General features: G+C 34.6%; 4 protein-coding genes across 5 annotated transcripts; 2 read left to right on the forward strand and 2 right to left on the reverse strand.

The window, feature by feature from the left end:
- The first annotated feature begins 1,746 nt into the window (after positions 1 to 1,746).
- Positions 1,747 to 9,228, forward strand: LOC126692773 (prolycopene isomerase, chloroplastic). The gene is made up of 13 exons (XM_050388536.1): positions 1,747 to 2,640; positions 4,340 to 4,546; positions 4,655 to 4,754; positions 5,481 to 5,563; positions 5,699 to 5,755; positions 5,829 to 5,981; positions 6,088 to 6,166; positions 6,288 to 6,436; positions 6,556 to 6,690; positions 6,850 to 6,963; positions 7,354 to 7,464; positions 7,557 to 7,665; positions 8,810 to 9,228. The coding sequence occupies exons 1-13, from the start codon at positions 1,912 to 1,914 to the stop codon at positions 8,881 to 8,883; spliced, it is 2,100 nt and encodes a 699-aa protein (XP_050244493.1). The 5' UTR covers positions 1,747 to 1,911; the 3' UTR covers positions 8,884 to 9,228.
- A 121-nt stretch (positions 9,229 to 9,349) lies between these two features.
- LOC126692772 (ABC transporter G family member 22) lies at positions 9,350 to 19,491 on the reverse strand. Of its 2 annotated transcripts, XM_050388534.1 has the most exons (11): positions 19,341 to 19,491; positions 18,179 to 18,565; positions 14,905 to 14,975; positions 14,059 to 14,294; positions 13,288 to 13,443; positions 12,940 to 13,123; positions 12,489 to 12,797; positions 11,571 to 11,858; positions 10,424 to 10,708; positions 10,233 to 10,340; positions 9,350 to 9,918 (listed from the first exon to the last, which is right to left on the reverse strand). In XM_050388534.1, exons 2-11 carry the CDS (start codon positions 18,552 to 18,554, stop codon positions 9,697 to 9,699), a joined length of 2,235 nt encoding a protein of 744 aa, XP_050244491.1. In that variant the 5' UTR covers positions 18,555 to 18,565; positions 19,341 to 19,491; the 3' UTR covers positions 9,350 to 9,696. The 2 variants fall into 2 exon arrangements, with proteins under 2 accessions (XP_050244491.1, XP_050244492.1); XM_050388535.1 differs by lacking the exons at positions 14,905 to 14,975; positions 18,179 to 18,565; positions 19,341 to 19,491 and adding an exon at positions 14,713 to 14,773.
- A 27,953-nt stretch (positions 19,492 to 47,444) lies between these two features.
- Positions 47,445 to 55,799, reverse strand: LOC126692775 (calcium-dependent protein kinase 20). Its single transcript, XM_050388537.1, has 7 exons — positions 54,410 to 55,799; positions 52,845 to 52,988; positions 52,586 to 52,738; positions 49,261 to 49,376; positions 48,713 to 48,880; positions 47,906 to 48,130; positions 47,445 to 47,794 (listed from the first exon to the last, which is right to left on the reverse strand). The coding sequence occupies exons 1-7, from the start codon at positions 55,416 to 55,418 to the stop codon at positions 47,681 to 47,683; spliced, it is 1,929 nt and encodes a 642-aa protein (XP_050244494.1). The 5' UTR covers positions 55,419 to 55,799; the 3' UTR covers positions 47,445 to 47,680.
- A 7,558-nt stretch (positions 55,800 to 63,357) lies between these two features.
- On the forward strand, positions 63,358 to 64,178 carry LOC126690869 (uncharacterized). The gene has a single exon (XM_050385987.1). It carries the CDS (start codon positions 63,449 to 63,451, stop codon positions 63,935 to 63,937), a length of 489 nt encoding a protein of 162 aa, XP_050241944.1. The 5' UTR covers positions 63,358 to 63,448; the 3' UTR covers positions 63,938 to 64,178.
- The last annotated feature ends 7,911 nt before the right edge of the window (positions 64,179 to 72,089 follow it).

The following is a 72,089-nucleotide window of genomic DNA, read 5'->3' on the forward strand; positions in this document are numbered from 1 at the left end:
TAATGATAGAGCAATGTCCACACCAGCTATTAAAATACTAAAATACATGTCAAAAAAACTAAAATGAAATTTTTTTCATCACAAAGAGTCAAGGACTTAGAATTTTTTTTTTTTTTTTTTTTTAAAATCATATCTAAAAAATGACCATACAAACAACCCATCTTCCACTCCATCACTCTCTTTGGTGATTTTCTAGATATGGAATGGTATGATGGTGTATTGGATCTTGGTTACTTTTGAATTTTCATTAAAAATGTCTTAAATTTTCATCTTAACCTTGCTTTTTTCCTCAACTAATCCCTTTTCACTCCCTCTTTCTCTCTTGCTATGTCTCTTCAATGTCCTAAGATTACCTTCAACAAAATTTTAAAAGAAGAGCTCATTAAGATCCAAGACATTAATTAGAAAAACACAAACACCTAAAAGATCAATGGATTCAATCCTAGAATTAATGGAGTTCCAGGAGAACATAATCCCAATGAACCTATGTGTCGGAAATGAGATGAAGTTAGCATGGATCTAGTTGGATATGTTGTAGAGAGAGAGATACCCAGTTTGTGAAGTGTGACTTTTCAGATTTGATTCCTTTTTTTTCCCTAAAGAGCTAAAATTTTCTTCTAATTGAAGAAATTCAAACTTGCTCCAACAGTGGTGAAGGTAAAGAGAATATGGAAGTTATAAAGTTGGTTTTTTTTCCTGAACTTGGGTGTTTTGCGATGTTTGATTTAGCCAAAACTCTATCTTCATCACCCAATTCTAAGAATCCATAGGCCCTACCTCAAGAATTTTTTTTTTTTTTTTTTTTTTTTCAATTTACATAACTCAAAACTCAAAAGATTGATTTAGAGTTATCAAAATTGAGAACAAGTTTCAGGAGTTTTCAAGTTATGAAAATTGAGATATTATGACGTTCTTGTAAATCTATGCAATTGTGTAGGACTTGCAATCATGACTTATCTCCATCAAGACAAACCACAACACACTCTCCCAACAGCTCTCACACCCTTTCTTCCTTCTTATTACTCTAAGTCTTTACTCTACATACCCAAACCACACCCACCAAATTACATTTCATTTCTTTTTCACCTTCCTCCTTTCTTCCTCTGCATCCTTTCAAGCCAAACCTTTGATTCTCTAAATATTTCTTCCTTTGCATCCGAAGAAGACCACTTGCCCATTCAAAGCTCTCTAGCCAAAACCCAGCAGCATCTAGTTGAAACCCAGCAGCCTCCATCTGAAACTCTCGATGTGTGGGTTCTTTCATCAAGAATGTTTTGAATGAGGACAATATGTGGGCTCCATCACTTTTTTTTCCGAAAATTTGAGTTTTAGAGGTGAGAACTACACTTGAGAACAAGAACCAAATACAAGTTTGTTGGAGTTAAGAGAAAAGTAGTGATAGAGAAATGATGGGTTAGATGTTTAAGTGATAAGAAATAAATTATGAAAATTGAGTTTTGAATTATGAGTTATTTTGAATTCAAACACAACAGTTTTTTTAAATTATAGTAATAGAGTTTTTCATAAGATTGGACATGTCAATCTAGTTTTTTAATAGCTGATGTGGACATTGTCACATTGTCAATTTATCAAAAATTTGTAACTCTAACATTACTAAAGTTTTCAAAAAAAAAAAAAACATTACTAAAAAAAAAAAATCTATTGTTGTGTCTCACAAACCCACCAAAAACCAACGGCCGCCTAAAATAAACCCAAAAAGAAACGTATCCACAATATTTGAATAACAATTTTTTTGCATTTTGACCAATGAAAGCCGCTTGTCTCATCTCGTTGAGGTATCATGGAGTGGAATCACCACCCACCCAGTCACTGCTCAATTCCTTTTACTAACCCAACTATAACCCCAAGGCCAAACCTCCACTTCTCTCATCCAAACTCACACTCACCAAAATGTTCGTCTCCCACACACTTTCCATGCCTTTATTTGGGCACAACTCCCAGTTTTTCATTCACCAAAATACCACACGATTGGGTACTATAAGACCCACTAATCAAAATCACAAATTTCAGTTTTTCTTTACTCAAAACTGCGTAGGTTTAAGCGGTCACAAGCTCTGTGACTTGAATTCTCAGTTTTTTGATGAGTGTCATGCTAAAAAGTCAAATAGAATCCGACCCAGAAGTCAAAAACACAAGCTTTTATCTCTTAGACATGCTAAAACCTTAGTTGTCAATGATTACCAGCCAAATAGCATGGAATTGTGTTTTCACAGTATCACACAGTTGGGCACTTCCAGACCCAGAAATTTAGAGAGCAAGTTTCTATCTGGTGGTCCTCTGAGAACTTCAAACTCCAAAATTTACAAGCTTGGTAGTAGAGAAATTGGGTTTTCAGAGGGGAATATGAGAAATGGGAAATTCATAGTGAGGTCAAAGTCAGTATTGAGTGTAGAAAAAGCGGTAGAGAGAGAAGGAATAGGTAGAGAGGCTTCTTATGATGCGATTGTTATTGGTTCTGGGATTGGAGGGTTGGTTGCGGCAACACAGTTGGCAGTGAAGGGAGCTAAGGTTTTGGTTTTGGAGAAGTATGTGATCCCTGGTGGGAGCTCTGGCTATTACGAGAGAGATGGCTATACTTTTGATGTTGGGTCTTCTGTAATGTTTGGTTTCAGTGACAAGGTCAGTGTTTTTTTTAGCTGGGATTCCTTGTTTTAGTATTTCCCACATTGCGCTTTTCTTGTTGGTTAATGGTAATCGAAGCTATATGAGTTTAGGATGGTTGAATTGAGTTTGGTTCATATCATAACTTGTGATTTGAAGAATTATATAATGTTTTAGACTACGAAGCAAGGAAACTTCATTTGAGATTCCGTACCGGTGTCGTATCCAGGTCCTACCAGTGTCATAACCTCCTTGTCATGTTAAATTTTTTTAGAAATTGCTCATATGGCTGTGTTGTAACCGTGCCCGTTTCCGTGATTCCTAGGTTGTAAAATTTAGAGTGATTTTTGGAAAAGTGGGAAAAACTAGTTTTATATTGGACAATGCCATTGTATTTTGATGGGAAAATAATCCATATGGGAAGATATGTATTATTTTTCTATTGAGGAAATTAGAAAGCATTACATAGAACAATCAAGAAGAACTCAGGCCGGAATACTTAACATTCAATAAGTCATACATGGTACCATTGAACTCAGTGTTTGGTCTTTGAAATGGCTTTTTCCTCAACTTTATGAAGAGTTGCTGTGGTTTTCTTGTTTAATAGTTCGAACTTCATCGAAGTTTAAAACTTTTCAAATCCATGAACAAGGTCTTGGGACTTCTTAGGACTAAGGCTTGGCTGTTGTTGTTGTTGTTGTTGTTATTTGAACAAATTTTCTGAAAGTGCCTAAACTGGAGTCAATTAATGGAGATTTAGTCAAATTTTTACAACCACGGAGTACAGATTATTGCTGCAGAAAGTTTTGTTCATGAGATTGTCACAGCTTGCAACTGTCAAGAGTTGTTCTATATTGCTCCATGCCCTATAGTTGGGCAAAATATAGCAAAAACTTATAAATGAATTAGAAATGGCATTAGCAGTTTAGTTTTTAATGACTTGTTAGTGATGGACCTCGTTTTCTCACGTGCTTCAGTATATGACTTTTTGCACCTAAACTGTTCCTATGTCTCTTATTATTTTCTTTCTTTCTTTTTTTTTTTTTTTTTTTGGGGGGGGGGGGGGGGGTGTGGGTTGGTGTGGTGAAGGCTCTAAAATTTTAGGAGTTCAAAACCCCACAGAATCCACAAGTAACAATAAACCTAAGCAAAGATTAAGTCTTTATAAATTTGAGTACACCTGATGGCCAATATTAATAAAAGCACTATTTTTGAGAGATCTTTTCTGTTACCGTCAACAAATCATGAATATTAAATGCTTTTATGAATAATATAACTTATGTATGATTTTTTCTCAAATGTGATTTAATAATAAAATTTCTTTTGGTTGGGATATTTTTATCGGCAAATTGGTTAATTGCATATTGTCAATATAATGAACAAAATTAAAAAATAAAATAAAATATCCAAGTCTTATGTATATTGCATAAACTGGTTTATTTTATGAATCCAATTTCCAAATGAATTTGAGCATCAAATTCTAATCCTCTTTATTGTGTACAGTGTTGCATGGTCATGTTGTTTATCAATTAATTTACATATTAAAATATTCTTGATCTTCTTAACTACAGAAATCATTGTTTGTCTTATACTTAAAGATGATGTTTTGCCTTTTTATTGTAATTTATTTATATTTTTGCTAATTATGATCTAACATTTTTGAGTTGGTGGTCTGTATAGCACCCTGAATCTTGATGTTTACCTCAAATCTGGGCAGGGGAATCTAAATTTGATAACCCAAGCATTGGCAGCAGTTGGATGTGAGATGGAGGTGATACCTGATCCAACTACTGTCCATTTCCATTTACCCAATAGCTTGTCTGTCCAGGTGCACAGAGAATATGGTGAATTTGTTGCAGAACTCACCAATAAGTTTCCCCATGAGAAGGAAGGGATCCTCAAGTTCTATGGTGAATGCTGGAAGGTCTGGTTTATTTATTTTTGGATGTGTGACTACAACTTCCTCCAGCTGTTTTTGCCTCTACTTACAATTTATTACTTACATTAAGGCACTTGTGCACATATTGGGTAGATTTTCAATGCCTTGAACTCATTGGAATTGAAGTCACTTGAGGAGCCAATCTACCTTTTTGGACAATTTTTTCAGAAGCCTCTCGAATGCTTGACACTTGGTAATAATGGTTTTGTGGATTTTATTATATAGCTTAGCTGTGAATTGTAAATTAGTGTCATAATTGTAGAAATAATTCTGGCTCTTGCTCATTTTACTAGCTCCAGTTGGGATATCTTTAGGGCAGTAGTTTTGATCAATTGCTAATTCATGTACTTTTGTATTAAGACTCCTGTGTGACTGTAGTGGGGAAGTAGTTGAAACAAGGAACAAATGTATCTCTAGACTACTTCATCCTTACACTTATCTGCTGGAATTTATTAATATGTGAAAGACTTTCTTAGTTCAATCTAAAAATAGTTTATCCCCACTACTTGGAGATGGGATGAGATCCAGAAATAAAGGTGATTGCTTTACTATCATCATGCAATTGATCTACTGTTAACTCCTTTGAAATGTCAAGATGCCAAATGCCAAATAGAGGACCTGTTAGCAAATGATCTTGTTGATTTTCTTGGTTGGTTCTGAACTTGAGAAATCTTGATGGTTTCATTGCTCTTTGGTCTCTACCATTTATGTATGATCCTTGCTTGTAACATCCTGTGGGCAGACCATCTTTGTGGTTGCCATATGCCCAATATTGGTTCAATTTTGAGTATTGACTGGTTTCCAAATAAAATACACTATTGACTAGGAATGCTATCTAAGTTTCTATATGCTGTTTAAGTGGACATTTAAAATTTTCCAATCTCTTGGTTATGGACTTAAATAATGTTGTCCTCTGCAGCCTATTATTTGCCTCAAAATGCCGGAGATATAGCTCGAAAATTCATTAAGGATCCCCAGTTATTGTCTTTCATAGATGCAGAGGTGAGTTGAAATTACTTGCATGATCCAATTAGAAGTTTCTTAAAAGGATTAATCAATTTATTAATGCAATAGACACATCACTCATCGCATTGGCCTTGTTAAACAAATTTTTTTTTACCTATTTTGTTTCTGCAGTGTTTCATAGTGAGCACAGTCAATGCTCTGCAGACACCAATGATCAATGCAAGCATGGTAAGCTGTCACTTAGCTTTCTGGCTCTTTTGTGTTCACTTTAACTTGTTTCCTCATATATTGTTTGTCCCAGGTTCTATGTGACAGACATTTTGGAGGGATTAACTACCCTGTTGGTGGTGTCGGTGGAATTTCAAAGTCCTTAGCAAAAGGCCTGGTTGATCAGGGCAGTGAAATACTTTACAAGGCAAATGTGACTAACATTATAATTGATCAGGACAAAGCTGTGAGTTTGACATTAGTCTCAAATGACGATGCCATAATATCCATATTTCATTCTATGTCACAGAAATGTTTTAGCTGCTTATGTTATTTTATTCTCCATTTTGTAGGTAGGAGTTAGGTTGTCAGATGGAAGGGAGTATTTTGCCAAAACCATAATATCAAATGCTACTAGATGGGATACTTTTGGTTAGTTGTGGCAAGGAATTTGAAAATTTTATTTGGATGATGGTCCTTTCTTGCTATCTTATGCACTAGTTTGTTTAGTTCTATTACTGATAATTTAATTAAATTAAATGTTGATTTTTAGGAAATCTCTTAAAAGGAGAACACCTTCCAAAAGAAGAAGAAAATTTTCAGAAAGTTTACGTTAAGGCACCATCTTTTCTTTCCATTCACATGGGGGTTAAAGCTGAAGTGCTGCCACCAGATACTGATTGCCACCATTTTGTTCTTGAGGTATTTGGGTTATTTCAGTTGCTTCATATTCTTGGCAATCTTGAGGGCCTATAAATGGGTATTATTAAATTAATATGCTTGCCTTATTGTCTTCCCCTTTTAAAAAAAAAAAAAAAAAGAATGATTGGACAAGGTTAGAAGAGCCATATGGAAGTATATTTTTGAGCATTCCAACTGTCCTTGATTCATCATTGGCTCCAGAAGGACGTCATATTCTTCACATCTTTACCACTTCTTCCATAGAGGACTGGGAGGTAAGAATAGTACTGTCAAAATTACATTGAAAGGTTACATGTTAGGTGGATCTTTGATTCCCATCCCCATGCTCTTTCCTCAGCCCCTCCCACAATTTAGTTGGGGTAGAAAAATATGTATGATGTTTCAAATAACAGAAGAACTGGTCTACTTTTTAGGGTCTTCCTCCAAAAGACTATGAGGCAAAGAAGGTGCTTTTTGCAGATGAAATCATTAGAAGATTGGAGAAAAAACTATTTCCGGGGCTGAGATCATCAATTGTTTTTATGGAGGTATAGGCCTAACTGTTGTACTACTGAAAAATATTGTAAAAATTATTTTGACAACGTGCAATATTATTCTTTGCACAATGCTATACGTACATAAACGTAAACATCAAACTTTAGTTGCAAGCACATCTATTACATCACAAATGTTGTCTACATCACAGAGAGAGAGAGAGAGAGAGAGTGAGAGAAGCATATATAAGGTTATTTATTTCCTTCCACCCTTCCTCCTCACATCAGCTTTTGGTCAGGCTACATACTCTCTGCTGTAATGGGAACAAATTGAAACTGATCCCTTCCTATCTCCTACCCACTAATTTAATGCATTTTTGGTTACCTAGGATTTCTGCAACTCAACTCTTCATAAAAAGATGTAAATTTCTCTGATGATGGCAGGTGGGAACACCAAAGACACACAGACGATTCCTGGCTCGTGATAAGGGTACCTATGGACCAATGCCACGCGGAACTCCTAAGGGATTACTAGGAATGCCATTCAATACAACTGTAAGTTTAACTATAAGCTATGGTGGGTCAATCAGTAGCTAGTTTTATAAGCATACTGAATTCACTTGGTCATGCAATAATCGAAACTACAGGCTATAGATGGTCTTTACTGTGTTGGCGATAGCTGCTTTCCAGGACAAGGTGTTATAGCTGTGGCCTTTTCAGGAGTAATGTGTGCCCACCGAGTAGCTGCTGATATTGGTAATCTTTAGACCTCATTCAATGCATATCGGTTGTTGTTGGCTGAAAATTATTTGGTTGATCCTCTTTCACAGCTTAGCTACTTATACTTAAGCTTATAATTTTGACCTAATAAAAGCTCACCATAACAACAACAAAACATTATTCCCAAAACTATCGGGTTGGCTATGGGTCATCAGCAGACTAATTGGGGTCGTTCACATGTATTATTTTCCGCCACTCTATCCTATCCAAAATCATACTCTTTTTCAATTCCTTATCATGTTCTTTTTTAGTATTTCTACTTGTGTTATTTTAGATCTTCCTCTACCTTTTCTTTGTTCCCTCAATTCAAATTGAATCGCTTTTCTGCATTGGGGCATTAATCTTTCTCCTTGCACATGATCAAACCATCTCATGTGCTTCTCTGTCGTCTTTTCGCTAATGGGCACCCCTATCTTTAATTGAATTTTTTCATTTCGTATCCAATTTTTTGTTGTTTTTTCACTTATCTATCTTATCATTCTTTTTTTAACTATGCTCATTTTATGAACACATTTCTTAATAGCCCACCATTGAGTACCATATAGCATGGATGGTCTTATTGCAGTTCTTTAGAAATTTCTCTTTAACTTAATAGGTACTCTAAAATCACACAATAGTTTTGATGTGCTTCTCCACTTTAGCTATCATACTCTTATCTTATGATTCACATCCTCTTCGATCTCACCATCCTTGTGAATTATTGATCCAAGATATTAAAAGCGCTCACCCTTTGGTATCTTGACCATCAAGTTTTACAACTCCTTCATTTTTATTTCTTCTATTACGAAACTTACACTAAATGTTATCATGTACTCTATTTGAGACTCTAAACCCATTGCCTTTAGATTCTAAAGAATCCCTCCAGATTTTCAACTTAACCAAATATGAGCTCCCATTATTATATTATAAAAAATAATAAAAAAATAAAAATAAAAGCTTCAATAAAGATTGGTAACGTGTTGAAAATTTGTCCAATTCATTTATTTAAAAAGTAAATAAATAAAATAAAATCTTATTTAAGAAGTATATCTTCTCATTTGCGTAGATTTTTTTTTTTTTTTTAATAAATATTTTTTACTATTTATTATTATTATTATTATCTAATTCTGTTATTTGACAGGGCTTGAGAAGAAGTCCCCAGTATTAGATGCTGCCCTCCTTCGACTTCTTGGTTGGTTAAGGACATTGGCATGATATACATCTGAAAAAATTTAAGATTCAGCACAATCATTTTGGCTAAAATGGCATAGCCAGCTTGCTTAGTGTCGAAGATCTCCAGTAGGTTGACTCAAACATAATTGCTATCCCTTTTTCTTTTTTTTCCTTTTTTTTCTTTTTTTTTTCTTCCTTTGGAGGTGTCACTAATCACCAAAGCCAATTGAGGTATTTTGTGCGATGGGTATTTAATCAATGGGATTTCCCCAGTAATTCTCATTTGCTAAGCTGAAAATATGCAAACAAAAATTGTAGAGTTGTATGTGGTTCTTGATGTATTGTCTTCCGCTGATTAATTTGCAGTTGATTGCTGGTTCTTCTTCATCTTTTTTTTTTTTTTTTTTTTTTTTTTGGGTTATAGGTGTAAATAATTACTCTAGTAATCTACTGATGCATTTTGTCCCTTGTGTAATCTAGTGGGTTGTAAAATCATTCCTAAATCCAGTAGATAAATATTAGTTGTGTTCAATTGCAATTGACAAAAATCTACTGTTACATAATAGTTGTAATCAATTATGATAACAGAATTCCACTGCTTTTTAGTACTAGAACCACCTGTTACTTGAGTTTGATATTTTCTGGAAACATCTCTGAGGATTCTCCATACAGTAAAATTAACTTATATGCCTATGAAAACATGTAGCACTCTCTTTGATGCTATCACCAGGTAATGAGATGACTGCGCATCCAAAAACCATGCAAGCATTTCTTTTAACCTCAACACTCAGGTCTTTACAAGATTGCTCTTGGAGCAGCTGGCCAGATCTAACCTCCTTTGCAAATTGCAACTTATTAAGCTCCAGATTGGGGCTTCATCCTCCGCAAAGAGAGATATGCCAAAAGACGGTAACCAAAAACCATAGCTACCAAGGCACTGACTTCTGTTAAGCCATTGTCTATTCTCATCCCATTTATGGTGGGTGTGATGTCTTCATACTGCACCTTGAGAAGAAGCTTGTATGTGTGGTAGTTGAAAGACATATAGCGAATCCAAGAGATGAATATTGGAACTCGCTGCGAAATTTTGGGCAATGTATTATTATATCAGCTTAGATTTATATAGTAGCTCTTGAAAGTAAATATTTGTTAAGTATCTTGAACTGTAATTTTTATGGTGAGAGTTCTTCCTTTTGTTCAGATACAACACTATACTTCAAATTATTGTCTTCATAAACTTCAATTGTAGGATAATATAGTTGTTCTAGCTTATGACCCTATGAAGCAGTTTCTTTATTTGACCATTGGAATTGAATGCATATTTGGCTTCCATGTTTGCATGTTTACCTTCATACCACTTGAAAAAAGGGGGAAAAAGTTTGCATGCTTACCTGCACAAAGAACCCACCAGCCAGCATGAAGGTCATCACAGTTACTGAAGCCAGAGTGGTTGCCCTCTTTAAGTCCATTAATGTAGCCCCAATAGCTAGTCCAAGTCCCTGTTTTGCAGCTAGTTATATTTGGCTATATGTGGTATTTTTTATTATGGTGTTATCTTAATCAGTAGCTGTAGGAGACATACCTGAGCCGCCACAATGCAGAGGAAGACAGTAAGCATGGTTAGGAAGAAGGGACCAGCACTTAGTCTCAATCCCGCCATGAAATAGACAACAAGAAGGAACAGTACTGGTAGTATAAGGTCAAGTGGAAGGTCACTTGTAGTCCTAGCCACAAAATATGCACTTAGTCTGTACATGTCGGCTGCTCGTTCTTTACTTAGCATGGCTCTTTCTTGAGGGAATGTGAAGATTGATGTGAAGACAGGAAAGAATCCCCAGAAGACTGCAATGAAGAAAAGCAGTCCTGCCTGCAATGAAAGGTAGGTTAAGTTCTTTGTTTGATTCTATATTCAATTCTATATTTCCATATAAGCACAAGAATAGACTATGAAGTTAATGCTTGTGTGACGATAGGCATACTGCAAAACTATGAAAGTTAATGTGATTACTTTAGAACCTCATTGTTCCCATGAAATGACATTTATGAATTGTGCTGGACTTCAGCTTGCACAATAGTTTCTTTAGAAAAATTTAGAAATAGAAAGCAATGTTATTTTACATTCCTTCCTTCGCCCTTGCTATTATCCTCTGATATGTTTAACTGCCATCTTTTTCACCATTCTTAATGGGACAATATATGGTTACATAATTAGATAAAGACAGTCAGAAATCAAGAAATCTTTAAAAACAAAGGAAAACAGCTTAGTTAACCAATGGTCTATGATGGAGTGCCAGAACAATGCCTGATGTGATAGTGCAAGGCAAAATGGTTGTTCATTGACTTGATGAGAACAAGTGTTGAACATTGACTGATATCTTAACAGAATCTATGAAGTAATTCTTTTTATTAGTAAGTTATATACGCAACCTATGGTTTTGATATGATGATCTCACCCTCACCCACACTATTTGAGAGGAGGAAGTGCCATTTGAGTCATAGGTCTTGGCAAAGCTATGGATAATAACATGAAATGTAGGGTGGGATTAGAGTAATAAAATCGAATTGGCCAATTTTTTGTGATGATGTATATGTCTGGACAATGTAATTATTGTATTCTATCTGTTTGTTGTAGTGACTCTCTAGTAGGTGGTCTTTTTTATAGCAAGTAATGATTTTTGAGTACTATACAGGTCACTCAACAAATATGCTTTGACAAGATAATGGCTTACCTGATCTTGCAGGCCTTTGTGGCTCTTACTATCAGACTGCCACCATAGTAATCCCAAGATAAATGCCGTTGAGAGAACTTGGGTAATTCTTAACCAGCTAAAATAATCATGCCGCCGTTCTTTGATTCCTCTGCAGAACAGTATGGAATACTGTTCCCACCAGCTTGCACCCCATTGTCTCTTCGGAGAAGACACCTTCGATTTCACTTCTTCGTCGAGGGGTATAGGATCCATAAGTTTCTTCTTTTCCTTGTCGGCAACTTTTGTCTCATAGGCTTCCACAAGATACTGTTTTTACACAGAAGATTCGTTAGGTAGAGAAATAGCTTGTGATGTGCCACATAAAACTATAGGTGGCGCTTGCTTTTAGGACATAACACTCCAGTTATGTGGAATTTGATCATTAGATGAGGGACACAACAGATTTTTGCCGCTTAAATTTTATATGAGCAAATATATGGTCTGAAGACTTAGGTATGCTGAGGGTAGATCTTATAAATGAAAGACAGTGTGCCAGTTGAAGGCAGCATTCTCAAAGCTGCTGCCTTAAGGGTTTACTAGGATTTTTCCCCCTTTCGTTTCAGGTGATTTGGGTCACTTGGTCTATGAACCACTCGTGTTTTGTGCATGTCAAGGAGTGACAATGAAGGGGTTTGGGCAATATGATCAAGACATACAACACAATGTCACCTAAGCGTAGGGAGGATGGACAGTTCACAGTTGGTTAGATCTAGAATGAAACATGGGACTCTTTTTGGCTAACAGAAGTAATTTGCTACTTGGTATAACATGCCTGTCCTCTAAATGTGATGTCTGCTGATGATTTAAAAAAAACATTTCAAAAGGAAGAGAATTTTCTTCCTTTTAGTGTCTCTTCTTGTTGGTACTTTTTTTCAAACCAATAAACACTTATTTTACCTCATGCACTATGGCAGGAGACGGTTTCCCGTTCCTTGTTTCAGTATCTGAATTTCCCATTTGCACTTTGTCCTCCAACTCTGATGGTACTGAGGCATCAGTTAGGTTTCCATTTGCGAGGTCTAGCAAGAACTCTGCTGGATTCATGGCAATTAGAGGGGAACATCCAATAGATGAGAAATACACCGTTGCTTCTGATGCTTTTCCAAAGTAGAGCAAGCTTCCTTTCCCTAGAAGGATCAACTTGTCAAATTTGTGGAAGAGTCTACTTGATGGCTGATGAATTGTTGTTACCACTGTTTTTCCAGCCTGCCAAAAATTTGAAACAGGTTGTTAATTACAACACACCTTTATGTTTTTTGGGGATCATATTGCTCAATAAATTTTTAGTTAAAGATTGAAATTATGTTCATGTTGATCAAGTTGTTTTAAGGGTGTCAGTATAAGCTACCTCTGCAATGTCTTGTAACAACTGGACAGTTCTCATAGCAGTAGTAGAATCTAAGCCAGAGGTTGGTTCATCAAGAAACAAAAGGGACGGGTTGATTATAATCTCATTGCCAATAGAAACTCTTTTCCTCTCTCCGCCTGACACTCCACGAACAAAGGAGCCACCAATCATAGTGTCTTGGCACCTGTTAACATATTATTTCTCTTTACTACATTAGCTTTCTAGAACAAGATCAACCTATTTAGTTTAAAGTCTTTATTTTTTTACCGAGAGAGTGAATGCGTCAATGCATAATTCTTTTGAGAAAAGTTCCAGGATTCCATTATAGTGGGTATAAAGTAAGCTTACCTCTCCAAGCCTAGCTCATGAATGACATCTATTGCTCGTTTTTCCTTTTGCTCTTTTGTCAGTGTCTTTGGGAGTCGTAGCAGGGCTGCATAAGTCAATGTTTCCTTCACTGTAAGGTGAGGAAATAGGACATCGTCTTGAGTCACAAATCCTATCCTGCAATATGTTTCACGTTATTATTCTGTTCTGCACTATTCTTGCATCTATTCTAGTGCTCCTTTAGATAACACCTACAAATCTTTAGGAACATAATAAGTCTGCTTAAGATTTAATATCCAGAAAGTACACAGTTTTTGCTCTTTCATTTCCTATGATTGTTTTGACCCCAAGGGCACCACCATTAGTTGGAAATTATGCCTCATGAAACGGAGGTCATTAATAGAATCTTTCTTTTTCTCTACCCCTAGAGGCCAAAACTCTTCCATGAGTCATCTTACAGTAGTAATGAAAGAAATTCTAGCAACTGCACTAAGCTGATCATGGATCAGTTTTGGCCCATGGTGCTCTCCAAAATATATTCGAAGTATGTGTATGCATGCACATTGCACACATAATTTTTTTTAAATCAATAGTAACTTGTCAACTCAATAAATTGTGAAACATGTTATGAAAATGGCTGTGTACGTAGTATTACTCTATTGTGAAAAATGTAGTTCAGGAATTCTTCTACCAAGTTCTTTTGACAAAATCTACATAAACTCACGGAAAGAAGCTGTGCACATACAGCAAGTAGAAAGTCAACTGGACTATGAATTAAGTTGAGAAACTGACCTGCTTTTTAGGAACTTGGAATAAGGATGATCATTGTAAGTAATTGAACCACGAACAGTGGGCTGAATCAATCTTCCACCAAGTAGATTTAGAAGTGTTGTCTTTCCACTTCCTGAAGGTCCCATCAATGCCAAAACCTCCCCAGGATTCACTGAACCAGTGATCCCATTTAAAATATCTTTCTCCTCACTTGTCCTCATTCCTTTGAGAATTACCTTGTATGACACATCTGTGAACTGCGATTTACAAAAAGAAGAATTCACTTTCACTACACAAATTGGTTACAAATCTTCTGTACTACTTAAAATATGATTGTAATCTAGCAAGACACTAGTGTTCACCAAAACTTATCCAATTGTCCATACCCTTCTTTCCTTAGCAAAGCTGTGCTTTGATTTGATGTTTCTCTTATTTGAAGTTTGAGGATGACTCAAGTTAGGCCTAGATTCACACTTTTAGCCTCAATGCATGAGTTTGAACTAGTTGTATATTAGGATTAACGTGTGCAACAGTTCGGCTGGAACTAAAAGACCCATTAACAGGTCTATGTAATTAAAGGCGTACACTCAGTTCTTTTTTTATTGTTGGAAAGAAGGGAAAGTCTTGTACATAAATATCATATAGGATGAAACTCTGTACAAGACTGAACCTGACCATGCTATTGCTAGCCATGTTTCTATGGGTGGCGTTGTTGCTAAATCAATCTCCATCCTTGCCTGTCCAAATACATAGTATAACATCAATCCATGCATATCAACAAACCCAGGGTTCAACACCGGTACATGCAGTAGCAGAGAAAAGATGGATAGAGGAGAAGCTGCGTGCACGGTTAGCACTGTTACGGACCTTGAGATAAAGTGGCAATGTTGGTTCTGTTTGAAACTTCGGCCTACGTGTGCCAGCTTCAAGATCCTCAGCTGCAACCACATATAGCTAGTTAGTTGTAAATATATGAACAGAATCAAAAGGTTACTGTCCAAAAACTGTAGTGCTTAATTACAGTTCATGCTAAGCAATCATCACGAATAGTCACGCGATAATAAGTTACTGAAAAGAGTGTAAATTGTAAGTTTTTGTAGTCATCAATTTAAATGCGAACTTAAACTTAGAGAGTGTAAATAGTATTTTTAGCTGCTTCTTTTCCCCTAAGTGAAGACCTAGAGGTACGTATACCCACCGCAAGGGTGGAAATATGAATAAACCGAAGAGCCATTGGCACCTAAGGGCTACCTTTTTGAAGATGGAAGTGCCTCCATTTCGAAAATGGTAAATTTCTACAGATTTTTAAATTTTTTTTTTTTTTTACAATTCTTCATTTTCATTTATTTTTAATAGAAAATTAAGTATATCTCCTCTTTGTTGAGGCCAACTTTGTTTGTAATTCTTCAAATCATTTAGCATATATACTCAAAATGGAAATTCTAACTATATATATAACTATTATATTTGAAAATAAGATGGGATAAGGTTATTTAAAATATATTAGATGAAAACAATATAAGAGACCTTTTTTTTTTTTTGAGAAGGGACAATATAAGAGACCTAATAAGTCTTTGTACATGAAAAATTTCTCAAAATTTTGTAACAGTTGAAATGATAAGTTGTGATTAGTGTATGATAAAAGTGATATCAAAGATAATTACATATAAAAGTAACATTGTATTAATCATAATTCATCTTAGCATGTTGTGATTGGTGTATGATAAAAGTAATATAAAAAATAATTACATATAAAAATAACATTATGTTAATCATATTTTATCTTAGCAAATTATGAAATTTATCGAATTTCTAACCGTGTTGTATTAGATGAAGGTGACCTTTTAGAAAGATAAATAAGGAATCTATTAGTTTGAAAAAAGTGATAAGCATGTCATATCAAAACGTGGAGTGCAAACCATGTTACTATCAAAGGCACTATAGATAGTGAGTCACATATGGAAGTGACATGCCAAAATAAATAAATAAATAACTTAAAAAAAATAAATGATTTTTTAAAATTATGAGGAGTTTGAAATAAATAGAAATGAATCCACATGATAATGTTATATATAAAAAAATATCAACAAGAAAGGAGGTGAGGACAAAAGTTAGTAGTTATTTATTAAAAGTTAATTAGAAGAAATGACAAGAAAGAAAATTTAAAGAAATTCACATAAATCATCAAAGTATCTAATAACCGTGATCATTTTATAATTCTTCGTGAATAACTTTTTATGAGGAAAAAAAGTGGAAAGTTCTTTTATTTTGGTAAACTCTAATACAAAAAATTTAAGAATTTTTCTAATTTAAAATTATTTTTATAACATATTGTAATTTTTTATTTTCCTAAAAACTCAGTCTTTCATCATGAATTCATATATCATCCACATACTCTCATATTTCCGTGATTTTAGCTATGATCTAATATCCTGTTCAAAGTCACAGTTTGGTAGCTAAACTAAACTCATCCAAATTCAAATGCCTTGGTGAACCAAGATCCTGACTTGTCCAATTCTATTTCTAAGTCCTGGGCCCAATAATGTTTTTCAATTTGTAGAAAGATTAAAGCCAATAATAGTTCACTTATATTTGGACCCACTTAAGACTTTTTATTTTTTTTGAGAAGGACACTTAAGACTTTAAAACACATATGATGTTTCTCACAGCCCAAGGGTAAGATGATAAACACATATAGTTAAATTAAAAAAAAATTAGTACGCAACTAATTTCACATTTATTTTCATAACTATTTAATATGATTAACAGTAAATGATATACTAATAAATAAATAAAAGCAAATTTATGTAAAAATAACAAATAAGTTTATATATATATATATATATATATAAAATAGAAATTTTATTCTAACATAATTTAAGTGTATATATGTGTGAGGTTTCTTCTTAGAGACTTGAATTGTTGCCCTTATTCCCCTCACCTTACAAAAAATTTATACGTATGAAATGATCATCATGCTAAAAATATACAATAGTAAAATAACAATCAATTAATCACATTCTATTACGTAAAATAACTATTAAAAAAGAAGTGTGAAATTAACGGCAGTCCTATAATAACTCTGGTTAAAATTGCCGCCAAATTGGGGACTTATGTGTCATCCAAAGCTCCAAACTATTGCCTTTTTAAGAGAGGTAGGGCAAGTTCTCACGGGAATCACATTTTCCAGTAGTTACAAAAAGGCACTCTTCACTTTTTAAAAAGTAATAAACTAGCGGTTTCGAGTGGAGTGAAATAAAAGTTGGGGCAAGGCCAAACTACCTTTGCCCCCACTTTTTCTCATCCAACATCAATCATTTGCTCAACACTGGTGATTTTCAACCTTTACCTCTCTATCCCTTTCCCAAATTTGGTTTTCAAAGACCGACTAATTGCCGCAGTCTCTCTCATGCATTAACCAGTTTGTCTCCCACCAAGGTACCTCATCATACACTAGATATAAAGCATTAGAATTTAGATATATATGCATTATTACTTTCATAATATATGGGATTTTGAAGGAGAGTGGATATATACAATATATAAATTAATTATTATTTCAATAATTTTTCTATATAATATATATATATATATATTTTTTTTTTAAGTCACTAAAAGAATTAGGGTATAAAATTTATTATTGTTATTCTAACTTTTAAATAGTATATTATTTATCTAACTAAAGAATAATGAGCATCAAAACCACATTTAGCAAAGGCATGATCGACCCCATTAAAATCTTTACCAACCATGTTAATCACATAAATAAGCAAGTGGAAAATTTTGTTTTGAAGTTATTTATTGCACAAGAAGTACTTTAGATTTTTTTATATTTTTTTATTTTATATTAGTGAACAAGAAATACTTTAGATTATATATGTACTATGCAAGAATAAATACAGGCATTCAAGCACAAAGGTAATGGTATTAATAGTATGCCCCAATAAATGATTTGTGGAATCCAAGTGTCCTTGCAAGCACCAAAGGCCGCTCTACCTAGCTAGTGGGAAAAAAAAAAAAAATTACCCTTATCTTAAGAATCTTATCATAAGACAAATGTTGAGTGACCTCCACAAAGACCACCACATATATTTGGACTATAACTATATAGTGTAGTAATTAATTAAGAAATAAAACTTACGTATATCATCGTCGCTAAACGGCTTTGAGTCATCTATGTCCTCAGGAGGCATGGCGAAGCCGGTGAAGGAGAATGACAAGCCTAAGCTGGCACTAGAGGCTCGGCTTAGGGCGGCGCCGCTGCTGACATCATCCAAATCCAGCTTTATTTGGGCACTCCTTGACTTCCTAATGTGTGTGTTTTTGCTGCTACTACTAGTACGCCCTGGTGATGCCGCCATCATCCGCCTACTAGACTTTCTCGACAGTGTCCCGCCGCTCTCCACGGCTGCCCCGGCCCCATCGCTCGATGATGACTTAAATGCTGCCGCCACCGTCTCCAGAAATTGATCCGATTTTGTCCTGACCAAACTTGATGATGAATGGCTCTTCTCCATGTTTCACCACACTATCATAAAAAAACGTACACCACATGCACCCATAATGAAAATGTTCAGCGAAATATAAAAAATAGTAACCAAAAGAATTTAAGTGCTTCCCATTATTTAGCAAAAAATAGAAAGAAAAAGAAAAAGGAAGTGCTTCACATAATTGTGCAAGAGACACAATGCTTCCATATCAATTGGCAAAATTAATATATATATAAGTGGTCCAAAGTTTTTCAGTGTAGTCTCCCCTTTTGATTATGCGGGGGAGAAAAAGAAAGTATTTATCATATCAGAAATGTCATGGAATTGGCTTGCGCACTTAGTTGTACTTTTTTTTTTTTTTAATAACTGTACTTAGTTATACTTCATTAATATTATAGCCAAATTAACTTTTTTAATAAGTTGATAAATAACTGGCTTAAATAGCATGAAGGTGAAAAGCAACAATACCAAAAATGTTATATATTAATAAAATCACATTTGATGAGGTTAGGAAAAAATGAAGATAGTTAAAGAGAGAGTGGAAGGGTTCTTGACTTCTTGGTTGGTACAGAGATTGAAACATAAAATCTCTTCTACAACTATGTCCCTGCTAGATTATATATAAGTCATAATAACTATGGGAAAAGAGGGAGAGAAACCAGAATTATCTTTCGAAAACTTACTCATATATATAGTACTAGAAGATAGTTGGTTATTGGTCTTAAGATACTAAAGTTCAATCAAAGAGAGCAACACTGAAATCTATCAAGATATAAACTAAACAGTAGAAGAAGAAAGTTGCATTATCCATACCTTGTATGACTAAAAGGGAAGGGGCCGGAGACTCAGAGAGTAGAAGAAGAAAAGAGAGCTCTATTTGGAAGTATGACTAATTATAACTCTTATGGTGCGGTGCATCCACTTCTCTTATAAAGAGCAATAAATGAAGAGGTTCGCAAAGTTACAAGAACACCCTCATACCTCTCAAAAGTTTTCAAAAAGTTTGCATGTAATATGGTAATAATATCCCATGATTGAGACGACAACAACAATATATAACAACAAAAAAAGAGATGTGAGATATGATGAATCTTGCATCAATCACATTCAATGAGTCCAGGCATCCTTGCCGTACACGTGTTTGGCTGTTTCGTATGGTCCTATATATATTTTTGGCTTGGAATTTCATAGTTTTGGATTCAAGTACAAATGGCATCAACTAGCTAGGGTAGGTCTTTGGAGTCAATTAGAATACTTTTAATATTAATGGTGTTTAGCCTTATTTGAGTGGCTGATGTGATTTCCTTATGCGAAACAAGCCAAGGAATTTATTTTCTGGATTGGAAAGCCGTGGATGTCTGTAACATGAGGCCTTGGTTTCATCTTAGATTACCTAGTCTACAGGGAACCAAGAAATTTTGGAGTCTTGTTCAAATCATGTGTAAGCGTGTTTTTCCTTTTCCTTTTGGAAAATTTGTACGTTGCAAATACTAGATAGGATCAATTAGCCATTTTTGCCATTTTGTTTTTTGAGAATGACAAATGAATTCAATGATGCATGTAATTTCATTTTTATCGTCACCCTCCTTTTATCGTCACCCTCCTGATCCGTATGTTGTCGTCATTAATTATTAATTTATTACCATTTTCCTTCGTTAATATATATATGGTTCGTGAAGAAATCTATATATTGCAAGAATATTTAGGCTGTGTTTGGTTCCCGTAAAATATTTTTCGAAAAATATTTATTTTCTGGAAATACTATTTTCGAGAAAGAAAAATATTTTCAAGTGTTTGGTTGCATTATTAAAATTGTTGTAGAAAATATTTTCATGTGTTTGGTTCTATTCTGAAAATGCTATTTTCCTACAAAATTTTCACATTTTCTCAGCTATTTTCTCAGCATCCAAACAAATTTTATTACAGAAAATTTCAAAATCACAGCCAAATCCCAATCCACAGAACAAATCATAGTCAAATACTAACACCACACACCACCGAAACTCCAATTCAACCCACGGCAGCAAACTCCGGCAATCAAAAGCCACAACCACCAAAACACCACTACCACACCACCACAACAACAACAAAAATCAAAATCACACAGAAATCAAAATCACACAGAGAGAGAGATCGGTGGGTCGAAGGCTAGATCGCGTGGAGGTGAGATCGAGCGGCACGGTGCGATCGGCGCGGTGCTGCAATCGACGAGACCGATGCGATCTGGTGCGTGCGATCGTCGGACTGGAGCTCGGGGTTCGCCAGCGACGTCGAAGGCGTGATCTGGGCTCCCTCTTCTTCCTCTCGCGCTCTCTCTCTCTCTCTCTCAGTCCAGAAACCATTTGAAGTGAAAATAGGAGCGGAAATGAATTTCAGTGGTCAAAGCTTCTTTTTTGCGGTCAAATGAAAATAGTTTCCAGAAAATTCTATTTTCAAAACCAACCAAACAGCCTATTTTTACGGGAAATGATTTCCTGAAAGCGTTTACCACCAAAACAAACGCACCCTTAAGCTCAATATATATGATGGTATTTCCTTTCTATTATAGGGAAGGTTTAGGAATTATAATGTCTCTACGAATGTTGCTACTAAAAGAAACTGATAGATTGGATTTGTTAGTTTTTAACGATTTTTGCCTTCTTTCCTTCTTCCACTGAAACCCATATCGGCTACCATATTTATTTAACTTTTGATTTTTTTATTATTTAGAATCTATTTATCATTCTCTTTAAGATGCAAAATTATTAATTAAATTTTTATATTCAAGTTTCATTAACATTTTCTTTTACTATCATTTAATTTTTTAGTAAACATTTATAATTAAAATAAAACATGATCTATGATAGAAAAATTATAAATTATCTGGAATAAAAAAAAATTAAAGTATAGAATAATAGAACCTGGTTTATCAAAACAAAATTGCAACCTTAGAAAATAATATGATCACTTTACACTCTAAACCTGTACAAATAAAAAAAAATTATCATATAACTTAACAAATTATTTTTAATATAAAATATATTATCCTAAATTTATAATTTTATTTTATTTTTTTGAGAAACAATACCAAGATTCCAATAGATCAACAGAAGCACCTGTTTATTAAATTAAGACAACACTTGTATATATAACAAATTAATGACTTTCCAAATGGATGGAAAAAAATAATAATAATAATCATTACCAGATAGTCCTAGACTAGATGTAGGTTGAATAAATAAAAGCACTACAATAAAAACAGGTAACCGGCCAACTCAGTATTTAAAGTTCAAATTAAAACAAAAAAATATATAAAAATTATTAATTTTCAAAAATTGCTTAATTATAAAAGTGGGTTCAGTTAATGTGTGCTCTTAAAACATATATTAACCATCTATTTTGGGAAAGTTTTTATAGAGAATTGAAAAAACTGCCAAAACAGTTAATTATTTTTACGTTTCTTCATAAAAAATTTTCTAAAATGATTTAATAATGTATGCTCTAAGGCACACATTATTAAATCCCAATGTAAATGTAAAAACGTGTAACTATAGTCTGTAATTCACATGGATTCTGATAAGCCTGCAGATTGACATGATAACTCATAGCATAGAAAAAAGCGGAATGCTTCCTAGCCATAAACGTGTACACTTTAGACTTTGGAGAAAAATATTAAAATATTTAAAAGTCTAATAAAAGGACCTGTGGTGGTGACCATGACTAAAGAGTGTTTAGTTCCAATTCCTTAACCCAAAAAAAAAAAAAAAAAAAAAACCAAATCAGTGAAACTCAGCAACAGGTAAAAAAAAAAAAAAAAACTCAATCGCAAATACAAGCAAACCTGAATGATGATCAAAGAAGAGTAGTTAGCAAACGGAAAATTATTAAGTATTTTTGGAGTATTATAAATGTATAGTCTCTCCTCTCACATAAATGATAGGTCCCACCATAAATTTAATTAGTAAGACTCATCATTCATGTGAGAGGAGGGAGTACGCATTTAAAGTACTATGAGAGTACACAATAATTTTCCCTAGCAAACAACAAAGAATGCTATTAAAATAGAATCAAGATGGAGACTAGAGAGAAGCAAGGTGAGCTGGAAAAAAATACTAATCAATACTGTATTTGATTTCTTGAGATTTAAGATGAAGAGACTACCGCACACCATTGGTACAGTGGTCATTCCACAAGTATATATGCTTGTGGAGTATGGGGGGTAAAGGCCGGGGTTCAAGTCTCCAGGAGGGAGCTTCACACACATATACACTTAGATTAGGCTAGAGTAGAAATTTTATCTTGCATAAAAAAAAATAAAAAAATAAATAAAAAAAGATGAAGAGAATATGTTTTTTCTATCTATTTTTTCCTTAGATTCAAGTAATAAATGTTAGTTTTTATCAATGAAGTTATTTATAAAGCCATTAATTCAGATTTTAAATAGGAACATTATCTTTTCAATTTCTATGTTTTGGGAAAGGGGGCTTAAAATTTTTATTTATTTATTTTGATAAACCATCAGGTACTAAGGGGCCTAATTTTCTCTCTTCAAGGGCCCTTAATTTTCGCTCTTCATATCAATTTATTTCTATTAGTGACGCCTTAAATTTTTTTCCTAGGTGAAGGAGCCGTAACTAATTTGCATTGAGGGGCCTTCTTTTATTTGGAGGCTTAGGCCATTGCATCAATTGCTTATATAGTTGAGCCGGCTTTGCTACCAAATGAAGCACTTCTCATGTGATATTTTCCTTAATTGTCATTCCTTCATTTGTCTTTGAAATATATATACCTTTCTTGATCAGTAATATTCACATTAGAATTAGATTTCGTACAGCCCTTAAGCTACAATGTGAAATAAGAAATTCATAATATTTATTTTACTCCAATATTGTCATATTTCTTGCTTAAAACTTGCAGTTTAATTTCCGAGACAAATCAAATGCATGTATGTTTGCCATAAGAGATGTCTTTGTAACTGGCCAGGGAATGGGGAGAAGAAATAACAAAAAGGCACTTTCCATATTTGATGCTAATTTTGCCTCTTTATAATGTCATTTTATTTTCTACTTTAGAAATCCACCTTTGCAATATAATCTACACCCCCTTCTTCATTTTCCTATACATTCTATTAATATATATATATATATATATATTTTTTTTTTTTTCTCACGCTCCCCCTTTTTTTTTTCCACTTCCCTTTCAATCAGTGTACAACGCCATTAATTCAAACAACTCATAAAGTTAATTTGCAACGCTAAGCAGTCTCCCCACGGCCAGATCAGCGGCCTAACGAGTAACGACCAAGCCGGCCACCCAATACCAACGATCCCAAAAGGCCCATGACACCAATATATGGATTCTGAAACACGGCAATGCCTAACAATGCCAATGGCTATTGGCATTGTTAGGCCATTGGCATTGTTAGGCATTGAGAGAGAGGAATGAACAAAAAAAAAAAAAAAAAAAAAAAAAGTTATACAAAAGCTATAATGGATCGTTTAAAAACGAAGGATACTGTAGCATTTTGTAAAAAAATTGAATAATAATAATAATATCAATTGCTTGCTTTTCTTAGTTCAGAGGTAATATATGGTATTTTGAAATAGAGAATAAAATGTTAAGTTTATAAGTTATAACCAATTTTACCACCAAAAAAAATAACCAATTGATATAAAATGTTAAGTTTATAAGTTATAACCAATTTTCGAGAAAGAATAATTATACCGTCCTTAGTTTGCCATATAACGAAAGCATACTATACTATATATATAACATTTACGTTAATTCTTAACTTTTCTCAAAAAAAAAACATTTACGTTAAGACACTTAATGCAACTATATTACGTAATTTTTATTCTAATAACTTCAAAACCTAATTGAGGCTATAGCATATTGGTCAAAATCTTTTCGATCAACACTATTTGTTTACTATTCCAAAGATATTGAATTTTCTTTATTGAATTAGGGTAGGAAACAAAAGCTCTCTCTCTCTCTCTCTCTCTCTCTGTGGAGGACGAGGACAATTTCCATTATTATGCCCATTTGGGGTTAAAGCATGGTGTGTATCCTCTTGCCAACTCCAATAATGGAGTGAGAACCGACTGGGTTTTAGACTGTCCATCTTTTTTTTATTGGCCGAAAGCTGGATGTTGGACTTGCATGGTGCTTTAAGATTAAAAAAAAAAAAAAAAAAAATACAAGTATACCAATATGAATGTATAGCAATTTGTACGTGTGGCTTAATACATTTGAGGGCCTAAAGCGAAAATTGATTATCTTATTTTAGATGCCAAATTACTATTAATTAACATGAACTACGTAAAATTTTTTTCTTTTTTTAGAAATTTTTTGGACAGAAAAAATTTGACAAAATTTTTCATACTTGTTGATGTGGCAAAATGATAATGGTAAGTAAAAAAATGGTGTTAGTGGTAGACTTAGATGAGAACTAGTAAAAATTTGCTAACTCAACTCTTATTATTATTCTTATTTTTTTTAGAAGTGCAATATTCATAATATTTTTTATAACAAATCCTAGGTTTTAAGTTATCTTCTGTTTTCTATTTGAAAATATCACTATGATTATTTTTTTTTTTTTGCCATCAATAACAGGTAGTAACAATCTACTACTTAGCATTAGTTGTAAAAGTATTGTGAAAAATATTGTGGACATTGCATTTTTATCTCTTTTTTATTTGTTTTTCATCTGGTAAAAAAATATTAGTTTATTTATGGATTATAAATAACCCTATTGGTTAAAATTTTGGGACTTTTTTTACTTGGGGCCTTAGGCGTCCGCATCTCTTGCTCACCCATTCAGCCAGCCGTGACGTAGAGTAGAGGGTAGAAATGCAATTTAGGGCTTGGGGGGTCGTTGTTGATGGATGAGTGGTTCATAGTTGATAGGTGTAAAGAGATGAAAGAATTGGACAAAGTGGCCCCAAAAGGACACCTTTGGTGGTTCTCGACGATAAGGAGCTATCTGTCTCTCTGCTGTTTTCTGCTGTATGCATGATTGGTCACCCTAGGGCCGCACAACACAACTAGTGGCCACGTGGCATCTCCCAATACCCTATTCCAATTTCAATTTCCATACCCTGCTCGTTTAATCTTAATCACCCCCATCCTTTTTAATGGTGATGTATCTAACGCCTAGTATTTGTTCAAATACCAGATCGAATATATCCTATATATATTATCCCTCCATATATCCTTTTAATGGTGATATATCAAGCAGTCATGATTTCCTTCTATACAAGCATGGTCCTTTTCCTGGGCTGTCATCTGGTAATCGTTCATGGTACAGTTTTGTTCTCTACAATCTGCATCACCTTTAGAAAATGGGAAATAACTATTCCACACGCCAACACACACAATACATACAAGTTTGTTGGTGTTTAAAATATTTTAAACTAAAATTGTGGCTTGATGTTTAAAACAATTTAGATTGAAATTATCACTTGAAGTCACAATTTCAGTTAAAAACATACTTGTGTATACAATGTGTGTAATAACCATTACTCTTAGAGAATATTATCATGTTCGCAGTTATATTAATATCACTCAACAAACACACATACACACGAAAGAGTAATTAGAGCCCACTAAATACAGATAAATAAATAAATGGAATGATAGTGGTTTTGTTTATTTTGCATTAGAAATAATAGGGTATAATTGTACATTCAAAAGGCATTAGTTGTTTTTTTCCTTTCTTTTTTGCAAGTTCAAAAAGATTGTACTTTGGATTTAAAATTTTAAAATCAATGAATTAAAAAAATTAGGGCAAATTAGAAAAACTAAATTCGAGTTTTGGGCTAATGTCCGGTATTATCACAACTTTTCAAAAATACCCAATTTGCTCCATAAGAACAAATGTCACTTAATATTGTTTGAAAATTCTCTTACTCATTTTTTTCCTCTATCTCTGATTGTTATCTATCTACCATTGGCTATCAAGTCACTCCCTTGCACATATAATTTCTAAATACAATCACTGTAAGACTTGTGCAGTCAACACAAGTTATTAGAAGTAGGGTTGTTCATCAACTGCAAGTGACCAACGGATCTAACCACCGTAGGAAGTTGCTATAGGTGTCCGGTATGATTTTCGACAGCAATTTTGGAGGACCAAAGGCGGCCTATTCAAATAGCGGTCTTAGTTTTTCAATTCCGACAAAGAACCACACCAATCAATCTCTTTTAATACATACATATATATATATATATATATATATGATCTTTTATGGGACAAAATTGCCTTATGCCATTTTCACCCAAATTATATAGCCTTATACCCTCCTTCCCAAACTAATTAGGGAAATGCTCCTCTTTTGAAACTCGACTTTCTTAAAATCGAGTTAAGCCCTATAGTGATGTTTTTAAGGACCTATAATGGCGTTTTGTAACTCGAGCTCTATGAAATTGAGTTATAGACAATAAAATTACCTATAACTCGATTTCATGGAGATCGAGTTACAAAACGTCACTATAAGTTCTTAAATCGTCACTATAGGTCCTTAAAAACGTCACTATAGGGCTCCAGAATTTTTTTTTTTTTTTTTTTAACTCGATTTTGAGAAAATCGAGTTACAAAAGAGAGGCATTTCCCTAATTAGTTTGGGAATGGGGGAATAAGGCTATATAATTTGGGTGAAAAGGACATAAGGCCATTTTGTCCATCTTTTATATATGTATATTCAGGTTTTGTGTGTAGTAGAATGGAAGACTTACTCATTTTACTAAAGGAATGTTTGGTAGACTATAATAGATACTATAATATAATAGTTATTTATATGATTTAGCTATTCAGTAGTTTGATTATTTTTTTATTACATAGAATAGTCATTTCTTATGAATAGATATTCTTTAAAATAAGAAATAATAATTCCTCTCTAAAAATGTTGTAATTTGTAATAGATATTCTTTAGTAGATGTAATAACTTTTAAAATTAATATATCTCCAATTAAACAAACTTTCCATATGCACATAACAATTATGGAAATAAAGAATCAACAAAAAATAAATTATCTCTCTCAAATTTAAAATATTATTATTTTCTTGGAAATATAATTGTTTGAGTAAGATATTTCCTAAATTATATCTTAAGTTTTATTCTAATGTTACAATTCATAACCAAACTTATTAACAGGTTTAATTATTTTATTACAACATATTTTATTTCTAGTAATAAAGATTACCATTCTAGTCGTAATCCTTATTCAATATATCAAACGTGTCCTAATATTAAACGGATCTCTTACAATCAGATTTGTTTGATATCTCTAATTTTCAAACAAAGTAAGTAGATGTGTTCCATCTCGCTTTAGATGTCATGGTCCACCACGTGCAACGGTCATGTTGATTGAAGCAGATTCTTCTCAACCCATATTGGAAGTAGACTACCAAACCATATAAAACCATCGTTGATGAAGTCAAGATTGATGGTGAGCGGTACGGCGGCAGTTCAACTTTTATGATCCGTTTGGATTGAGGGGGAGGGAGGGGTAGTAGAGTAGAGTAGATTTAGCACAAAATTAACTTATTTTTAGCTAACTCTACTCTACTCCCCTCCACTCCCCTCTTTCTTCCCTCCATCCAAATAGGCCATTATAGAAATCACACCAATAGTGCTGCCCTAAAACTCCTCCCAAAACCTATCGCACCAACCGATGTGCACTTCTAATTGGAATAAAGCATAGGAGCAAAAGAAGTAAAAAACTTTCAAATTAAACCGTGTTAGATATTATTTTTGCTTAACAAACAAATAAAATATTTTTAAAAGTTTTGATAGTACCTGGTATTAATTAATTCAAGCCTTACTGCGGCTTTCAAATTTTAATTATTTAATGGATTTTTACTTCAAATTAAATTATAATTGTGGACAAACACAATAGGATAGCCCACTATATTTAGAAAATCAGAATGAAAAAGTTAGTTGTACCCTAATAATTAAATGCAAATAATGCTTAGATAAACATAACAAAAAAGAGAGATCCTTCTCTCTCTCACACTCACTAAAAATTCAGAAAGAGGGCGGTGCCGCCCTAGTGAGGGAAAGCCATGTGACAAGGACGTGCCAGTGCTTAGGTCCGTCCAGTGACTGAGTCAGTGTCACAATCCCAACCGATTAGATTTAGATTTTCACATTTAGCCATCAAGAGTGACACACTGTGAAGCTTAGCCGTCATTCCTTTGCCACGTATACACTCCACCCAAACTTAGCTATAACTCTGTGGACAACTCAGCACAGAGTTGGTGGCTGTGAGTCAGAGTCACCACCATAGCACATGTACTTTAACACGTGCATGGCCATTCTTCTTCTTCTTCAATACGATTTTTGGCTCTGATCACGTATCTGATAGGACACTAACCATATCTTTTTCTCTCCTCTGAGCCTTTTAGCCTGTCATGCGTGCAAGCAAAGTTTATACGAAAGCCAAAAAAAAAAATTAAACATTGGATAAGCAGATCATAAATTCTTAGTGTTAAGACACATGCAAATTTTAGCTTTAGAATATTATTTCTTGCAAGCTAATTGGGTCTCATACTCTCAAGTCTAATGTCCTCCTAACGTTAACAATTGCTTTTTAGAGTTTGTAGTTGAAGCTGCTTCCTGTCGTCCAGATCTTTTCGTGAACCTAACACTTTTCACGTTTTGGTATATTCGGCAATTTGTGTTCTTTAGTACCTAACTCTTACCGATAAATTATCTGTTGACATTTTTTTTTTTTTTTTTTTTTCCTCTAGCTTTTTGATAAAAGTCGAAAGTTGTCGACAGATATTGTTGTGTTTATTTAGACAATAAAATAAGATGGATGAAATAAAATAGGTAAATCCCTCGTCCATATCTTTTCGTAGGAAAGAACTTGAGTTCAAATTTGCTATCCCCAGTTATTGTAAGCAAAAAATAAAATTTAAATAAATTATAAAGAATAATGCTAGAGATATAAATTATTTTACAAAAAATTTTACAAACTGCTGATGTGGTAAGTGATTATTGGTAAATGAAAAAAATGATATTAATGATGAATTTAGATGAAAACCAATAAGAACTTGGTCACATCAACATTTTGTAAAAATGTTGTAAAATAGTTTGTGTTTATAGCATTACTCAATTATAAACTACTAAAAATTTTGTGTTTTTCGGGTTTCTATGGCCAATAAGGACGCATTAGTTCTCTCTCTCTTTTAGGCTCTGTTGGAGAGTTCATAATTGAATGAAATAGAATGGAATGATTATAGATAAGTAGAAATGAAATAGAATGGAATGATTATAAAGAAAATTAATGGAAAAGAAATTAATGTAATGGAATTAAATTTTTTTAAAAAAAATTTTAAATTAAAGGAATACAATATAACTGTAGAGTCTCGTTTTTCAACCCAATACCACACAGTGGGTGGGATCTTGGACCAGCGGGCCCAATACAATGAATTTGTAGAGAGTGGGCTAAAAGGCTAGACCTTGGTGAACGGACGGTCCTTGGTCATGGTGTTCAAGATAATCGCACAGAGGTGAACTGTGCTTATCCAAGAAGACTTTCTCCTCGACATAGCTTGGGTGGCTCCGGTTCTTGGCCTTTGTCCCCGTCCCCCTTCTGGACTACTTCCTCCTCCTTTTATACTAGCTTTTCCCCCTTTTCCGAACGTCCACGTGTAGGTTCAATTTTATAGGGCTGATACTTGTCCCATCAGCCCATATCCAAAGTGGTTGGGGTGGTTGTAAAAACTGAAAAGCATGACTCTGTCAGATGCAGAGTACTTAATTGCAGTAATGGCAGTCTTTCCCTTATTCTTTGTCGTTTTAGTACTTTTCCTGTTTGGCGAAATGACCCAGAATATCATCACCAGGACCGAGTTGCTCCCTTTGCCCTTGGCTACATTTATGGCCGAGGAGGGTCCTTCCCATGGCCAAGGAGGATCCTTCCCATGGCCAAGGGGTGGGCCTTCCTTAGATCGGGCCCTGGGCCCAACGCAGACATTGACACGGGCTTCCCGGCTTTATACCCCCCACAATAACCATATTTGGGAGTAACATAAAGGAAATGGAAAATTATGAAGTTGGTCCCTATCCTTTACACCATATCTCAATTTGGTCTATAACCTTTCAATTGTATCAATTTAGTCCCTAACATTTTCAGTGAGTGTCAATTTAGCCGTTATCGTTATCACTTGGATGGAAAAAGCTAACGTGTCAAACGGAATAATAACAAAAAAAATTTCCATGCCATATCAATTACCAACTGTACTGTCACATCAAAATTTTTTTTTAGAAAAACCCACTTCAAATGTTCACACGTGAAATTTGTAATTTTCATTCTTGATTCACGTGAGAGTGGGGGTGAGGGAGGTGAATCTGATGAGAGATTGGAAGGATTTAGAATTTTCCCTAGACTGATTTGTACATGTGAACATTTGAAATGGTTTTATTTTTTTTTTGTTTTTAAAATAATTTGAGTGAATTTTTTAAGCCAGCAATATCAACTTCAACTTAAAAAATCCAAAGCCCAACGCATAACACCCAAAAGCTAAAAATGATCAAAAGATTCAAAGCCACAATCTTTCTCAACTTTTTGAAATGGATAAGATTAAGGTTGGAAATAAATGGGTTTGTTTGAAAGAAAGAAAAAAAAAAGCTCAAAAGAGAAAAAGATAGGAGAAAGAGATAATAATGTGAGCGAGATTGTGGAAGATGAAATAGTTAAGTCAGTCCTTTTGACTGGAAAGCGTTTTGGGAAAGTGAGAGTGAGGGTAAAGGTAATGGAGGAAAGGAAGATGAACCAAATGAGAGAAACGAATTTAGGGATATAGAATTTTCCCCAATCTAATCTCACGTGTAAACATTTGCATGAGATTTTTTTTTTTTTTTTTTTAATCTGACATGGTAGTTTAGTTGGCCGTTGATGTGATATAAAAAATATTTTTTCGTTATTCTATTTGACACATCAGCTTTTTCCATCTAAAAGATAACAACAATAACTAAATTGACACGATACTAAAAAAGTTAGAGACCAAATTGACATAATTGAAAGGTTAAGGACCAAATTGAGATATGGTGTAAAGGATAGGGACTAAATTTGTAATTTACCCTAAAGGAAAATAAGTGGAATCATTTATACTAATATTACTATTAGACCTTTATTTTAAAATAAATGGCTAAAATATAGGGGTAATTTGGGAGTTTTAGTTAAAAAAATTCATTAAATCCAATTATATATACTCCAACTCCTCCTAATTTTTTGGGGCAATGAAATTTTGAGGTTTTAAGGGAATAGTAAAGAATGAGTGTTCCCTTCTACTCATTCAATTCTCTCTCAATTAAACTTCCAAACAAGGGAATGAAGTCAATTCCCTCCATAAAAACTCACAAACAAAATACTAAAAAAATATTCTAAAATTATTTTTTCATTATTTCATTCATTCCCCTCTTCGCAAACAAGCTATTAGTAAAGAGTCATATTAGGCTTTAAGCAACACTAAAAGCGCCATGGACTTGATCTAAGCCCATTAAAAGAAAGAATAAAAGCAAAGTTAGCTTTCTTTTCGTATACAATGAGAAGCCAAAGTCAAGTATAGAGCAGAAGTTGAAGATAACATCGTAAGAGCATTAGCATTCGGAATTGCAAAAAATGTTTTATTTTACCATCTAAAAACCTTCTTTATCTATTATACCATCACATTTTATAATATATCCAACAACCCAATTTTTTTTTTTCCTATACAACACATTATAATAATTTTTTTTTTTCCTCTTAAGGCACCAGGTCCGGATGGAATGCCCCCACTCTTTTTCCAACACTTTTGGCCTTTGGTTGGTGATGAGGTAACAACCACTATCCTACAATTCCTTAATACAGCCATGTTCCCTTGTCATTTGAATCATACTTTCATCTCCCTAATCCCCAAAGTAAAAAACCCGAAATTAGTTTCTGAATTTAGACCTATAAGCCTTTGTAATGTGCTGTATAAGATTTTTTCTAAAGTATTGGCTAATAGGTTGAAGAAAATTTTGCCCAATCTGCCTTTACAAAGAGTCGCCTTATTTCTGATAATGTTTTGGTTGCTTTTGAGAGTCTTCATAGCATGCAGAATCACAAATCCAAAAAGGATGGATATATGGCAGTTAAGTTAGACATGAGTAAGGTGCATGACAAAGTGGAATGGTCTTTCTTGGAAGCAGTTATGAGGCGAATGGGGTTTACAGAAAGGTGGATCCAGTTGATGATGGCGGGTGTAAAAACTGTATCCTACTCTGTATTGGTGAATGGTGAGCCCAAAGGAATGATCAAGCCAACTCGAGGAATTAGGCAAGAAGACCCTCTCTCTCCTTTCCTATTCTTGTTGTGCACTGAGGGTTTGCATGGTCTCTTTTCACAAGCAGCCAGGCAAGGAGAAATTCATGGATACTCACTTTGCAAAAATGGTCCCAAACTAACCCATCTTTTCTTTGCAGATGATAGCTTGTTATTTTGCAGATCTACTCCTCAGGAATGTGACAAAGTTTTGGAACTCTTGGATACCTATAGCAAATACTCGGGGCAGCACATCAACAAAAGCAAAACCACAATTTTCTAAAGCAAAACCACAATTTTCTTTAGCAAATCAACTAAGCCAGAGAGAAAGCAATACATCAAAAATGCCCTAGGAGTTCCAGAAATTAGAAGCTATGAAAAGTATTTGGGCTTGCCCTCTTTGATAGGGAGAAGGAAGAAAGCAAGTTTTGAATATATCAAGGAGAGAGTTTGGAAAAAACTTCAAGGATGGGGGGAAAAATTGCTATCTCAAGCTGGGAGGGAAGTGCTCATAAAAGCTGTTGTTCAAGCCATTCCCACCTACACTATGTCTTGCTTCAAACTTCCGGTGGGATTATGTAATGAAATTGAGGGTCTTATTAGAAAATTTTGGTGGGGCCAAAGAGGAGATAGACGCAAGATCCATTGGGTAAAGTGGAGCACTATGTGTAAATCGAAAAATGAGGGGGGTATGGGCTTCAAAGACATGGCTTTGTTCAATGATACTCTCCTAGCAAAACAAGCTTGGCGGCTCCTTCACAATGAAAACTCACTTTTCTATCGGGTTTTCAAAGCTAAGTTCTTCCCAAATTGCTCTATCTTGGAAGCCTCGAATTCAGCCAAAGTGTCCTATGCTTGGCGCAGCATATTGAAAGGAAGAGAAGTTTTGAAAAAAGGAGGGAGATGGAGAGTGGGAAATGGCAAGGACATCAGCATTTGGAGTGATGCTTGGCTGCCGTCTACCTCTACACCAAGGGTGAGTAATCCGATGGGGATTGACTTTCTAGAAGTAAAGGTTAATTCCTTGATCAATGCCCAAACACGAAACTAGGATGAGGACTTGTTGCATGCTTTATTCAAGCCAGAAGAGGTCCAACTGATTCGGGGCATCTCACTTGGTGATGTTTCAGCTAGAGATAAAATGGTATGGCCTCATACACAATCTAGAACCTATACGGTTAAATCAGGATATAATTTACTTTCAAAGGAGAAGGAGAATTTAGACCCTCTTAATACAAATCCTGCCCCACCACAGAAACTTTGGAAGATCATTTGGAGCCTCTCGGTACCACCAAAAGTCCGAAACTTTTTGTGGAGGGTTGCAAGATATGCCATCCCTGTTAAAACCAGTTTGGTCAAACGGCAGGTGCTTCAGGAAGAGATCTGTGATCACTGCAAGGCACATTCAGAGGACGTGCTTCATGCCTTGTGGTTGTGCCCCTGTTTGAATGAAGTCTGGGAAAAGGATATGTGTTGGAACTTCAGGAACACAGGCCATTGGGATGATTTCCAAAAACTTATACTGCACGTTCATGAGGCTGGGCTTGACTTGGAATTGTTCGCCACGGTTGTTTGGTTGTTATGGCATCGAAGAAACCAAATCAGAGTTAGTAGTAACTCAGCAACTCGGCTCGGTCATATAGCTGCCAGTGCTCGACAGCAGTTGCAAGATTACAGCCGGATGCAACCAGCGAAGTCAGCTACTGAGACGGAAAATCTCCACACAACAGTGAACTGGTCTCCCCCACGAAGTCCATTCCTGAAGATTAACTATGACGGGGCAGTGTTCCGGGACTCAAGCAGTGCAGGTTTAGGAGTTGTGGTCCGTGACAGTATGGGAGAGGTTCTTGCCTCACTAGCAGAGAACATTCCTCTTCCTCAGACAGTGGCAGATGTGGAGGCAGCAGCTGCAAGAAGAGCCATCATGTTTGCAAGGGAGCTCAGCCTTAGCACGATAATCTTAGAGGGTGATTCGGAGATCATCAACAGAGCAATTCAAGCGGAGGAGCAGTCCCTAGCCTCCTATGGTAACCTCATTGAGGAGATAAAATTGCATGCAGAATCTTTTCTCAGTTTTAGAATTTCTCATATTAGAAGAAATAGGAATTCTGTAGCACATAGCCTTGCTAGACATGCTAGACATGTTAGCGGTTTAGTAGTTTGGATGGAGGAGGTTCCATCCCACATTTTACCTGTACTCTTAGCCGACGCTGGCTAACCTTACATATTAATAATAGTCGATTCAATTTGCTTCTAAAAAAAAATAATAATAATATATTTACACAATAAAATAATATAACCCAAAACCATCTCTCTCTCTCTCTCAACCACTCATCACCGCTAACAACCCAATCTCACCACCCACTGCCACAGCCGCCAATTCAAACCTAAACAAAACTCAATACCCAAATTCAAACTCAAACCCAATACCCAAATAAAACCCAAACCACCTGCCACCATCATCACCACTGTGAACAAACCCAAAACCCCCCCAATAATAGAAACTCAAACAAATCATCAGAAACAAGCCATCACCGTAAACCTATTGTGAAACCCACCCCACCACCACAGCAAACCTCCACCACCACCATGAACCTAACCCACAACAAAAATCCATAATCACCACCAAAGCAACCACCACAATCAGCCAAACCACCAGCACACCACGCCACATCAACAACCACCACCAAAACCACAAACCCACTAGAATCTGCCAAAACCCAAAACAACAACCCATCCACCACTCACTGAGTTAACCGATTCTCACATCCAACCCGCACCCACAACACGGGTTAAAGAGAGGGAGGAGCAAGAGTCGAAGACAGAGAAAGTAGAAAAGAAGAGAGAGGACAGAGAGAGAGGAGATGAGAGATTGGAGAGAGAGAAAGAATAGATATTTTAGGAAGAGAAGGAATAAAAAAAACATTTTATTTTCGCAACATTGTTATAGTAGGTTCTAAATTTAGGACACTACTGTAACTCAGTTGTAAATTTTTTTACAATTAGTCTCCTAGGTAATGCTTCTCTTTTGTGGTTTAATGCTAAAATATAGCATAATAGGAGTTTTACAACTCTGGATATTGATGCTCTAATAAGCCTATAAAGTAAACAAAGTTATAAGTTCCAAACTCATCCCAAAGTTACAAGTTACAAGTTAAGCCCCTATTGCTTCACTTCACGCCAATGAATTGTAGCCTAATTAGCATTCTACTCTGATGTTGGCAAGATATCACAACTTTGATCCGCTAATCTATACGAGTTAATTTATCATTAAAAAAAACACCCTTTCATTAACAAATCGTATAATGACAAAGAAAATAGAGGAAAATGCACGAGAAAAATATATTAACCATTCTAATTTTTTCATCCATTGTTAGGAGAAACCATACTGTGCTCAAATAAAAACATGAGAGGATGAAGTTTGTTTGTAGTTCAAAGGCTTGCTTAGTTCCCAAATTTTTCTAAACATGATAATTACTATGATTGTTCATGTGCACTTTCAATCACATTATAGATTCAATAATCATTTTTGAAAAAAAAATCATGTAACTTGTAGTTGCACAATTTTCCTGGCCCAAACCCTATTGAGCAGGCCCTGGCCCAAGGCGCAACACACAATAAATATTTGTAGAGGATGGGTCAAAGAACTTAGCCTCAGTGAACTTAGTCGGTCTGAGGTATGGAAAATGTTGTTGCAGGAATAAAGACAACAGAATGGATACTCCACAGAAGATTCTATTTCCTGAGTGCTGAATACCTTTTTTTGGTCCCTTTTCTTTGAGGGACTCCCTTACATTATATAGCTCTCTCATTCTTATTTGAACCTTACACTTGTTGATCATCTAAGCCCCCACTTGAGCACCTGTCCTATCAGACACCTTTATCACTCCCTTATGAGTTACAGTGGCCAAGGTAGTACTGTTCAGGGGTCTTTTCCTCATTAATGCGGCCAAGAGGGTGGTTGTGATACATTTAATGTGGTGGTAGCAGCTTTCTGTGAGATATTTTGGGTTTTATTCTTTTTTATATGATTGGAGGATGAGCTGCAGTGGTTGGGGCGAGCTTTTTAATCTGGACTTAGTGGTGTCCGAGGAGGTGTTACTCCTCGGACAGGTTTCTTTTACCGCAGTTGGGCTTGAATAATACTTTGGCTATGACTTCTCCTCGAACACGATGCTTCTCGGACGGGCCTGTATTTAACTAGCCCATTATTTTGGGCCGGGCCCCACATAACTTATTTATATATACTATAAAACCAAGACCTTTAACTTTTTGTTAACCTCACAAAAGCTTGCCACCTAAGTTTTGAAGGCCTCACAATTTTCCACATCATTAGTCATTTAAAATTCTTTTCACCAATATATATATATAGTTTTCTCAAACGCCAGGGATGGACCCAAGTGGAGGCCCAAGGGAGCCCGGGCCCCCTCGGGTCCAAATGTTTTTTTTTTTTTTTTTTTTTGTTATTATCTATTTTATTTTGTAGTTGGGCCCCCCTTACAAAACCTTAGACCCCCTTCTCCTCAATAAGCCTAGATTGCATCACCCAAATAGCAACTATCCAATCCAAAAACTTTACAAAAACAATAAAAACATTCACAATGATGATTGTCTTTTAGCAAAAAAAAATATTTTACCGCCAAAGAACCAAAAAATCATGTGTTATTGGAGAAGCTAAAACTAAATTTTTGCAATTACAGTAAAAAGTATAAATACCAGCTGACTGTAGCAAATTATTAAAAGTAAAATACAATATTTTATCAAAATTATATCTCTTCCTTCAATTAAAAAACTCAAATTCTCTCTCTTCCTTTATTATTTTAATGAGTTGTTTATATTACATTAAATGAAATGATAAATATATATATATATATATATAGTTATATATATATTTGATATTGCTTGTATTGTAAAGTGAGGTGGTGAAATAGATAAAGTAGTTTTTTGAGATGTTAAAAGCTAAAAATTTTAGTACTACCACTACGAATGCTTTAACTTAAAAAAAAAAAAAAAAAAAAAAAAAAAAAAAAAAAAAAAAAAATCATAGCCAGCCTAGTGTCAACACCTCGCAGCTACTCGACCACCCATCATGGCGACGCTCACACGCTATATGTAGAAGAGGTGTGTTATACCTCGGGTGTGTGACTGGAATGTGAGTCAATTTTAAGGAAATTACCAAAGGTAAGTGAAGTCACCACCAATCATTGGGTTTTTTCTAAGGTATGATTGGTTACCTGACTCTATTTGATTTTATTTCGATCCTAGGTTAAGAAAAATGTCGTTTTTCCTAATCTAATATGGATGGATAAAAAATCTTGATTCTTGAGTTCGGAAGTCTGGTTACATGTGGGGAAGATGTTAGGCACCCCACAACACCTGTCCATAAACAGTCTTTTGTTTTAGTAAAATCATAATTTTCAAACATTGGCAATTGAAAACAAGCTATTAGCATTAGCTTTCGGGGCTTTAAATGTGTTAGGCTTTGAGGTTTGGTTTTGGAATGGGTGTGGTCCCGATCGATGCTTTCCAAGTATGTTTGAAATCGCTACCAAATTTCCACAGCAAAAATCCGCTAGCATTTCGCCTTATTTTCATGGCGGAAATCCAGCAACGCTTCGCCTCAGATGCGTCATAGCACGCCAAACACTATTCTCACCAAGCTTTCGTCGTGAGAATATGGCAATGGGGATGCCCCATTTTCATGGCGAAAATCCGGCAGAGTTTCATGTTTGGTGTGCTATGGTGCATCGGCAGGGTTTCACGTCTATGTATATGGCACATATCAACATGCCTGCATCATGACGAGTCGAAACCTTTCAAAGCATCAAGCATATTGATGCGTGTCGCATACATAGGAAAACCAATGTCACTTGGTGACATAGATCGAGACAATCACACCGCGATGATCATGCACATAATATAGTATGAATATCCACCTACGGCAATTACCTTAAGCACATACCCATACTACAAGGTCAAGAGCTCTCATGACTAGCGAGGGGCACTCACGTAGCCACACGAGTCCATCATACAAAGTGCACAATCACCCATATACAAGCAAGCAAATATATATATATATATACACACACACATACAACATGCACAATGCAACCACACAAAGCGGGAAAGTAAATAAGATGTTGCCAACGTTCTAAGGGTATGACCCAATAAGGTACAAGAAATGTAAAACATACATTGTCATATCCAGGGAACGCAGCCCAAGCAAGGAGCAATAAAATAAAAAAGGGGATACATGAAGGGGGACCCTAATACATGCTATAGAGAAGAGGCTTAGAGAGAGAGAAAGAGAAGACCGCTCTAGAAGGGCTAGGCCTTCTAATCTATTGAACATCGTCTTTTGTGGGCTTGCATCCCCTTGCTTGTATCCTTGCTCTTTTTTGCTTGCGCTTAGGAGGTCGCACCCTTGCTTCAAGCGTCCTCACTTCGTACGTGTACATACAACAAACAAGGAAACAAACTAGCAGACAAGCAAAGAAACAAATAGAAGGAAAGGATGCTAAAAGACAAGCAAGCAAAAGATGCCAAAGAGGGGCAAACAGACAAATGAAGCATACAAAGGAGGCAAACAAGCATGTTATCAAACAAAATGTGATGTCCTAGGAGGACAAATGTAGGTCTGGATCGAGTGGCCCTAGTTCCATTGGATTGGATTACAGACGACACATAGACTCATGCATGAACATGTAGGCAAGTGTGCAAAGATGCAAAGAAGCAAAGAAAGCCAAACGGGTGGCACAAAGCAAGCAAGGCAAGCATATCAACATCGCACGGAGCGGAGAAAGGCATGAATCAAGTACACCAACACCACAGGGGTGTATCTCACATGTGGTTACATCCAAACAAACCCTAGGAGGGGTGGATGTAACCACGCAAGCACAAGCCCATGAAGGGCACAAAGCATGGCAAAGCTTAGATCTAGAGAGGCTAATATAGAGAAAGCATAAAAGCAAACAAGTAAACATAGACATGCAAAGGAAATGATCCAAACCATTTAATATAGGCCCAGGTGTGTGGATGTAGGCCTAGACCATGGGATCTAGATCTACACCTCACCGAAAGGGCCATAAAGCAAGAAAGAGAGATATCAAGGGGCAAAGGGCTAAAGTAGCACATGGCATATCAACCAACATAGATCCGAGCACACAAGCATGGCATGGAGCACAAAAACACATAGATCTAAGCATAGGAACATAGATCTAAACACTAACATGTAGATTTAAGCACAAACATGACAAAGAACACATAGACATGTAGATCTAAGCATAAACATGGTAAGGAACACATAGGCATGCGGATTTAAACACAAACATGGCAAAGAACATATAGGCATGTAGATCTAAACATAAAAATGGCAAAGAGGCTAAAAACATGTGGATCTAAGCATAAACATAAAATTTAGACATACCCTAGCCCAAAAAGGCTAGGCCAACAACATCAAAGTGATAAATCATGGCATAAGCAAGGAAATATGCTAAGAAAGCTATAAAGACATGCTAGGAAGCAAGAATATGCTAGGAAAAGTAATAAAAACATTTTATTAAGAAAATAAAGCTAGGAAAAGCAGTAAAGAGAAAAAGGTGTGGATTGTAGCTAAAATGCTATATCCACACCCCTAAACCTCAAATCCAAGGTATGAAACCAAGGAAAAGAAGATTGAGTGCAAGAATACTACCTTGAAGATTATAGAGAAAAGAAGAGAATCTAAGGTATTTGGAGGTATTTTGATGTGTTTAGGAAAGAAATTAGAAAGAGAATTTGCCCAGATTTGTGTGTGTGTGTGTGTGTGTGTGCAAAATAAGGGGTCTAAAGGCTTTTATAGTGAAAAAGTGACCATTCCACTGCCGACACCCCTTCTAGGGCTACCAGCCACTAGCCACCTTGCTGACATCAGCAATTCTAGTCTTTTCTCGGTTCAACTTCTGATGCATATTTGAAGGCCTTTTCAAACTTGGATTGAACTGATCTTGGTGTCTCTAAAAAGATATGGATATCTAGTTTCCATAACACTAAAGAAATTGAAAATCCAATGGTTGGATCAAAAGTTATAGCCTCAAGAAGCGTGCTGATGCGCTTTTACGGTTTTCTAGATATTTCAACCATTTTAACTCCAATTTCAACACATGAATAGTCGTTGGAAAGAGAATTTGATAATATTCGCAATGGAGATGGTCCCAACCTGTTCTAACAGTTAGATCTAAATTAGAGTTTCTGGTGTCCTTAAGAGTCAACCTCGAGTCAAACTTGGTCAAAGTTGACAAAATTCACCGAGGAGCTCAGGTTTGATGTAGAAACCTAAAAAATGTTGTTTTGGGATGATTTTGACCAACTTTGACTTTCGGTCAACCTAGGGTTGACTAGGGGCATTTTGGTCAATTTGACCTGAAATGGCACTTCGAGTACTTTGATGCCCAAATGGGTTGCGCCACATCAATCTAGATGTTTTCGCGGCCCTATGGAGAAAAGAGAATATTTTTGACATTTTCGGGATTCGGCACACAAATCGAGGGCAGACAAAATACAGTGTCTACACCTAGTATTAAAAAAAAATAAAAATTTGTTTTTGTTTTTGTCTTTGTTGGTAAATGATTGCATCTTAATGTATTTAGAAACAATAATTTTGTGTATTTATCATTTTTTTAAATATTATATGAACACCTATTTGGAGTTTTTTTTTTTTTTTTCTTTATACTCCGGCCCCCGTTAACTTAAAATCCTGAGTTCGTCCCTGTCAACGCAAACCCACTAATACCATCCCTCTCTCCAACTTTTTTTTTTCTCCTCTCTTCCTTTTCTCTGTTCATCTAAGCCAAACCCTATGATTCAACTCATACAAATTTGATTCTCACTGCTTGGATAAGTAGCTTTTACTTTTGTGCTCGACAAGAAAGAGCCAAATTTTAACCTTTGGAGATAGAAAAATATTGAAGAGGTAAGTGTAAAAAAACTTATTTTTTATATTTTCATGAGCAATATCGGGTTGACAAGAAAGAGCCAAATTTTAACCTTTGGAGACAAAGAAAAATATTGAAGAGGTAAGTATAAGGAAACTTATTTTTATATTTTTATGAGCAATATTGGGTTTCACATAATTTTTTGGTTTGATGGTGAAAATGGTGTATCTAATGGTTTCATACATGTAGTTTCGATGATCCTCGTGAAAATAAAATGGTCTGCACATCCAAATCCACGATTAATGTCTACACATTAAAAAAAAAAAAATTTCTTATATTTATTTCTTGTGTAGTCACATATTATTTGTTTTGTTTCAATAAATTCTAGACTCATAATCTTCTAATTGTTTAATTTACATATGAATTTGCAATACTTGAACGATCTGACAAATCTCAACAGCGCACAAATTTCAACTTTGAATCTTTCCAATCTTTAAATTTTTTTGGCCTTTTGAAAGTTTTAATATTTAAATTTTTAGGTTACTTTTTTGCATTATCTGAAACTATCTAGAAGATTTCAACAACAATATATAGCTATGGATTATTTTTTTGAGGGTAATCCATCTTTCTCTTATATTTCTCTTACTATTTCTTAGCTTATATTATAGATTAATTGTAATATATATATATATATATATATATATATATATATATATATATTTATCAAACTGTTTAGTTGATTTTGTTCTCGAAATTGGTTTCCAGCGTTGGACATTGCACGGTAACTTTTTGGCTTCAAAGTATTGTTTTTGGGTTTTATATCATATTTAAATAACTTATGTAATTTGGGGTTTTTTTTCTTAATCCAATGTCTCACTCTGTTCTTCGTTGCAATTTCTGTGAAATCATACAATGCAAATTCCTTCACAATCAGCGTGCAATATCTAAAACTTGAAACTGTCCGACAGATTTCAACACCTATAGCAATGGATTTTTTTTTTCTTATATTTATTTATTTATTGTGTAGTCACATATTAATATTTTTTGTTTCAATAAATTTGAGGCTCATAATCTTTTAATTTTTTAATTTAAATATGAATTTGCAATACTTGAACAACCTGTCAAATCTCAACCACGCACAGATTTTAACTTTGAATCTTTCCAATCTTTTTTTTTTTTGGGCTTTTGAAAGTTTTAACATTTAAATTTTTAGGTTAATTTTTTTACATTATCTTAAACTGTGTAGAAGATTTCAACAACAATATATAGTCATGGCTTATTATTTTTATAGCAATTTCAATTTTTGGTGTTCTAGATTTTCAGATATAGTAGGTCTGGATTAGAATTCATTAGAATTCGTTTTAGAATTGTCTTTTTTATGTTGGACGCTTATATATATATATATATATATATATATATAGACACATATATATGATAATTTGATAAAAATATTGTTTTACCATTGTATGTTTTGATTCTAAACATAAATGTTTGGAAATGATGTTTATGCATATATTAGAGTTTTTATGGATTTTAGCTTTGCTATTATTTGATTTGAATGGAAAAAATGAATCTTAGGAATCAATAGAGACATTTAGACATTATGTAGTACTTGCTAATGGAAAATGGGAATCAATGAGTTATGAAATATGGATTTTAACAAAATTTCTCAGATCAAATGATATTTTGGGATTAACAGGTTTGTGGTTTTATCCCTTTAAACAATAAGTTTAGGAATATAAATTTTTTTTAAAGTATTAAATTCATGTTTTGCAAATTTTATTTTGAAGTTAGATCAAGAACTGCAATCAGTATATTGGGAAACAAATTCAATTTATGTTCCATAAGTTTTTTATGCATTGTAAAAATAACAAACGTCATTATTAATGAAAATTTCATGAACTATTATTTATATTAATAAATGGTTGAACATATAGATATTAATATATGCTTTTGCTATATGTTGTTATTTACGAATTTGATTTATGCTTTGTAGTAAAATAAACTAAGATTAATTCATATATCATACTCGATACATTTTCCATGCATCACACGGGTTAGTGACTAATTTATATTAATTAATAAATCATATAAATAAAAAGTAAATAAATGTCTATAATGGATTGAAGGAAATTCTTTGAAAGTAGTTTACCGAATAAAAATAAAAATCTTGCCCCTTTAGAATTAAGAGTTTAGTTTTTTTTAATTATTATTATTATTATTATTATTATAAAAAAAAATTCTTTTAATTTCGTCGGCTAGTGACGCAAACATACGTAACAAATAGATATATAAAATTATATTAATCCGTTGAATGACTTACTTGACTTGTAATATAAAAACAAAATTCATTTATTGCCATTATATATCTCTATCTGCATGGTGTCCACAGCCACTAGATCTGTGAGGGAGCAATCAAGGAAAAGGTGTAACAACGCGCTCACCCATTCTTTGCTTGCATTTCAATCTCCGAAAGTGAACAAATAAAATCATCATATAATTCAGAGATGATATTGACGAGTGGGAGATGTTGCTATAATGGTGGGGATAATGAACAGCCTTTTTCTTCTCTGATCACATTTCCCTCGAAAAAATAGGCTTGAAAATGAGGCATGAATGTAAAGTTAGTTTGATGGGGTTCTCCAAAAGCTGAAAAAAAGAGAGAGTCTGAGAGAGTTTAAATGTAGTGAAAAAGATTGTGAAATATGATAGGTTCAGTGCCATGTGCTCGGGTACTATGATGGGGAAAAGGTGTCTTAGTAAGTTTAAGCAACTTTTTACACTTAGAGCAATATTATTGAAAAGTTCAAAATTTTGCTGAGAAAAGTACCGACTCACTTTTGTTGAATGTATTGTGGTGGAATAATTAAAGTGAAGTGAATCATAAAGGGACTGAATTTTTCAATGCTTTATTCAGTGCTTTCTAGCAAGGCTCGAGCAATATTAGAGAGAAATTTTTTTTCTACGATTTTTTTTTCACAATTTTTTGTGTTGTCATTCCATAATATTACTTAGAAGAGATGGGATTTATGGCCAAAAGATATAGGAACGAAAGACAAAATAGTTGTAATAACTAATAAAAGAAAATGCCTGTTGGTGGTTTTTTTTTTTTTCCCCCGTCTTTTGTTAAATTAATTGAAGGTCCATTGGATCTATAAAATACCCCACACATTTTCTATAAAAATAAAATTGTAATACATGTGCATGTCTTCTCATGCACGTTCAAGAATGACTCACACACATAATAATTTATAAGGCTTTTAACTTTTAAAAAGATGTTAAGCCCTATGCCCCAACTCCTAACCCTAGTCCTCAAACATGATTTGACCTCAAATTAAGGAGCATCAACCATACAAAGTATATATCTTCAATTTCATTAGTTATTTAGGTTATAAGTGTTAGGGATATTATATCTTTTACTATAAGGCATTTACAAACTAAAATGACACTTTGTAATAACTATATCAATAATTAAATAAACAATTTGCTATGTGATCTTATTTGTTTTTTTTTTTTTTTATCCCCACTCTAAAATTGCCAACTACGTTTCAAAAAAAATATAAATTACTCAACCTCTTGGAACCCCACCCCTAATCCTTAATAAAGAAAGAGGTTAAATTGCATATTTAATCATCAATATTTACCTTTTGTTTCAAATCAATCATATAGAATCATATAATCTATAATGTTTCAAATGGGCCCTTATCATTGGCCGATTGATGAAAAATACTTTTAGTAAATAAAACTCATAAACCAAAGTCACTTTAAGATGTGGAGTCTATCCATTTGCTACATCACCATTTTATATCCTTCCAATGACAATAAGGTCCCTTTAGAAAGAATTTTGAAAGCATAAAGACTAAAGTAAACTTTTTAAATTATAGAGACTATTTTAAAACAAAGGTTAAAATTTAGGACCAAAATATGCTATTTAAAAAATATTTTTAAGGACAACTCATCTTTCTCCACCCTTGACTTTCACATCTTCTTCACCCACAAACACCATCACACTTCCTCCATTACACTACCTTCCTTCACCATACTAGTCCCATGAGAGATTGTGGTGTTGATCAACTTGTATCGCGAGTAGTACTCACTCCAACATGACATATGGGGCCCACCACATGTTAGAAGAGCACTTAATATGACTATCTCATTCTAATCTAAGTCTTAAAGCGAAAATTTATATAGGGCTTTTTATAGTTAAACATCAATTAAATAAATTTATTTGATACAAATCAAACTAATGTGAATTTGATAAATTAATACTAACCAAACTAAGGAAATTTCATACAAAAAATCAAATATTATGATTCAAGTATAAAATTAACAAAATCAGTGAAAATATAGTTTTTTTTTTTTTTAAAGGAGGTTTAATTTATCTTTAGATATTGTGATGCATCATTAAGTAAAGTTATAATCTAATTTTCAATTTTGATTTTGGTGTTAAGAAAGTGATAAGAATTGTTTGATACGTGACCATCGTCAGGCCATACAGACCATATGGAAGATAAGGTGGCTAATAGTAACAATCTATTATATAGGATATTGGTTTATAAAATTAAAGCCTCAACCCTTAAAAAAAAATTAATCATTATTGATTATTCAACATATTTACAAGTTACAACTTTTTTTTTTCTATGATGGTTTAGGATTTTCAATTAGAATGAGTTTCTATTGTTTTAATATTTAAGAGATGAGAAAAATAATACTCACCCTTTTTTATTTTTTTTTTAAACCTGTAATTATCATATATGACAATTGTGGACATTTTTATAATCTGAGCGTGGCTTTTTATTAAAGATACCTTTTTTTAATGGGGACCTTAGGCTTGGGCTTGAGCCACCACTGGTCTCATAAGATAATTATTTCACTAACAAGAGGTGGCAGACACCATGGTTAGACGCAAGTCTTTCTATGCATGAGGCAAAAAACTTGGTCCCTATATTTTGGCTCTATTTTCAGTTTGGACCCTAAGTTAGCTTTCATTTTGGTTCTTACATTTTTAAACTTGCTATCATTTTGATCATTGTTGTCATCTCAATAATGGAAAACACATACATGGCTAATGATAGTTAAGTTTTAATATTTGACATTCTCCATAAGTTAGATGACACTAGGGACCAAAATTATAGCAAATTTAAAAATATAAGAAACAAAATGAAAGTTGTCAAAAACTAGATGACCAAATTAAGAATAAGACCAAAATATAGGAACCAAAATGAGGTCTTTGCCAAACACAATTTTGAAAGAAACCTTCACTGAAAACACATTATTGTGAAGACAATGTACATTTCCAAAAACAGGATAGGCCAGATAAATCATGTGGTTGCTACCGTCAACACTAAATCACAGAGCAGGTCTAACAACCTTAACTTTCATCACAATCAAATCATCCCTCACAGTTGTAATCAATCTGTGAGGCATGGTCAAAGCAAGTAATGCTTATCAAAAAGAAAAGGTCAAAGTAGCCAATGTAATGCTTATGCCATTCTATGTGCACCATCAAGTATCAGGAATGGGCGTGTAGAGAGTCCAGAAACACTTGATAATCCAATTCCATATACGGAGCATGAGATTTTAAGTCTATAGTAGGAGCTTTCTTTGTGGAATAAGACAATAAAGAACATATTTACATGTTGGATACCTTGTAACATAAAAGAAAAGTTACAACAAAAAATAGATATCGATAAACAAGGTTTTGCTATTTAAAGAAGATAAATTAAAAAAAAAAAAAAAAAAAAAAATCAACTATTCCAATATAATATAATCAACAGAAAAGTAAAGAGGAAAATACAACAAGAAAATACTAAAATTGAACAGAAAACTCACTTTCTCCAACTCTGAGGCTTGGCTACTCTTTACAACAGTATGCATTTCAAATTCTGTAAAGCTATAAAAGAGCAAATATTAGCTAACAAGTGTATATTAACTACCGATTGTGTTGATTTGTCATTCCAGGATCTGGTATTAATCTTTAAAGGCTTCCCTGAATCCAATACTCGTACTATTCTGTAATCCCTTCTTGCCAAAACCGGTGTCTTGCATCATAGCGACAAACTCACTATAATCAATACGCCCATCCTGTAAAGAATGCATGTCACTCAGAAATATGATTTGTACCCACAAGAATTTAGCGAAAGGATGGGAGAGGTAATGAAAATAGAACAGGAAATTGGTAGGGAAGTCATTTACATTATCCTGGTCAACTTCACGCATTATATCTTCTAGTTGAACATCTTCCAAGCCAAACTGCTCACAGGCCTGTTGGAGTTCATCTGCAGTGATGTATCCACTCCCATCTTTGTCAAAGTATGAGAAGGCTGCAAACAAATGATCCTCCCTCTGGACCTTGTTTAGATGGAGCATAGCTGCTACAAACTCTCCATAGTCTATGGTACCACTGTTGTCAAAATCTGCCTGAAATGTTTAATAAGAAGGGGGAAGTATGGTCAAAACAAAATAGAATAGATGAAACTAAACTACTAAGAACTTCAATGATCCAAGGTGAAAACAAAAGCACTCTATATTTATATAGTTGTATGGACACATGTAGTTATTTATAATTAGACTTGTTCTTCTTAGTCCATATACTCATTCAAAGCCACCTTGGACAAGTTAAGCTAATTTTGTTATTGTCAGCAAGAAGAACTTAACTTGAACAGAGTAGGGAAATGCAATGCTTTCCAACCAGGTAACTGGTTTGACTACTGAAACACTCAGTTTTTAGGGGGGAAGGGGAACCCTTCTTTCTGGACCATATGATACATGCCTACATTAACTCTCTATGTCAGATCCAGTACACAAAACCCCACTTTTTCAGGGTCTTGGAGAAGTGATTAGCAGGAAATATTACCCCCGAATTTTTTTTTTTTTTCCAAAGAGGCTGATTCCTGGACTCAAACCTGCGACCTCTCACTTTTTGTGGAAGGCACTTGCCATCACACCAAGGCCCAACCTCTACATAAATGCTCTATGCACTTATAAAAAATTAGCACTTACCGATTGCATCAATCCATAAATATCAACATCCTTGACATTAGCCCCCACTCTTTCCAAACCGTTTTGCAGTTCCTCGAGGGTGATCTGTCCACTGCTATCTGTGTCTATCATCTTGAACATTTCTTTCAGGCCTGCGATTTCCTCTTCAGACAGGCTTTCAGCAATGACCTACCAAAAAAAAAAAAAAACAGAACTCATAAGTCATACCTCAAAAATATAGATGATATTGTTGAAAGACCAGAACAAATATTCAGAAGCAAGCATATTTGAACAGCCAGAACCAATAACAAACTTGTCTTTTTTATTTATCAAGGATCAATAAAACCCAGAATTTTTTTATTATAATAAGAAATAGAGTAGATATAAAGATATACATTTGCACTATTGCCTAATGAATAATTTCATGACAACCAATTGATGACTAAATAATAAAGTATTATATGCTTATATTTTGTGATGAAACATATTCAGAATGAAACAGCACTTTGTCAGACATTTTAATTGAAATAACATTCTAAACTTGATGTGTCAAGGATTAAGCTACTCACTCTGATGGCTATTTTCTTGAGCTTGTTCATTGCAGAGAATTGCTTCAAGCGAGTTAGAACAGCAGAATCAAGAGGCTTATCAGGAGCAGCACCATCAACCTTAACCCAGGGGTGGCCTGCAGAGGAAAAGAGCACAGTTTAATGCATTGCTATGCCTTAAAACAGAAGAAATGCAGAATGGGTGGCGGTAATTTAAATGACTAAGTGATGTTGAGATCAGCAGCTTTATAACAGATTTTTTGTAATATTATTTATTGCTTGTTAAGTAATTTTAGTTTAGAACTTCTGATATATCTTTAGAATATGTTGCAACAGCCTTTTTCCTATTTTGTTTTCCTAATTCCAGAAATAGAAAACAGTTATGAGCAATCCAAGCCACAAACAAATGTGATTTAAGAGAACAAATATGTCCATTACGGTATATGGGATGACTAATTATTCATTTAAGTTCTTGCATACACTTGATCAGAGAGGATGAGATCAATTTTTTAACACCCAGCACAGTTCATTGCTTCAACCTTATTATAGAATGTATTGGAGAGTTAAGTAAAGGGAAAATAAAGGTTTTGCCCAACGTTTAGTTTCTTTCATCATGTCCCACTACCTCTTAATCACATGTTGGAATATTCACGATTGAGTGATGCAGGACAAACCAGAAGTTTGCAACGATAAAATTTACACAACAAGCCTTAATCATAAATTTTTGGGATCGGCTATGGATCCTCAACAAATTGATTACGGTCGACCATATTCCTCCATTCTATTCTAATTCTAATTGACACAGGAAACCCTAACTGTCTTATTAGAAAAATAACATTTACTTCTATAAATTAAAATACTAATAATCTATTAAACCACAAGGACCTAAAATAAATTTTTTTTTTTTTTAAAAAAAACAACAATTAGCCAATAAAAATACAATTGACTTGCAAAATTAAAAAATACTAGATTAAAATAAATATCTCTTTGTATCTTCCGCATCAATGAGTGATGTGGTTAGTTAAGTGGCAAATACCACATTAGATAATAATGACAAGAGCAAGGGGTTAATATTACATTGTCGGGTCCAAACTTATTAGATTAAGTGGTTACCTAACATATTATATGAAGCTCTTACAAAGAGACTCCTCTAGGTGTTAATGTTTAACTCACAAACCCAAAATCCCAACAACGTGAATATAAGCACCATAGGAGTTTTAGTAGATCAATATAAGCATATAATGAAAACACTACAAAGACTTCTAGTTTGTGAAATATATAGTAGATGGAACTGGGCAGAGAAGGGTCTTTAAACAAAATGGCTAATGTGCATGCTGTTTTTCTGTTATGTCTGTCTTGCAATGTAGAACTAAAAGAGAAAACTAAAATCAATCATCCATCTTGAGAAACAGAATATACCAACAATTAAAAACAGGGCTCAATAAGCACAAGTTTACAAGCAAAATCAAATCTAGTTTTAAACTTTCAAAATGCATTAATTTATTTAAAAGATTTGACAATATTCTTTGTTTCTCACCTAAACAAGGGGTGGAGGATAAAGTGACAGGTTTAAACTCATATTGGCGCATGGATTAGTATTTAACTATCAAACAGTTACAAAAAATAAAAAAATAAAAAATAAAAAAATAAAGAGGCAATTCTATTTCCACCTAACAATTTGGCTCAAAATAAATAAAAAATAAAAAATAATGATGAGTTTTTCATGTGCCCCGAAGGCCAAATATCATTAGCCACTTCTAAAATGTGCAATCCTCCATGGTATTGAACAATTGATGTATCAAAGACAATCACATGGAGTATGATACCTCATTAAAGTTGCTTTGGAGGATGATCCCTCATTGTCTTATGTAGGTCATATAGAGGGAGAGGAATACACATACTTTTGAAGGGGATGAAAGGTCGATTCATGAGTTGAAGATTTTCTTCCTTCAGACTTTGTTAGAATGAGCAAATACTTCAGGTTCCGTTACCTTCATATCTCTACCTGACATGCTTGATTGTTGTACTTTCATTACTGTTTAGTTTTTTTCTTTGTTGCCTCTTAGCACACTGCCTGTGTGCCCTGTTTCTCTTTTTCTTTTCTTTTTTTCATTTCGACCTTTTTCAATTTCAATGAAGTCTATTGCTTATTAAAAAAAAAAAAAAAAGACAATCACACTCTACCAGTTATCAAAATGATGCATGATTTCTGAACTCCAAACAGAAAATATGTGCTCTTCTTATTTTCACTTTGTTAAGCAACTAATTGTACAGGTATCAGTTGAAACTTTAGATTAACTTCACTCCATGCCTTTTCATTCCACCCCAATACTCATGCTGTCATGCCATGCATCACACACCACCACCTTAACCCCATGCCTTATTACTCTTATTAATTTAATATCTTGTACTAAAATACCCGTCATTTTCTCCCCACTCAGATCAAGTTCTCAACAACCAAGCCCTTAGGCAAGTTGAGAAAATTGTTTTTGAAGCACTTAAATTTTATCAATTTTTGCATCTCCGATCTCATAACCCCTTGTTGCTGCCATGGAACAGAGGCAATAGAAACAAGTACCAGCACTGGTGCTCAACTATCAAAGAACATGGGTAAAAAGGGACAAAATTAAATGAAACTCATGAGCACAGATAAAGAAATGTGCAAAGCAACTTATCAGTAAATCTCATTCCCACAGATCATATTTAAGAGTAAATCCAAAGCCTCCAATACTAATAATAATCCTCTTCATATTCTTCTCCAATGTTAGTATCTCACTGAATCCCCTAGTACAACTCCCAATACAGGTACCAATTAAAAGTAAGTTCAATTAAGCTTCCAAATGGAAAAGGCACAACCTATTATATATACTAACTACTAAGCATAACTAATACTTCAAATACCAAAACAAATAGGTTCTTTCCTTATGAGTAATAATATGGTCCAAACAATATAAATAAACATTCCCTAAATAAGCATCACTTAAGTTAAAGACTTGCTCCATTCCCATGCTGCCAGCAATCCAGAACTTTACATGGTGATGACATGATGATTATATGACCCATGCGCTACTACTTCACAGTTTTCCATTTTCAGCGGAAGATAAATTTCATAAATCAGTTAGGAGATGCGTGCGTTTGATTCTACTTTGCAACGAAAAATAGAAAACAATATAATATATCCAAAGTACTTTCAAATAGCATAACCAAATGGATACCATACAGCATAGCTGCAGTTAAATATAAAGAACTACTAACAAGGCATCTCTAACAATATAAAAACAATTTGATAATTATGTCTGATTATAACATAACAAAAAGATCAAGTCACCAAAACATGCATACTCACATAGAGCTTCATGGGCTGTCATCCGCTTCTTAGGATCTCTCACAAGCATTCTTCGAACTAGATCCTTTGCACTTTCAGATATACTAGGCCATGGTTCTGATATAAAGTCAAGTTCTCCTTTTAGGACTTGCTCAAATATTCCTTGCTCCGTTTCTGATTCATAACATGACATGGCATACCAATAAATTTGATGTAATTTGATATATGCCTATAAAATGCATATAAAAGACAATGAAACTATGAACCATGAGATCCTCACCATCCCAGAATGGAGGGACACCACTTAGCAAGATGTAAATGATCACCCCAGCACTCCAAACATCACATTCTGGACCATAATGCTTCCGCAACACTTCTGGAGCCACATAATAAGGGCTTCCAACCACATCAGTGAAAGTTTCACCTGAGACAATGAATTATTTTATCTAGATCAGACACAGAAAGGACTCAATCTAAAGAGTGTGGTGAAAATCAATGAATGTCAGCTTGGTTCAAAGTAAGTAGAGCCAAGAGTGAGACTATATATATGCTAGCTACAGGAAAATATATCTCCTTCAAAAGGGAATATCAGCGATATAAGACATATTAACAGCCAATAGTCAGACAAAATAAATGCTAGCTATAGGCATGGTATTGAACTACTAACATAGGAAATGAAAAATTCATTTGGCATAGTCAACTAATAAAAAATAGAATAAATTTTTGATATATAGATTAATATCCACACATCCTACTAACTGAGATAAGACGAAAATGTAAGCAAAAACAGTATATAGAAACTACACTTTATATGCACGCAGTGCAATTCAACAAAAAGATAAGTCTGCATGTTATAAATGTTTGATCACTACTCAAAATATTGTCTACTAAAAAAAATCTTTCCTGCTCCCCTTTTTCTCCTACCACTTTCCAAGAGGATTAATTAAGCTTGTTAAGTTCTTCACAGTCTGGCCATCAACAAAATAACTTTCACTTTAAGAGGAAAATCATGTGTGCAAGAATTTTCATCGACTAGATTTTGATAGTTTGCAGCATGTACTTGCTTTTGTTGTTAACTATTTGCTTGTCTAAATGAGGATTTAGGTTGCTTACTGCATTCCCCGACATATTTATCTTACAAGTTATTTCAAAGTCAGTTAAGAACAGAAAAACTTTTTTTTTTTTTAAATTATTTGAATGGCCATGGCAATTGGCATACAATCATCAAAGCCAATTACCATGATAGACACAAAATTAAAAGAGAGAATTTTACCAAAGCCAATTACTCAGTGCAATCACAAGATATAGACCTCCAATTACTCAGACCTAAGCACATAGATGCAAAGAGAAGGCAACCCAACTTGTGGCCTTCTAGATGTAGCCTGCTATTAGTTGGGCCTAAAGCCTAATCAGTTAATGTTTAGGATTTACTTCTATTTCCGTTATTTGTTATTTTCTTTTCCTTTGGTTTAGGAATTAAATTCCTTTTTCTTACAAGGTTTAGTAGAGTTATTTTCTATTCCTACTAAGATTATAAATTCAGAACTCTGTTTAAAAACCCAGATTTTACCACGTGCTTGATTAATAAATTTTCTCTTGGAATCTTCCTAATGGTCTGATGCTGACTCCAACCAACCTTGAGTATTGATTCCTAGTTTACCTTTTCTTATTTTTCTATTCACATTGGTTGTTGCATTCGTTTTGATTTTGTCCATCATTACCCAACTCCTACATTCATAAACCAGGAATGTTTCCTATATTTTATAACAGTAGGGCCAAGCAACAACCAATAAACAATACAAGAAAGATTCAAAAAACACAATTATATACTATAAAAACACACACCTGGTCGAAAGAAAACCGACAGGCCAAAGTCAATGGTCTTAAGTGGCGAATCCTCTTCCTCATTGACAAACAGGAAATTCTCAGGCTTCAAGTCTCTATGCATAACACCCAAAGAATGACAAGCCTCAACAACCCCAACAATTATCCTAGCAAGCTCAGCTGCCTTTCTCTCAGTATAATGTCCCTTCTGTATAATCCTATCGAAAAGCTCCCCGCCAGCGCAGAGCTCCATAACAACATGAACAGCAACAGCATCTTCATAAGCACCCAGAATTTGAATCACGTTGGGGTGACCAGCTAAGTGATGCATTATCTGAATCTCTCTCCTAACATCCTCAACATCTTCCTCTGAAGTCAATTTTCGCTTCGCAATGGATTTGCAAGCGAACTCGATATTGGTGCCTTTCTCTAAACACAAAAAAGTAATCCCAAACTGCCCCTGTCCTAACTTCCTCCCCAATGTGTATTTCTCCTTCAAATTCTCCGTTTTCCTACCCAACACGGAATCTATCTGCAGTCCTGCACTCGACACCCGCTTTATGTGCGTCGGCTTCTTCGGCTTCGCCGGCACCTCCTCCTCCCTCACGTCAGCCGCAGGGGCCACCACCGGAGCCAACGCTGGGGCAGTCACCAACGGAACCATCTCCGGAGCCGCCGCCGCCGCAGGCTTATCAACCGGTTTTTCTTTTTCTTTTTCTATTTCTATTTCCTTTTCTTTTTCCTTCTCCTTCTCGGGTTCGGGTTCGGGTTCGTTGTTGATTTTTACCGGCTCGGGCGGTGTGCTCTGAACCCGCATTGGAGGCTCGGCAGCTTTCGGAGTATCGGCAACGGCGGCTGCGGTTTTGGATTCGGGTTCGGGTACGGGTACGGGTTCGGAGGAATTGGTGGGAGGAGGAGGAGGAGGAGGAGGAAGGCGGTCTTCCGGTGGCCGGGTTTTCCAAACCGCCGCAGTAACAGTTTGTAAGAATCCATTAGCACCGAGACTTGGACCTACACATGTGTTCCCCATCAATCTCTCTTTCTATCTATCTCTTAATCTAACATTCTCTCTCTAATTTCCACTAATTTCAATTTATCAAACTAAGAAACCCTAATTTTGCTACCATAAAAAATGCCGTAGATCTCAAATTTCTAAAAGTAATTAGAGATTCTACGAATGACAAAAAAAAAAAAAAAAAAAAGAGAAAAAAGCAGATAAGTTTTAGGATAAATGAACGGAAATAAATAATGCTGATTGTGTGGCAACGATAGAGGAGGGAGCAAAGTGGGTGTGAAGAAGAAGAAGAAGAAGAAGGTGGTGGTGATGATGATGAAAAAATGGAGGGGACGACATGTCCAGGTTGTTTAGGTGTGAGAGTGGGAGAGATTTGCGCTTTAAAGGAATATTCATTGATTTCAAGTTTTTAAAGTTTAAACTAATGATTCTTTTCTCAAAAAAAAAAAAAAAAAAAAAAAAAAAACTAATGATTCTAAGCTATGCTTGGTTTGTGGTAATGGATTCATACAGAGTATATTAATTGGACTATCCATTACATTTATGATTTAACCCATTTTTTCTATTTTCAAAAAACAATCGAATTTTCATAAAATAGTAAAATAGCTTAAAATTTTTATTTTAAGAATTGAAATTGCCTAATTTCGTCTAAATTTGTGAAATGTTTTAACATTTGTATTTGCGCGTGCACAAATTTCTGTGTTTATTTTAAGAACTTACTTTTTCTATATTACATAATCACTTTTTAAAAATACTCATATTAAATTATCTATTTTAAACTCTATTTTATTAAAATATTATTTTTATATTTTTAATTGTTTCGCTTTATTTATAAACAACAAGTTAATAATCACCGTCCACTATATTTCTCCTCAGAATATGTAAAAAAAATAGAAAATTAAATGTAAAATGAAGAGTGTCAGAATAAATTTACATAGTTAAATTATAGCAATCTTGCCAATGCCTTTATAGAACCGGTTAAACTATGAAAGCATTTGATGCAATCGTCTAATGCCCTAAGTTAAAAGAAGGCCTCACTTGTATATAAAATATGTATATTTAATATTTATCTATATATATTATTTAAAAAAATTAAGTTATCTTATTGGTACTTAAAATACATTAAAAAGATCTCATTGAATCCTAAAATACAGCTCATTGTTGACTGCACTACACCCTACCCATAGCATATTATCACTGTAGCACATCACAGCCAAATGGCCCACACACTATAGCTAAAGACACTAACCTGAAGTACCCACCCACATCTCAATTGAGTTTTAAGTTTTATTAACAAAACATTCTTTAAACCCACCCACTGTACACACAGCACACGAATATCAACCCAAAGGGTTTTTTTGTCTGACTCTCCATTTCACACTACCTGCCATTTTAGCATTTTGCATTTGTTTTTTTTTTTTCATAGTCTTTGCTATGTTATTGGTCCAATGCAGGCTGTTCTTTGCTAATAATCAAGACACGATGAAAAGAAAAGTCAATTCCTTGCCTCCATGAAGTGTGAACATGCTTGAGTGCTATTTCTTGGGGTAGGTTTAGGATTATTTACATCTGTAACACTCGTTTTCTCCTAAGTGTTTCCACATTATCCAAGTGTGAACAAGCTTGTCTAAAACGTGACGTGCTGCTTTGACAAACTTTCCATGTGGGTTTAAAGGCTTACCTTACCCTAGAGAGAGAAATTAGTAATTACTCAAATAAACAATCTAATTATTTATAGACAAAGTTTAATTACAAAATTAATTGTAACTTAAAAATACAACCTTACTTAATATATTTTTATTGGAAATAAATTTTGACAATCTACCATTAGATTACATCTTCTTCTTCTTCTATTCTCAATACTTGTAAAAATTTTAGAAAATAAATATTAATAGCTATGTCATTAATAAATTGTTTAAATAACAAGTTTTTTATTTTAAAATTATAAATAAAATATAATCTTATAGATCATATAATAAATATTATCCAATTAATACAAAATGGTTTTATAGACTGATCTATTATTCTATACTTCAAATTTTATTTTTACTAAAATTATAAATTTTGTTTTATTTATTTATAAATATTTACTCATTATAAATGTCTACTAGAAAATATTTATCTGGATATGAAAAACTTCAAAAAAAGAAATGTTAAAGATGTTAGAGAAACTTAAATACAAAAACTTAATTATTAATTTTGCATTTCAAAGAGCAAGAAAAATAAAATTTAAATAAATAATAAATAAATATTTAAATATAAAAAATGTCTCACTTAAAATTTTTGCCTAAACTTAAGGCCCTCAAAATTATTGAGCCAGTCTTGTGCTCTTCTAGTGGGTTTATAAAAATATCACAATCATTTTTGAAACCTCATTAATGGGGGGATTTTTTTTTTTTTTTTTTTTTTTGAGATAAAGATGGGTGGGGATTTTGATTTAACAGAAGCCAAACAGAAGTATTTCATGTGGTCTGGATTTTGGTTCAGGGATGGATTTGCAAAGTTTTTGTGGTGGATTTACTAATGTTGCAACAATAGCTTGATGTGGAATGGGCCTAGCCTAACTATGTTGTTATGGATCTCGAGCCTGGACCATGGTAGGGTCGTGAGTCTCGTGACTTCAACGTGAAGAATGGCATTTTTTTGGAGCCTTTGAAAGTTTGAATGACTAATGTGAAGTGATTTTGATTGTTTTGGTTTAAACGGTGGATTTGGATTTTAGTGGAGAGAAAGTCAATGGGGAGATGGTGGTTGTCATTTTAGAAAGTGAGGGCATTCACACCAACTAGCGTAATGTTTTTTTTTTTTTTGGTCTATTTTAGTATAAAATTTTTTTTGTTGTAATATAAAAATTTACTTTTTTTTATTTTATACAACTACTTTTCAAATCACCCTACATTATCTATTTTATACCATGTTTTATTAAAATACTGCATTTTTTTAATTTAATTTTTACTATTCTCTCAAATCATATCTCTCTCTTATTTTTTTTTATTTCTTTATCAGTTTACACAGTATCAGTAATGGTGTAAATACAACACAGTTATTGTAGCTCTGATGTTAAGTTTGGCAAAACTAATGTGGGTGATTTTTGGAATAAAATGTGCAAAAATGACATCTTATATTATTTTGCATTCATTGATGTGCGTGCTATGAGGGTGTGATAAGTGAATGGTGGTAAATCAAAGCTGCGATTTTTAGATTATATCATTGTCATAATTATATTATTGAACACCCTTTTTGGTTCCATTGTCGATTTTCACAAATCTCATTTCCAAAATTGAACTTTTCACTTTGTAAAACTACCATGTCCAAAATTCAAAAGGATTTTTTTTGTTGAAGTTTTTGGTACTTACAAGATCTCTTCACCACTGTTAAAGCTTCAGCTACCATCAGCGAGATGCTCGGACGCTAAACTCACAATCACCGTTTCTTCTTCTTCTTCTTATTCCTCTTTTGCATTTCTCGCTTTGTGTTTTTGGAGAAACCAATCTTTTATAGCCTTTGCTTTACTGTCAAACACTACTTTGTCATTTGCTCTTAAATGACTTTTACTTTTCTTCTTTATTACATATTTCATTTCTTTATCATTTCTTAAAAAAAAAAAAAAATCCTATCTCTCGTTCTATCTTAATACTCTTATGGTCACACTTTTTCTTTATATTTTATCTTGATCTTATCAATCTCATTAGCATTAGTAAAACATTTTTAACCCTACTTGAAGAAGAGATGAGGCACCCATGATCCAATCCGCCTCACCCCATTGTCATCCCTACCTTTTAAACAACACTACTCAACAAATTAATTCCAGATAGAATTCTACTATATCTTTTTCTATATAATATAAATACTATGTCTCTAATTTCAAAAAGTTCACAACTTTACATTTGATTAATTGAAACTGTATGAAAAAAAAAAAAAAAAAAAAAAAAAAAAAAAAAACTTGTGATTTTTTCATAACTATAAGAGAATAAGATCTCTCTCTCTCTCTCTCTCAAGAGTACAATAAATGTAAAATGTAACTTTTTTTAATGTTATGCCGCTTAATATTTAAGTTAATAAATTTCACATCTATAAAATGTACAGGTTTCATTTTTTTATAAATAAAAAAACAAATCTTTTATTAAAGCTCAAGTTATATCTATTATAACTTTTATCAAAAGTTATGCCACTTAATACATAAGTTAATAAATATCTCATCTATAAATTTTTTCAGCTTCATTTTTTGTAATTTATACATAAAAAACTATAAGTTTATAAATTAGATAATAAATTATATTTAATCAACATGAATTTTGGCTTACCTTTAGGCTTTGTTTGGTTGGGAGATGAAAATGTTGAAAGGATAGAATAGTAGGGGGTAGAGAATATATTGTTTTCCACAATGTGTGTTTGGTACATAGGATGAAATATGTGAAATGATAGAAAATAAATACAATTTCCCTTTCTTTGGTTGAGAGGAAAATTAGGAGGGTGAAAAATGTAATATGTATGGATTTATCATTTTGCCCTAGTAACATAAGTAGGGTTGTCCACCACCTGCCCATACTCAACAAATTTACTAGATCTAATGTCATCCAACGGGAAAATAGTTTGATCCAAGCCATGGTTGGGTTGATGGTGGGTTGCTGGTGCCAAGAACTCAAGAGATCAATTCTAGTTGTAGTTTGGCCATCTGAGAAACCAATGAACCCAACCCATTCGATGATTGGTTCTCTCCATCACAAAGATTTGAATCTCGATCTTTGCCGATATAAGGAGATCTCAATTAGATCCGGCGAAATCTACTCCCCTACCACAAACCTGACTCCTAGTGATACCCAATTGACACCTGATGAGGCTCAATTTGTCCGATCCAACATTCCTTCACGATTGGCAACGAGTTTTTATCTCTCCAACTAGAATTGGTTAAGTCGAGTCCGGGTTGGGCACAAACCCAACCCAAACTGACCCGTGGACACCCCTAAACATAAGTTTCCTTCATACTTTATCTATATATAATCATATAAAGAGGGGGAAAATTATTTATGAAATTTATTATTATTGAATAAATCCTATGGGGTCATATAAACACATACTTTGGTAGAATGAATCACCTACTTGCTAGATCTTGCACTTTGCTTGCTTTACAAACTTCTCCTCATGATCTCTACACTTCTTGAGCACCTTCTTGTCATAGGAAGAGGCCACTAGAGTCTCTTCCACTATTTCATGTTCCAAATTCCAAGGCATTGTGTCCCTAGAGAGAGATGACATGTTTGAGAGAGCCTTTAGAAAACTATAGGTATGTTTCTCACAATATTAACAATATCTTTTTATCTGACTACTATATAAGTTATTAAATACTAGTAGAGTTTTACCCACTATCAAATAAGTGGTCTCTAAAAATACTCAACTAATAAGCTTAAATTACTCCACTACAAAGTCATTTATTAGATAACTCATATATACTATCCATGAGCCATGAGTTATGAATTGGGTCAAACCCAGCCCAATCTCTAACAATGATGAATTAGTTACAAAACAAAATTTAGTTACAAATTGGTTACAGTCTAAAGTTACAACCTTACTCAATATTTTTTTATTGGAGGTGAATTTTGACAAATCCACCATTGAATTACATATTCTTCTTATATCTCTTATGCTTGCAAAATTTCTAAAAAATTAAAGATTAATATTTATGTCATCAATAAATTTTTTAAATTGCAAGTTTTTGTAATTTAAAATTATGCATAAAATATAAACTTATAAATCATATAGTAAATGATATATGATTGACACAAAATTTGACATGTATATTAAGAGCGTAAAAAACATGCATTAATTCAATAGTTAGATTTTCAATACATGTAGTAATGTTTATTTTATTGAGAAAAATTATAATTTTAGACTATAACTAATTTTTTTGAGAAACAGACTATAACTAATTTTATAACTAAACTTTATCATTGATTACATAAGGTTTATATTAAAACATACTTTTGTTTGACATGATTTCCTGACCACATGGAGATATTACATCATGTGAACTAAGGCCTACGCATGACAGGATACATAATACATTGCACTCGCTCCCAAAATCGGTGGTGGCCATGTCAATGCAGTTATGTTTGGACTTGGGAGTTCACGGAAAGGAATGGAAGACAATGATACTTTTGTTAACATTGTGAAAAGATTCTTCAACTTCTTACACATATACAAAAGATGTCAAGCAATTAAGAAGTGGACCTACTTTCAGACAAATCTTTAAATGCACCTGAAGAAGAAAGACCCACTGTGCTAGCAGCCTAGCTACCAAACATATTTAAGTTGGGCCACCATTTGACTCGGAATTAGCATGGGCATAGAACAAAGGATTAAAAGAAAAGTTCTTAGAGTGCCGTTTGACTCGGATTTAAAAGACCTGAAAATGAAAGAGAATAAAAGACAAACTTTAATTTGTAGAAATCCTCAACCTCGTGTATTTTGGTTCCACTAAATTAAGGATCGATATACACCAGTCCTTGTGAATTACTCCCAAGTCAAGAAATAGGTACATGTCAATTTTTCATTAAAAAAAAAAAAACGTTTAGAAATAGGTCCATTCCAATTTCAAGTATTGCCAATTTGTCATTAAAAAAAAAAAAAAAAAAAAACCTTTTTTTCATAATTAATTTTATCAATAGTAACATATGAAAACTATGCTATTGTTTACCCTTTTTACCATGGTATTTGTGTTGATAAACAGGTTATGAAGAAGAATAGTTTAGAGGGGTAGAACATTCTAGCTAAACTGAGCTAACTTGTCAGAACCTTTTGTGTGAGCATTATAGTACGAAAGTTCCAAGTTGATAGGGTTTGATTTGGTACAATGGTTCAATTATTACATATTCCTACTTAATTGTTGAATTCTTCCACGTCAGGAATATCACCTAGAATACAAAATTTAGCCTTTTCAGTAGTTTTTTTTTATGGATCGAAGATATTGTTCACAAAACAACTCTTGTTCTTCGATTTGATAGCTATGTAGTTCCATGAGTTCCATCCACTTCGAAGCCAAATTTAGAGTTAAAATTTTTACTTCGTATATAACACGAATGTATCAAAAACAAATGGAAGAATTTGTCAACTGGGATAGAAATATTACCATTTTATTTTAAAGTGTTCCAAATGGAAGAATTTGTCAACTGGGACAAAAATATCACCATTTTTTTTTTTGCTCCAAATTATAAGGAGATTTAGTGACAGTTTCCAAATAGCTTAACTAAAATGCTATTTTATAATTTACCAATATTTTTCCTCACTGCGGCAATACTTGAAAGAATTATTAAAAACACACACATGTCCGCTTGGGAACAGCTTGCTTGGTTAAAATTGAAAATTTTTTATTGAAAATATTGTTAATAAAGTTAAAAGGTAGCTGAAATAATACAATAAGACCCATAAAAAATATCAAAAAATACAATGAAACTTATTAATAGTAACAAAAATAAATTAAATAGTAAAAAAGAAAGAACTTTTTAAGCCATGTCAAACGGGCACAGTACAATATACATAGTTAAAGTTCAGTTTTTCCTTTTTTGGTCACAATATGAAGTTAGAGAACCTGTAGAATAATTCTTCTGAGTTCTGAAGCAGAAAGAAATAACCTAATTTCCCATCAAAAAAAAAAAAAAAGAAATAACCTAACACACAAGAAAATTTCGACCCATGAAGACTTTGACTGACTTTGTCTCACTAGCTACTTTTGATTACTCTTTCAACTGCACCATTAAAAATAATAAAAATAAAAATAAAATCATTCAAGAGAAACAGCCGGCAAACTCTACGAGATCAACAATCATTTTTTAAAAATAAAAGCAACAAAGACTAATTCAAACAAAGCATTCGAATAGACAGATATTGCAATTTTTCAAAGACGTCACTCAAAAAAGTCACTCCCTCCTCCAATATTATAAATACAGGTGGTTTTTGAGCTAAACTGCAGAACTAGCAAGGAAAAAGAGCTGTGATATACAATTGGGTGACCGCAAATTCATTCATTCATACATTCATTCACAATTAAGATGAACTTCCAAACAAAAAAACATTCTTTGGAGTTGCAGGGTCCAAGGCCTGCACCTCTTAAAGTGAGCGAAAACTCCTCAAAGATCAAGAAGTCGAATCGAAGACGGTCTCCGGTTATAATATATCTCCAATCTCCTAAGGTTATTCACGTAAGACCTGAGGAGTTTAAGGGAATAGTTCAACAACTTACTGGGAATAACAATCAAGCTGCACCAAGTAGAGTTGCTGCTACTGCTGCTGCTTCGGCTTCAACTTCTCAATATAATTCTTACACTTCTACCTCTAGTGTAATGGTGGATGCTCATGATCAAAACATGGGCATGGGCATGGGCATGGGCATGGGAATCTCAAGCGCAGCCCAACGGACATTTGATTATAGTACTGGGGTACTAGACTATGGTGCTGCTGATCCAGGTTTTGGAATACCTACTACTTCCTCCAACTTTGCTGAATATCCTAGCTTCTATATGAACCTAGATCATTGTTAAATGCAAAGGGATTTGACCTAGATTAGATGCTGCTTTTGGGGTTTTTTTTTTTTTTTTTTTTTGCGCCCATATTTTTTTTTTTTTTTTGTATTTTTTATAGGATATACCTTGTATTTTTTTTAGATAGGATTCTCATATGATCCAAATCTAATTAGGAAATTTCATTATCAATTCATTACAGCAAATTCAAATCTTCTGTTTTATTTTTTGTATTCCTTTAAACGATAGACTGCAATCTTGTAAGCACATGGCCTTCAAAAATAATAAAAAAGTCCAAGCTCATGAAGTAGGTAAAGAAGTTTCAATATTGGCCACTGACAGTTACATCATTTGTGATTTCATTAAGCATAAAAAACTTCAAGCAAATTGAACTTCTGTACTCCTAACCACTTCAAAAACTTGGCCTCTGCTTTAGCCGGCCAAAAAACAACACAAAAAGTAGAAGTAACCACATACATACATGCAAATATGCCATGCATGCATCTTGCATCTTGAGGTCTCCATAGTCCTTCCATGAACCAATTGGTACGAATTTCCATGAAATTTTTAGTTTATTTAATGACTCATTAATATTTTTTTGTTAATAAACGAATGTGACATAGTTTTTATACGTACAAATTAATGTTAGATTGAAAGACCATTATAATCTCACAATTACATTTAGAGAAGATTTTCTTTGTCATATCATCTCTAAAAACTATATATATATATATATATATATATATATATTTATATATTTGATCAAGGCCATATTATAACTTTCAAGTAGAGTTTGTGGTATACTTCAGTGGTGGTTCTAGGAATTTTTTTTATGATGGTCACTAAGAAATTTAAATTATACAAAATTTAATAAAAAGATAACTTTAATATATCAATGTCACAAGAAAAAAAAAACACTCAAATACATGAAATATTACAATTTTTTGTACTAGAAAAGAGAGAGAAAAGAAGAAGACTAATAAGTGATAAAGTGGAAATTAAAAATGTTGATATGAAAATAATAAAGTGAACACAACAATTTCATAACAAATCTTATAAAACAAGCTGTTATTGGTAGGTAAAACATGTCAATATTGAGCCCAAATTAGAATTAATAACAGCTTACCACATAAGATTTATTATGAAAATATTGTGAATATAACATTACTATTATTTTTATTGATTTCAAATTCTTGTGATTCTCAGGTCATATTGTTTAACATTTTTATGAGGGTGGTTAAAATAAATATATAATATTTTTTTTGTAAGTATATATATATATATACATTTTTTTTCAAGTTAGGGTAGTCATTGAATAGATTAATTTAAACTAATTATATATTTATATATATATATATATATATATATATATATATTTGCTAAGTAAAAAAATTGGCAAGTGAGGGTGGTCCTGTGACCACCCTCACATACAAGTGGAGCCACCACCGGTATACCTTTATGTTAAAGTATCCTTATTATATATGCACTACTATAAATACATTAAAATTATTAACACAGTTTGTTATCACCAAAACTTTTTATTTGAGTTTCAAAAAGTTTTTATAAAAAAAAAAATCCTATTAGAATATGATAAAAACACATTAATTGTATAACATGCGTGACCAATTGCATTTGAGACAAATACCTAGCTTGGGGTTGAGGGGGAGAGGGTTCAAACTATGGGACAATATATCTACTATTTCTTAGTCTGTTAAAAAAAAGTGTTCAGCTACATGATGTAAGTACATCATATAAAATCAAACTTTCAATATATAATATAAGATAGTTGATTTTTTTAAAATTAAACATGTGGTATATTATTTGTGTTTAGACTTTAGACTTTTTGTTACATTTCTTCACGATATATAATCGTTAGAAGATACAAATTTTAAGTTTATTTCCCTTGAACTATTTTAAAGAATATCAAACACGTTACATATATAATTGTAATTAAACACGGAAATGAGCATTTGATGTCTTGCCTTACATAAATGAAAGCTGACTAAAACCCAAATTATTCAGTCGACCAGACTCCCAGACCATATGCTGTTATTATAATATTTTCTGTTTTCCTAATCCTTGGCGCGCACGATGGAAATGGTTGACAAGTTTTTGGAAAAGTACCTTGAGATGCTAATCTTGTTTATTCAATTTCTATGGAGCAATTTGACTTTCGATTATAAGTCCATGTCAGATAGCCCCACCTGGTAAACCTCAATTGATCATAGGGTCAATTTGACAAACGTGTTCCCTTGAGCTTGGACAATGCTCATTTATGATTTAAGTCCAGTCTTCTAGGGTGTCTATTGTTTGAAGTATATAGGGTTAGGGGAAAAAAATGTAAAAGGTTGAAAATTACCTTACAAGGTGTTTCATATAATTGTTCTTGTGAGTAACATCTCCTTCGGTTACCAAAGGTTTTTGGACAATTTGGACCGTGCCCACGCTATGCATGGGCTAGAAAGTACACCAACGACCGAGTAGGCTGGACGGAGAATTGGGAGTCACCACTTAATGTTGGTCAATGAACCGATTTAACCCTTATGCAGCAGTCTAATGAACTAAACATGGAGTCAAATGTATGAACTTGGAAATATATGAACAGTAAATATTGTGGCCTTCTTTTCTCTGCTCGGGTTCCATCAGAGAGAAAAACAAGTAAGGGATGGAAATGAGAGTAAGGTGGGACCAAAGGACCCCACATGGTTTTGTCTTTGTCCAATCCCGTCTTGCCCCACATGACGAGAAAAACTTCCTTACCCATCCCTGTCTTGCTCCACACTTATTACCCTTTTTTTTTCTATAAAACTCATTTCATTAATATAAATATACTTAATGTGGGGCCCAAAATCTGCGGTCCCAGCCCACCTGGTATTAAGGGCCCAAAGCCCAGGCCGAGGAGCCCCACTACCCAGGACGTATGATGCAAGTCCCTTAAAGGCCCAAGAATATGGCTGAGGAGGATCTCACGCTCAACACCTCACAGAACGCCTGAAGTAAAGGATAAACCCAGTACAAAAGCATTACAATGAAGAAAAGCTGCCCACGTCGTAATGTGGAGCCCAGCACCTGACAAGCCCATACTCCATACCATACTATCCAGCTTTTCCCAACCACTCTGACGTATGGATTGACAGGACGAGTAATTACCCCAAATAGGGAGAAACTGACACGTAGATGAAGAAGGGGAAGTGAATACTAGTATAAAAGGGAAAGAGAGCGGAGACAAAAGGGGGGGAGGCCCCGGAAAAAGGAGGAGAAAATGGAGGAAGAATGGTGAGAATATAATGCTCCTCGGACTAATTCCGAGGAGTCAGACCTTTCGAACTACATCGATGTAAGGCTTAGCTATACAGTCCAAACCTATCTTTGTATGAGCTCTCATGAAACCAGGACCAGACCGATGCCCAACGCCCAAGGGCAGGCCTTTCCAAACCCACTCTCTACAAATCATATTGTTCGGGCCCTTTACATACGAGCCCAGCGTCGTTCATGGGTCGTTATAAATCGTGTCCTTACAATTGGCGCCGTCTGTGGGGAGGCTTGCGCGTTGGCACAGGAGGCGGTGGAGTCAAGTCTCTATCAAGCAGAAGTCCGCGAAGTTTCCTCCATTTCCAGCAACATGCAGTTGTTGCTCCGACATAAACTTCCGCTAGGGGCTACGTCTCGCAGTGCCAATGGCACGGGCAGCTCTAGGGGCTTCCAACCTCAAGCTAACTCTCCCCACCTTGGTCGAGGGGCTAATCTTCGCAAAAACTACAAGTTTTGGACAGAACCAAGGCCTTGCATGGTCCTCGGACTCAAGCCTATGGAGAAACCAACTACTTAAAGGAAAAACTACAAGTTTTGGACAGAACCAAGGCCTTGCATGGTCCTCGGACTCAAGCCTATGGGGAAACCAACAACTTAAAGGAAAAACTACAAGTTTTGGACAGAACCAAGGCCTTGCATGGTCCTCGGACTCAAGCCTATGGGGAAACCAACTACTTAAAGGAAAAACCTACAAGTTTTGGACAGAACCAAGGCCTTGCATGGTCCTCGAACTCAAGCCTATAGGGAAACCAACTACTTAAAAGCAAAACCTACAAGTTTTGAACAGAACCAAGGCCTTGCATGGTCCTCGGACTCAAGCCTATGGGGAAACCAACTACTTAAAGGAAAAACCTACAAGTTTTGGACAGAACCAAGGCCTTGCATGGTCCTCGGACTCAAGCCTATGGGGAAACCAACTACTTAAAGGAAAAACCTACAAGTTTTGGACAGAACCAAGGCCTTGCATGGTCCTCGGACTCAAGCCTATGGGGAAACCAACTACTTAAAGGAAAAACCTACAAGTTTTGGACAGAACCAAGGCCTTGCATGGTCCTCGAACTCAAGCCTATAGGGAAACCAACTACTTAAAAGCAAAACCTACAAGTTTTGGACAGAACCAAGGCCTTGCATGGTCCTCAGACTCAAGCCTATGGGGAAACCAACTACTTAAAGGAAAAACCTACAAGTTTTGGACAGAACCAAGGCCTTGCATGGTCCTCGGACTCAAGCCTATGGGGAAACCAACTACTTAAAGGAAAAACTACGAGTTTTGGACAGAACTAAGGTCTTGCATGGTCCTCGGACTCAAGCCTATGGGGAAACCAACTACTTAAAGGAAAAACCTACAAGTTTTGGACAGAACCAAGGCCTTGCATGGTCCTCGGACTCAAGCCTATGGGGAAACCAACTACTTAAAGGAAAAACCTACAAGTTTTGGACAGAACCAAAGCCTTGCATGGTCCTCGGACTCAAGCCTATGGGGAAACCAACTACTTAAAAGCAAAAACTACAAGTTTTGGACAGAACCAAGGCCTTACATGGTCCTCGGACTCAAGCCTATAGGGAAACCAACTACTTAAAGGAAAAACTACAAGTTTTGGACAGAACCAAGGCCTTGCATGGTCCTCGGACTTAAGCCTATGGGGAAACCAACTACTTAAAGGAAAAACCTACAAGTTTTGGACAGAACCAAGGCCTTGCATGGTCCTCGGACTCAAGCCTATGGGGAAACCAACTACTTAAAAGAAAAGCTACAAGTTTTGGACAGAACCAAGGCCTTGTATGGTCCTCGGACTCAAGCCTATGGGGAAACCAACTACTTAAAAGAAAAGCTACAAGTTTTGGACAGAACCAAGGTCTTGTATGGTCCTCGGACTCAAGTCCCTGGGGAAACCAACTACCTATAAGAGACAATATGGGGTTTGGACATAACCTGGACATTATATGGCCCTTAGAATCTACCCCGAGGAAGAGTTCCCCATTGATAGTTGGGCTAATCTCTAAACCGCATGGATTCCCCAACCTACCCTCGGATCCTCAGTACTAAGGGGATTGACGCAATATAAGGCCATACGTTGTCAAAACACGGTCAAAGTCCCTCACTGCTCGGCTGCTCTCTCGGATGAATTATTTGGAGTTTATCGTTCTCGGAAGGTCGCCTTGCATGCATTACGAAGCGCTCAGCCATTATTTAGGTTAGTTTCAAGAGTTTAATCTATTGGGAATTATCATTATTATACTTGATAATGTCAATAAGTTCAAACTAGTAGGATTTTGTTTCAAGACTTTTCCTGCTCTAAGCATCATTAAAGGAAAATACACATGTAATATTCACACACGAGGTAATTGTTGCAGAAAAGAAAAGTATTTGAGAATAAACAAATTCATTTTTTATTAAGACAAAGAAACAGTACAGTGTACAATGAAAGAGCTTAAATAACCTCATACTGAAACTAACAACACAAGCGAAGGGAAAAGATACAAGGAAATAAAGAAAAAGCCGAAGAAGAGGTGCAGAGAAGAGACGTGCTGTCGCTTCAAAATTTCGTCTAAGGGAGCCATTCCTCAATACTTTTACATGCCTCTAACTCAGGCAGCCAAAGAGCCCAACTTGGGGCTCGCACCGTTAAAGAAAATGTGCAGAGAGCCCAACTTCAGGCTAGCGCAGCTGAAGAAAAGGTGCAGGGAACCCAACTTAAGGCTGGCACCATTGAAGAAAAGGCGCAGGCAGCCAGAAGTGGATGGGCCTCCACGTAACCACGCCTGCGATATAGCAGACGGCGCTGATGGCGGAAAACTCTACTTCTGACGCACCAAGAATCTGGTGCGGCCAGAACCTGCTTCGGATTTTGACTAAAAGAAGGAGAAATACTATTTCCCCCCTTGTCAAAACGGAGGACTGACTTGAATCTGTGCCTTCCTTGTCCGGACCACATCACCTTGAGTATCAGAAGAATTCGGTGCCTCTGAAGCGGGTGAAGACCTTTCATCCCCACCCATGCCTCAAACATATTGCTCTGAGGCAAAATGGCACTGGAGATGGAGATCGAGGGTATGGCGGAAGGATTATGATTCTGAAGGAAGGAGAAGGGTTTATATGTAAGGGGAGTGACCCCCTATCCTATTTATACAGAGAGCAAACCGGTGGCATTTAATCCATGCAAGTTTCCAAGGAATGCTACGGACAAGGCAGACTTGGCTCAATTTCCAACCTCATCCGCAGCCGTAGGATCTGAAGATCCTCGCGAAAGTGCGCCTCGAATACTGGAGCATCAAAGGGCTCCGCGTGAGTGAATAAAGGAATGCCTCTTAATTTGGCACGTCTCACATGTAAGCAGGAAAACACGAATATTAGCAGAAGTACAGAATTCGAGTGAGCCATGATGTGGGCCCTATTTCACCAAAACCCTCCTCCCCAACAACAAGGCCGGGTAGTAGGATTTTGAGGGGCTATTGTGGGGCCCAAAATCTGCGGTCCCAGCCCACCTGGTATTAAGGGCCCAAAGCCCAGTCCGAGGAGCCCCATTACCCAGGACGTATGATGCAAGTCCCTTAAAGGCCCAAGAATATGGCTGAGGAGGATCTCACGCTCAACACCTCACAGAACGCCTGAAGTAAAGGACAAACCCAGTACAAAAGCATTACAATGAAGAAAAGCTGCCCACGCCGTAATGTGGAGCCCAGCACCTGATAAGCCCATACTCCATACCATGCTATCCAGCTTTTCCCAACCACTCTGACGTATGGATTGACAGGACGAGTAATTACCCCAAATAAGGAGAAACTGACACGTAGATGAAGAAGGGGAAGTGAATACTAGTATAAAAGGGAAAGAGAGCGGAGACAAAAGGGGGGGATGCCCCGGAAAAAGGAGGAGAAAAAGGAGGAAGAATGGTGAGAATATAATGCTCCTCGGACTAATTCCGAGGAGTCAGACCTTTCGAACTACATCGATGTAAGGCTTAGCTATACAGTCCAAACCTGTCTTTGTATGAGCTCTCATGAAACCAGGACCAGACCGATGCCCAGCGCCCAAGGGTAGGCCTTTCCAAACCCACTCTCTACAAATCATATTATTCGGGCCCTTTACATACGAGCCCAACGTCGTTCATGGGTTGTTATAAATCGTGTCCTTACACTTAAAATTACAAATTAATTTATCACATAAAATAAAACCAATTTTTAGCAAGGACAAAATAATATTATCCATATCTCCCAAAAAAAAAAAATCAAACTGTTTAATAAGACAATATCACAACAAAACAAAAGGCATTAATATCAATGCATTTAAATATTTAGTAGTAATACAAACCAATTATTTAATACTAATAGTCTAGTACATAATGTTGAGGTACATTTTTTTCACTCATGCCACATGCTCCAATCCTATTTAATAATATTTATTTATTCACCAAAAAATATCAAAATATCACCCATAAATCATTTTGGGCCTCCATGAATATTTCTCATCCTATTGGCCCACAAATATTTTCTATCTTATTATCTAAATTGGGTTATGATATAAACCATCATAGAAACCCAAAAACTCATATCTTATCCAATTTCATTATTATTATTTAGTTAAACTCAAAACTGGCCCTACGAGCCCAATGCATACATACCATTCTTTTTGAAGCCCAAGACTACTTATGTTTGGCAATATTTCAAAAGCCCAATTATCATTGATAATATCAAAAGCTCAATTTACGTTGGCACTAATGAAAGCCCAAGCTAGCTACTTGGCACTATTTAGTAAAAAGCTCAAGATTATCAATACTTGGCAAAATACTATATTATAAGTATTTCACTTAAAGTCCAATAATGAACACTGCTTTAAGTTTTTAAACCTATTACTATAACA

This window comes from Quercus robur, chromosome 7 (genome assembly GCF_932294415.1).
Source record: "Quercus robur chromosome 7, dhQueRobu3.1, whole genome shotgun sequence".
In the NCBI taxonomy this organism is placed as follows: domain Eukaryota; kingdom Viridiplantae; phylum Streptophyta; class Magnoliopsida; order Fagales; family Fagaceae; genus Quercus; species Quercus robur.

What these genes read in the sequence shown, in the direction of transcription:
- LOC126692773 (XM_050388536.1), top strand. Translation starts at nt 1,912, where the DNA reads ATGTTCGTCTCCCACACACTTTCCATGCCTTTATTTGGGCACAACTCC. An exon ending in CAATGATCAATGCAAGCATG is followed by an intron (nt 5,756 to 5,828) that starts GTAAGCTGTCAC and finishes TGTTTGTCCCAG; the next exon opens with GTTCTATGTGACAGACATTT. An exon ending in GCCACCATTTTGTTCTTGAG is followed by an intron (nt 6,437 to 6,555) that starts GTATTTGGGTTA and finishes AAAAAAAAAAAG; the next exon opens with AATGATTGGACAAGGTTAGA.
- LOC126692772 (XM_050388534.1), bottom strand. Translation starts at nt 18,554, where the DNA reads ATGGAGAAGAGCCATTCATCATCAAGTTTGGTCAGGACAAAATCGGAT. An exon ending in GTTTAGCGACGATGATATAC is followed by an intron (nt 14,976 to 18,178) that starts GTAAGTTTTATT and finishes ATGTGGTTGCAG; the next exon opens with CTGAGGATCTTGAAGCTGGC. An exon ending in CTGGTGGGTTCTTTGTGCAG is followed by an intron (nt 9,919 to 10,232) that starts GTAAGCATGCAA and finishes AAAATTTCGCAG; the next exon opens with CGAGTTCCAATATTCATCTC.
- LOC126692775 (XM_050388537.1), bottom strand. Translation starts at nt 55,418, where the DNA reads ATGGGGAACACATGTGTAGGTCCAAGTCTCGGTGCTAATGGATTCTTA. An exon ending in GACAGCCCATGAAGCTCTAT is followed by an intron (nt 49,377 to 52,585) that starts GTGAGTATGCAT and finishes TTTCCTCTGCAG; the next exon opens with GCCACCCCTGGGTTAAGGTT. An exon ending in TTTATGGATTGATGCAATCG is followed by an intron (nt 48,131 to 48,712) that starts GTAAGTGCTAAT and finishes TAAACATTTCAG; the next exon opens with GCAGATTTTGACAACAGTGG.
- LOC126690869 (XM_050385987.1), top strand. Translation starts at nt 63,449, where the DNA reads ATGAACTTCCAAACAAAAAAACATTCTTTGGAGTTGCAGGGTCCAAGG.